We start from the raw sequence: 72089 nt of genomic DNA, 5'->3' as shown, positions 1-72089 counted from the left end.
CATGTAAAAAAAAAGGAGAAGATTGAAATATGTTAGGAAGATGTAAACCTCCAGAGTAATAGCTTTGATTACATTCAAATTGCGAGAAACCTGACAAACCCATTCACAAGGGGTCTATCATGAAATGTGATAGAAAATGTATCAAGGGAGATAGGATTAAGATCCAACATGAGTTACACCATAGTGTCGGGTCCCAAAACTAATGACTTGGATCCGACTATAGTTTATGTATCAAACCCTGGATCAGTAAATTTGATATATATAAGACAACTAGTTCTTCATTGCATACGTTAAAGTTTACAATACTAGGGATTTTACAAGGGTAGGTACTCACCTAATTAAACATAGGTGCTAATATTACACATCAGAAGTTCTAGTACATTCTGACTAGGAAGGTATAACCTCTAGGGATTTTCTAAGTTATCAGGGTCATCACAATAATAGTCGTAGGGGTCCTCCTCTTGACCCAAATCTGAAAAAGGTTAATAACTCAGCAAGTTACTATGGAAACATGTCATGCATTGGTATAGAGTGGGGTTCTTTCCAAAAAGCAATGATAGACAATCTGGTAATATTAAAGCAAGAGTTTATAAAGTATATTCTTTAGGTTTCTAACCAAAGTACCATATGAGTCCCGATGCTCAATTCTGTGAACACGACTATTCGAATAGTTTCATACATACTCTACTGCAGTAGATACACGCTTTACCTGCAGTCCATGACTTGCCAATAAACATTAGCTTAGTCATGGCCTAGTATTAGGTTACTAACAATAGTGGCACTTGTTCCATGAACTTTAGTCCTCATGCGCTCTGAACGTAACGTTATCAGCAATGAGAGGAGTTCTGGCGTTCCCGAGGTATTTAAGGGGAACTGATCGTATGACACCACATCATCTCGATCAGGGTTTATAAACATAATATAAATATAATTGAGCTTAATAAACCAATTACCTGTACATAGTAATGGTATAAATTGCCCTGCGCGGCTTATAGTTGCCTCCTGCTCGAGGACTTAAAAACAAGAACCACTATACAGAGGTACCACTTTGTGAATTAACATAATAGCTAGGTCTGTCCCTATTCTAGAATCTGCGGTCGTACCCGTTCGTTTGACATAAGTACTTGGTAACAATTATATCGATCGAGACAATACTAACCACCCGGAAATCAACCAAATCTTACGTACTGTCCCAATCTTAAGTATAAAACATTTTAACCAGCTTGTAAGCAAAATAAGTAGAACTAGATTATCTGGGTTTCTATGGTTGAGTTATGCATATAAAAAGAGAATATTTGAATAGAAGGGCTATAAATAAATAATTTGTAAAATATAGGTTTAAATGATCAAGAGGTGAACAATAACTTGCCTTGCTCGATGTCCTGAGATTGACTGATATTATCTAATATGTCAGAAGAATCCTCAAGATCTAGGGTTAAACATATAAAATTAAAATAAGTAAAAGTGGTCTCAAAAGATAGAGAATGATTTTAGAAGAATTTTGGTCCAAGTTTCACTAGAACTAGGTCTATATTTTAAAAGATATGGGCTTTTAAAGTTTGGAATTCAAATTAAATCGGGAAAAAGGTTAAATGGCACTGTGCTTGGGTCCCACCTGTCGGTCTCTCTCTTCTCTTCTTCTACCTCCAGCTGTTCCCCAAATACGGCCGGTGGCGCTAGGGTTAAGGATTGCAGGGGCATTAAGGGGTCAAAGTGGTTGCGGCTGAAGAGGGGAGGTGGCTAGGGTTCTCCGGCGACGGTGAGCGGCAGCGGAGAGGCTAATTTAGTGTGTGGACAGCATGGTGGCTTAGGTGGCGGTGGTATAAGTGAGCCGTATTGGCGATTGGGACTGTGGGAGTTCATGGCTCGGGGAGTGTATTGAGTGCATCACTTGGGTATCTAGAAGGGATTAAGAAGCTTGCCGACCTTTGGCAAGATGTGGAAGGCATGCGGCCCCGAGCTCCTCCATTGGCGGTGGTTGAGCTCACGCCGGTAGCCAAGTAGGTGGTAAGCTAGTGCTAAGCGACTGGCAAAATGGAATCTGGGTAGAACAAGAATGCTTGAAACGGAAAGACTCACCGAGATAGCTTGAAACAACAGATTGCGCCCGAAAAAACTTCTCGGCGGTGAAAAACAGAGCATAGCAGAGGCGCGCGGTGCTCGGCCAAGCGCGACGAGGTGAAACTCGACGCAGGGCTATGGCTATACTCTAGTATGCTAGAACATAGATTAGGGAAGGTGTTCTAGTGATTGGTTAGGGCGGAGATTAGGTGGAGGGCCGAGGGATCGGTCGCGCACAAGGTGCTCGACCGGTGGACAGTGAGAGTTAGGATGATAGACGGTGGAAGCAGGGCTTCGGAGTAATGTGGTTGTGGTTGATGATGATCGATGATGGATGAGTAAAGGCTTGGGGGTCCTATTCATAGGGTTAGAGCGATCGGATGAGCTCGGGCGCCATCAACGCCATTGATGAGCTCGGAGTTCGGGCTTGACAGGGGTGGCAAAGGTCTATGATGGCAAAGGTCTATGAGAGGGAGGGCAAGGGCAAATTGAGTGGCGGGAGATTGTGTTCAAACATATACCGATGACTGAAATGTTTGACCAGGGATGAAAACAAGCGGTGGTGAGCTGGCGTCTTCCCATGTTCGATGTGCCGCGGCGGCGAGGGGTAAAATGGTCGGCTCGGTGGCGCCCAGTTTAAATTGTGAGAGGGAAAGTTACTGACAAGCTTTAATTCAAACACACGGCAAAAATTGGTGCGATTCACCCGGGGTAGAAGCGAAATCGCTCCCGACGTCGGCATCAGGTGGGCGCGCTCGGCGGCAAGCGGCGGCCATCCCGGTTTTCCTCTGACGAGATTGGTGCGACGGCGTTTACCCAAGGCACGGCGAACGGTGGAAGACGTGCCAAGGCGGCGGGTCACACGCGTGTGATTGCTTTACCGAAGTGTGGCGGCTTACGGCGGCGCGACGTGTTGTGCACCAGGGTGGCGCGGCAGAGGCAGAAAAGGGCTAGGGAGGCCATGGTTTTAGAAGGTTGTGGTCCCCAAGGACCATCTCTAGACTTTGCAAAGATTTGGGTGGAGATTGGGCCGCTTTAGCTGGGCTGGGCATTCTGCCGAGCACCTTAGGTGCAATGAACAGTAACTTTTCAGAATTTCTTGAATATTTGCCCAAAGAGAAGGGATTTAATCTAGATTTGAAAAGGTTTTGCTAAGTTTTGTTCTAGGGCACTATCTCACTAGTAGAAGGGTAAACTAAGGAAATAATCTAAGTTTTGAAATTTGAAAGGAATTTGCTAAATTCACTAAGGTTTAGGATAAGGTAACAATTAGGTTATAGGGTAGGTTAAAAGAGTTCTAAAGAAATAACACTTGAACCAAAATTAAGAATAAAAAGAGTTCAAATAAAAATAATTTTGATTTTGCTAATCTAGTCAAAAGCCAGCATGATGCAGTCAAATTTTAGTTTATAATTTGAGAATGTTACACATAGTGATAATCTATACTATGTGATCGGAGATCCTATGAATTAGGATGATGAAACAAACTATTAGTTAACTAAGAGGCTATAAATCCACTACATTGGAGATATAACACTCCTCTAATCTGTATGGTAGGCTGATTTTTATCTCATTGTTTTCTAAGTGGTTTGTCTAAGCAGAGACATTGGCCTACTGAACATCTTTAGAAGAACCTATATGAGTTCGACTGCTAGTCGTAGTCTATAAGATAGGGTAATTTCTATGAAGTTGAGTGTGACTTATATGCTCCAACCCAAGAGAATACCTATGGTAGCCTAGTATTAGTCAGTGGTTTGAGTGAAATATGATCGCAGGCATAGCCCGCTGTTAAGTTGTGAATAAATGTAGCTATTACTTTAGGTGGATGTTCAATCTTAATTAGTCACCACCGAAAAACTGCTATATCAAAACAGTAGTGGAATAGAGAGCATTCTCATGAGCCTTAAAATTTGGTGAGGATCGTTAGATTTAATTGGCTAATTGATCCATTTAAATCAACTAAATAAATAAATTTTAAGTCTTATTATGCTAGGAGTTATGTGTATTCATTCTTACATGGGTTATCAATGTAAAGGTGAAGAGATTTTGAGAATTAGTACAATAATTGATTAATGGAGTGATAACGGACATCAATTACATCTAACTCATGGTTGGTTGACGAGGGTGTAGTGGAGGATGGTTGATGGCTAGTTGATACCAATCTCTTCCTATTCATGAGTCTCTTCCCCTTCCTCTTCCTCTTTCTTTTCGTTTTCCTCTTGTTTTATAAAAAGAGAGTGTATTTGATCTCCTATATACGCAGTTCCTCTATTCCTTTTCCTTTTCCACGAGTCTCTTCCTTTTGTTTTATAAAAAGAGAGTGGATTTGATCTCCTATACGCGTTAGAGGATACACTTTCATCCACTTCCAAAGTAATTAAAAAAGAAAAGCATCAGAGCTATCGTAGTCTCTCTCTTTTATCCTATCAGCATTTTATCTGGGAGACAAGTAAAATTTACTCATATATTTTATCCATAGTTCGAAAAAATGTGTTGCTTTGCCACTTCTACCTTGAGATTTTGTCTTGTTGGAGTCCAGACAACGATGTGGCCTACTACTGAGACTCGGCAGCTAAGAAAGTATTTTGTTCATTTTTTTTAGAAATACGTACTAGTATTTTGTTCATTGAGTGCACGTTTCATCACCTTCTTGCTTGGTCTGTTTAATTTTCTCGATCTGCTTTGTTTTTTAGTGAGTTTCTCTTCTTTAGTCAATTAAAACTTGCCCCTCATATATAATTAAGACCATTCTTATTTGTAGTTTTCTTTCAAAATACTAGTCACAGAGGAATATCATAGCTTTTGAATATTACATTCGTATGTACTCCCTCCGTGTCGTTCCATATTGTAAGGCTCTTTGATTTTTTATAAATCAAATTTTTTAGCCTTGATAAAATTTATAAAAAAACACGACAATATCTTCGACACCAAATAAATATACTATTATATATACTTAATATTGGATTAATGGAAATAATTTGATGTGGTAAGAGTTGCTATATTTTTTATAAACTCAATCAAACTTTATGAAAATTTGACTAAAAAAAGTTAAAGCGTCTCATGATATAAAATGGATGAAGTAACATTTTGCATAGTGCATAGCTTATACATAATGAGTTCTTTTTTTAAGTTCTTGAGTCAAAGGCTGACACGGTTGAAATATGAACCAAGAATTGCGCCCTCGACCACTTGAACATTATTAAACCCCAGAATATGGCGACAAGTATTGAACATCTGCCCTCACTTTATTTACGACGTTCATTCTTGATTCATGAATGGTCTTTGGGTCCACTAATAACACCATGCATGCATCTCTTGCCTCTTACTGTAGATCAAAATTAATAGAGCATACCATAGTAAGAAACCGCCGTGCTGAACAAGAGTTTCCCAACATTTCAAATTCAAAATTTATGAAAACCATGCACCTTAGGCATAATCAATCCATTATTTCTTAAGCTTAATTTTTAGAATGCGCAAAGTTTCCCTAGGGCCGGCTCTACGAGCGAACTTGATGCTATATATAATCCCTTAAGATTATGTTTTTACTTGTAATATATGTATACTTTATGAAGCATGTATCCTCTAAAGCGACTCAAATAAATATTTCACTAACATAGATAAATATGGAAACATATCCTATGCACACAAGTTTCCCGTGTACACTCCGTGCACACCAACTTGTAAATGTCACATAAAATTATACAAAAAAAATTAGATACATACTTCTAATAGTACTAGTATTACATATACGTGTGAAATCTTAACTTCAAATTCGTTATATTTTAGCCATAACAAAAAAGATAAAATCCTAACATATTTTTACCCTTAGAACTGTTAGATTTTTCACCTTTTTATGGCTAAAATATAATGAATTTTAATATGAGACTTTGCAGATATGTGTAATACTATTAGGAGTAAATGTCCAATTTCTTTGTTGAATTTTTCGTGACATTTTCTAGTTGGTGTGCACGGTAAACATGTGTGCATAAAATATGTTCCCAATAAATATTAAGTTAAATAATAGTTGTAACTGGAATATGGTATTTTGTTCTCGATAAATAATGTTGATACTACGATTGATAACTAAAAGAACTGCAGAAACGAAAACAAATTAAGTAAATAGATGAAAAACAAAAGCATCATACGATCAATTATGCTGAGAAAACACTTCTAAAAAATAGTGCAACATTTCAGTAGATCGATATCACCCAAGAAAAAAATAAGAACAAAACAAAATCCTAACCTATCTACTGTTCTACTAGTCAAATAAGATCAGAAGACAACCCTTGACATAGTTTGCTTGACTGCTCTACTAGTCAAGATGACTCAGGGAGGCAAAAGATCACAGGCGCAAGGCCTGGCTACGTTGGAGTCGGCGTCACCGTCTCGCTGTGTGTCGTCCGTCCTTCCGCTAATGGCGTGAGAGAACGACGAGCTGAGAGGCGGCGAGATTGCGAGAAGCGAGGCTGCGAGAAACGCGAAATGATGCGTCACGCCGCGCTCACACTCGACCTCTAGGCCTTGATCGAGAATCGAGATCTACACCAGCCATTCATGATAACAATCTGGCCTAGGTAGGGTTGGCCGAGACCCAGCTAAGCAAGGTGAGATTATTCAGAGACTCACACGTTCGCCGCCCGACTTTTGCGTCTTTGCCAGCGGGTAATAGTGGAGGATGTCCTCATCAATTCACCTTCCTTGGCACTCTTGAGCCATCGAGGCCAGCAGCGATATAGGCGGTCACACAACCCATCTAAGCTCTGAGCCGGTCCTGAGTTTCCCTCTTACTATAAAATTCATCAATATCATGTGAAATTTTTGACGCCCTCCTATAAAATTCCTGCAACCCAACTAGGCCATTAGATTTTGTTGTGGATGCGATCTCGTAGGTAATATATGGTTGTTGTGACAAGCTAATGTTAATATTATTGACTATATTTATTAGTTTTGTTTCATCTCATATTTTCAGTTTACAAAAACACTCTCTCTATATAAAATTATGAATCTATTATTTTCCTCTTTATTGCTGTATATATATATTTGTTACTCACGCGTAAACCTTTTGAACCCACAATGTTCTTTTTCCTTCCTATAAAAAGTAGAGAGTTGATGAGAATAGTTGACATATGGGTCATCTAATCTCACATGTCATTTTTTTTTCTCTAAAAGAAAGTTGGGAGTTGGTGGTAAAGGTGGTTGCACTACTCTTTTTTTAAGGAGTATAGATACTGATATTAATTTTATGGACACTTAGACTTATGAGAATCGGAAATGGATTCATATGGATATAGCGAGAGTATGAAATATTCTGAGTTAGTATGTAATTTTCAATTGATCCATCTTACAGCTGGCTACATAAAAATATTTGACCAGGTGACATGTCAAAATTAACTGGCACCAGCATGATCCAGTCTTCCTTTTACAATAATAGAATCAACCTACCGTGTCATCAATGTGAACTTACAAAAAGGTGCCAAGATTCTACCCCATGCAATCTACGTACCCTAAAGCTAATAAACTAGTGAAAGTGCACTTTACTGTAAACTACTGCCATGCATCTTGACATGCATTCCCGGCATCTAACTATAGTTGCCAAAAGTCAAAGTTTTTTCTTTCATGAAACAAAGTCAGATAAGCAGCTGAATTAAAATCTCCCAATTGCAAATCCAGCCTGATTAAATGAAACATTAAGTAGAACTTCAGCCCGCCCAGATACACGGGCATATTGTTTATTTCAAGTATCATAAATTTTGTTACCATTTGAATTTAAATATTATGACTTTTTGTTTAAATATTATTTGATTATATTCAATAGATTTAACTGGGTGGTATGAAATTTTAGTGTTATAATTTATACTCAAGATTTTACGTTGTCCTATAAACATCCTCTCGAGCGTTCATTGGCCGCCACATGTATGTCTAATTAAGAAACTATAGGAGATGAATAAATAGATCTTGGCTAGCAAAGGAGAGACAGAGGGATTTTGTTTTCTTAAGATAGATTTGATGGCTAAAAATAATAGTTTCATCAATTTAAGTAAAATTGATGGTTGATATCTTGTATTTTTTAAAAACTTAGATTTTTCTTTAATTTATTAGATTGTCAAGTGACGGCTTAGTAACTTTGATAGAGGTGCCACATTGTATCCTAAGAGTGTTGATTGGATGTTGAATGGATTTTTAATATATAATAGATTGATAATCCATAAGCATGCATAATATAAGTAGTACTAAGAATAGGCGCATACGGCATACAGACACCTTTCATTGTACGGCGTCTATAATCTCACAGGGAAGACTAATTATTAATGCATTCGTTGGTAGAGGTTGGTGTCTTGGGGATGAGATAGAAGAGATCCACGCAGATAACAATGACTTTGACCGCATCACCTTCTGACTTAACCATATATTTTTTTCAATTACACTGCTGTCTGCCGCCGCTATATATGGCCTTGAGATCCTTTCGGAGTCCTGACAACGTGATATTGACCTGCCGCAGTTGACATCGAAACAGAAAGAATTTTGCTAATAATCGAAGGAATGGTTCATCGATTATTTCGGTTTTCTTTTTATGGTCGAGTTAATTAATTTCTCCTTTCTTCTCCAAATGAAATTTATCTCGTCATTTTGTTTCTTGCCAAGTACTAGCAGTAACTGACGAAAGCTAGATCATTGCTGAAATATATTACTGCGCATGACTTATACAAAAGTGAGTAAAAATTTCAGTTTCTTGACTTAAAGAAATTAGACATTGTTGAAATGAACCAAAAAATTCCGTCATCCGCTCGAACAACCTCAAATATAACCTGGCAAAAATTATCACAAATCTCTGCCAGCGTTATCTCTGTATGTGCTTCATTAATTTATGATTCATGGTCAACTGGCGGCACCTGGTCTTTGCATCCACCGTCTCGTTAACAAGAATCGATGCAGAGTTTTGCAAATTGAAGCGCCGTGATGAACCCGGTTTCTGTTCATTACAAGTTGAAATCTTTCTAAGAAAACCCTACGCTTGTTCACTTGACGAACATTACGCATGACGTACATACATCGCTTTGATCCCTTGACGAACGATAATTCTCCCATGAGAGCTCTTCCTTCGAAACTGGTAAAAAGCTCGTGTAAAATTCCTGCCCACAAATTATTGTGTAAAGCTTGTCAAGGTCGGGATGTGACCCGCAATATACTACCTTTGTCCTATAATGCATGCATAAGATATTTTGCTTTTTTTTTTGGTCAAAATCTTCTAACGATCGACTGCTACGTAAAAATTCATCTAACACATAAGATATAACTTTTCATGCCTTGGTAATTAAACTGGCAATTAAGACAAAAACGAGCTCAATCAAGGAACAAATATGTATACCATATCAACGTATAGTTACTTCTATTATTTGTGTAAATTACTTTTGCACTTCACTAAAGTTACTTCCTAAAGCAAAGTAGCTATTTTTAATAATGACAAGAGTGAACTCTGTTGATGTGTTTGGTTACTTCATCAGTCAATACACATTATATTTTTCAAACTTTGTACTATTAGAAGTTTCAAGTTTTAACTCTCTCGCCATAAAGTTAATTCTAATATGTTAACATCTCTAGTTACTTCTATAATTTATATAAATTATTTCTGGACTTTATTGAATTCATCTTACATAGCTTCATATTTTAATACACTATTGGAGAAATGATCTATGCTGGGTTACGCAAAAATCACATTAGCTAATCCCGGTTTGAGTAAAAACTGGAACTAGTCCCGGTTTGAAAATCTACAGGTACTTTTGTGATTTTTAGTCCTGGGAATAAATATCATTTTTAGTTCCAGTTCAAAAACATGTTAGACCCATATCATCTTTAGTCCCGGTTGTTTGTACCAACTGCGACCCAAATTAAAAAAATCGCAAAAAGTCCCCCCCCCCCCCCCGAGCCCTGCGTGCGCGCTGCCAGCTAGTCCTTATTTGATCCCCTCCTCCTCTCCTCCTCCCATCGATCTCATCCTCTCCTTTCCCCTCTCATTTTCTCCTCCACCTCCTCCCCCTCTCTCATCCCCTTCCTCCGGCCCCTTCCCCTCTCCTCCTCCTCCCCCCTCCTCCGATTCCGTTGACAGCGGGCAACGGCTGGGCAGCCGTAGCGGCAGTGGCAGCGGGATGGGAGGTGGCACACGGCCGAGCGGCCTCCCCTCCTCCAGATCCGGCAGGAGGGGAGGCCGCCGGGATGCGGCGGCTAGGCGGTGCCAGCATCAAGCAGCGATGCCCGAGAGACGGCGGCCGGGTTGTGTTTTTTTTATTTTTTTTGAATGATTTGTAAACTTTGTTGTGGATTATTTTAGATTTGGGGATGATTTTGTGAATGACTTGTGAAGCGTGGATGATTTTGTGGATGGGAAATTATGGATGATTTGTTGTGCATGATTTGCAGGGTTTTGAGGGTGAGAATAAATGCAAACAACAAACAACAATGAAAAGAAATAAAACCTAACCAACCGGACTAATGGTGCTGCCATCTTTAGTCCCAGTTGGTAACACCAATCGGGACTAAAGATGGGTACGTATCTTTAGTCCTACATTGGGTCTCCCGGTTTGCAACTCGGGAGTAAAAGAGGTTGCAAACCAGGAGTGAAGAATCTTTCCCCAATAGTGATACCTACCTATATAGCTACTATATTTAAAAAGAAGTAGACAAAATACTTGTATTGTTTACATAAAAACATTATATCATTTTTCACATGCACTTTCCCGAACTGCTAAAAGGTGAGTTTTTTTTAAAAAAAATCTATAGAAAATTTGCTTTTAAAATCATATTAATCCATTTTCAAGTTTAAAATAAGTAATACTCAATTAATTATGTACTAATGACTCATCATGTTTTACATGTATTCTCTATTTTCTCCTTTTCGCTCCAGTTAAACACATCCTTAAAGTTACTATTTAAATGGAGTTGAAAAAAAAAGTGCAAGCATCATCTAATAGAAAACATATGGTGCAATCTCCATAGTTTATATGTAGCACAAACATGAAAAGTACCGTTGGATTTTAAATAGATGTTTAAGATTTCTCCTCCCTCCGAGTAGAAAGATTAATCACATAAATGTAGGAGTAATAATAGAATTATGGATAAATCTCATACATCCATTTTTATATTTGAAGATAGTACATTATATATATGAAGTTTACGCTACATATTTTTCCATCATCTACACATGCATGCAAGGAACGGTATGCAAGAGGAAACCAGCTAGCCAACTAATCGTGGAGATGGTCTAATGCGTTTTGGCGTGATTAATTTGCATGGTAGCGCCCGCGCTTAATTCTTCTCACATGCATGTCTTCCTGTCTCACGATAGCACGCACTAGTCAGATTTTACGATTACACGGTAGGATAATCTTTGGAATAAGGCAGTGATTGGTGGCGCACACTGCACACACACAGCAAATTAAGTGTTAGGTAGAACGATGATAAAGACACGTTAATAAGCTGACCCTAAAAAAAAAATCAAATGTGATTACGCAGATAAGTACAAGTTTAATTTGACCGGCCGACCATGCTTAATTGTTGGGATCTAGTATATATTTTGTTCCTACATCACGCTTCTTCCTGAGCTGACGTAGGCTACCATGTGTGCCCTGCTACATATATTCTTCGGCTCGATCAAACATACATCCTTCCATTTGTATACACGCTACATGTAGTTGTAGACTGCAGAGCAAATTGAATAGTAAACAATGAAGCGCTGCCAGAGCTCCCGGCCGACGGCGGCAGTAGCTGCCGTCGTTGCAGCTGTCTCCATGATCATCGTCCTCGTCTCCGGCACGGCCATCCCGTCGGCGGCCGCGGCGGCGGCCGTCGAGCACACGTTCGTGGTATAAGCATGAGGACCATTTCGATCACGATCTTGCTAGCTAGCTCGTAGTAATATTAATTTGGTGTTGAAAGTGTTAATTGTACGTACAGATTAATCGTGGAATTGTTGGGGATGCAGGTGAGCCAGGTGAATATGACGCACTTGTGCAAGGAGATGGCGTTCACGGTGGTGAACGGGCAGCTCCCGGGGCCGACGATAGAGGTCACCGAGGGAGACTCCGTGACCGTGCACGTTGTCAACAAGTCGCCATACAACTTAACAATCCATTGGTAACAGATCAACTGCTCCCTATACCAGCTTATATTTTATGAATTTTGTTCAATCATTCTTTTTTCTTAAAGAAATACTACGAAATATATTGATACATCAACGATAACTTCTGTGTGGTGTGGTACATATCTATGTACCATATCTTGATACTACTAATGGGTACTATCATGTTTACCGTACTAATATCAACATGTTACGTAGATATTCCCTCCGTTCTAAAATATAATAAATTTTGGTTGGATGGGACATATCCTATTACTACGAATATGGACAAAAAAAAAGTATCATAGCCTGGTACCTGTGTGTCGTATTATGTTTGGTACCACATATACCAGATTTGGTACCTACGACATCATGCTAATGCCATCATGGTACATAGGTATCATAACCTGATACTTGTGGTGGGTATTATGTCTAGTACCACATATACCAGATTTGATATCTATGACATTATACTAACGCCATACTGACGTCCACACAAAAAGTATTCCATTGGTGTTGGGTAGTTGCCCTCGTTTTCTTATACCATGCAAAAGGTGCGTGCTATTCCGTGTATACTATAATAATTCTTTTAATATAACTATATCTAACTTTGTTATAAGCCAAACTTCTTTTATTTTAACTATCATTATCGAAAATTTCATACATATTGACAACACAAGATTGATACTACTATATTCCTCGTGAAGAATATGCATGGCTATAAATAATATTGAAGATAGTTTTGATGTCCCAATGGATTTATATTATATTTGTCATATTAGGAAGTAGGCATCTACTACTTTTGATCCTTAAAGTAAGTCCATTTAGATTTGTGCTAAACATAATATTATTATTGACCGTGACAACAAATAATATACTTTTTAGATATATATTCAAAGTGCTACATTTGGTACCTGTCTTTCTGTGTTCTAATATACAAGCTAGATAAGAGGAAATACCCTTTACTTTGCATTGCTTTCACGAACACATTGACCATGATGGTTCTTTAAGACAACCAGTGTATAGAAATTTTTAATGATCTATGTGAAAATTTCTGAGAATCTCAGGAAAAATTAAGCAGCGAGAAAATAGATCATCATGCCTCTTGATTGGCTTAATGTATGCCTGTTCATTCCTGCAGTTACATTTTTGCTCCATGATCATAATATTTCCTGTGTGTCTTAACTTCGATGCATCGATCATCACAGGCATGGAGTGTACCAGTTGCTGAACTGTTGGAACGACGGGGTGCCGATGATCACCCAGCGCCCCATCCAGCCCAACCACAACTTCACCTACCGGTTCAACGTCGCCGGGCAGGAAGGTACCCTGTGGTGGCACGCGCACGACGCCTTTCTCCGGGGAACCGTACACGGTGCTCTCATCATACGCCCTAGGCACGGCGCCGCCTCCTATCCCTTCCCCAGGCCTCACAGGGAGGTCCCCATCATCATAGGTTCGCGAATATTTATATATTTGATTTATAGATCCGATATGAATTTTGCATGTTCCTTAAAAAGATATGCGCGCATACTATTTTTGTCTCAAAATATAAAAGATTTATATAGACAAAATATCATATGTATTTTAGGACTAAGATAGTACAGAACAAAAGATTATGTGAGCTTATGATGAACCGCTTTTGTTCGTCCATGCCAGGGGAGTGGTGGGAGAAGGATCTTCCACAGGTGGACAGGAACATGACCAACGGTTACTTTGATGATTACTCCAGTGGGTCAACAATTAATGGCAAGCTTGGAGATCTCTTCAATTGCTCCGGTAATGATCAGTTCTTGCTCTCATACATCCTCCCTCATCCTGTGTTTTAAGTCAACTATTTGAAAACGATAGGAACAAATTTGTCTTCAGATATACTCCGTAGTATTATTGAGTTATATGTTTCAAATACGATATTGTTGTCTAAAACATCATTATCAAGATTAATGTAAAAAATGAAGTCTTCGTGGAACAAGGCGAGTGTGTGTGCGCGCGCGCATCCATGCATATCCAAAAGGATTCTTGCTATTTTATGGAATGGAGTGGTTGTTCCTATCTGTATTATTGGGTCAGGATATTTGAAAATGGTACGAACAAATCTGTCATAAAATAAATTTTTGATAAATATTTTATGTCAAAAAATATAATTCTTCTTGGGCAACACCTTGTCATTTTCTAAAACATATTTTCTTATGGAACAAATGGAGTATAACATACCTACAGATACATCATTGCATATAGAAAACGATTATTTTGTTCTACTTTAATGAGGTCGATCTTCTTGGGTTAATCCCTTCTAAGGGGATTGAGAAGGATTTTAAAAACATTTATTTTCACACCTATTGTGATGTGGAATCATATCCTCAATCAATTCATTTCAATCCTCCTACTTAAGATTAACCGAACTAAGCCTGAATAGAGTGGTTCCAGGGGTGAAGCCACGGCTTTTCGTTTTGCATAGGACACAGGGTCTTATGCTTGTACATCACTGCAATTCTGCAAATTACCTCTAAATAACAATTAGTCTCAATATATATTATACTACATGTGTTATTTATGCATATAATTAATTTTTATTCTATATTCGCGCATTGAGTGGTGCTGAATAATGTAATATTGAAGGCGTGTTGGAAGATGGGTACGTGCTGGACGTAGAACCTGGCAAGACGTACCTGCTGCGAATAATCAACGCGGCGCTCTTCTCTGAGTACTTCCTCAAGATCGCCGGCCACAGGTTCACGGTGGTCGCCTCCGACGCCAACTACCTCACTCCCTACAGCACCGACGTCGTCGTCATCGCGCCCGGCGAGACGCTCGACGCCATTGTCGTCGCCGACGCGCCCCCGTCCGGCAGGTACTACATCGCCGCCCAGCCCATCCAGGCGCCGCCGCCCGACACGCAGACGCCGGAGTACGCCACCAGAGGCACGCTGCAGTACAGCAGCAACAGCAGGAACTCGTCAGCCGCTGCCATGCCGGAGATGCCGCACCAGCACGACACGATGAGATCGTTCTACTTCCGCGGCAACCTGACGGCCGGCGCGCGCCTCCACCGCCACGGCCGGCGGCGTGTCCCGGCGCGCGCCGACGAGAGCCTGTTCGTCACGCTCGGCCTCGGCTCCGTCTGCCGCCACGGCGGCGCGTCCTGCAAGAGAGGGGGCAACCTGAAGGAGTCCATCGTGGTGGCGAACGTGAACAACGTCTCGTTCCACATCCCCGCCGCGGCGGCGACGCCGATCCTGGAGGCGCACTACTACCACCGCCTCCACGCCGGCGCCGGCGAGGAGGAGGAGGAGCTCGCCGAGCGGCCGCCGAGGGCGTACAACTACACGGACCAGGCGCTGACGCCGTTCGGGCCGGAGGAGATGCGGCTGGAGGCGACGTCGAGGGCGGTGGTGACGCGGCGGTTCAGGCACGGCGCGACGGTGGACGTGGTGTTCCAGAGCACGGCGATGCTGCAGGGGGACTCGAACCCGATGCACCTGCACGGCCACGACGTGTTCTTGCTGGCGCAGGGCATCGGCATCTACGACGCGGCCAGGGATGAGGGCAAGTTCAACCTGGTGAACCCGCCGAGGAAGAACACCGTGCTCGTCCCCAATCTTGGCTGGGCAGCCGTCCGATTTGTCGCCGACAACCCAGGTGCATATAGGAGTATTGGATTTTCTTGTGCGCACGCTTTATATACTTAGTATCGATCGGTTCCAAAATAACCTCATTTTTTACCCATCTCACACAAACACAAACCAATACTTCTTCCTCCATCCCGCTCAATAAGCTAGGCACGTACACACACATTTCAAAATTTAACTTTCTAAATATTTTATTGTAAATTAAGTTTTATTTGACAAAAATAATATCATTGGATTGATATTTAAATTTAATTTTATATAATTGTGATTTTGTTGCTGCAAACATAATATATTTTGAGAAAATCAAAGTAAAAAAAATTAGTTTTAAAGACTATGCCAAGATCGACCATGCCTTCCTAAGTGGGCGCAAAGGGAGTATAAAAGACAAAAAGATTAATTAGAATATCCTTCACTTTAACAAACTCCAATACAGTTCTTACTACTTACAAACCGCAATACATTTGTCCCTTAATCTCACAAGCCTCAATACATGTGTCCTCTATTTTTATAAACTCCAATACAATGCTTGCTTCAAATATTAAATTATTTGGGTCAAATAAGTTTACGAAAGAAGAAGTTATTTTGGGACAGAGCGATTATGTATCATGAAAGCTGCAAATTATTTTCAGGTATTAATTCGCTAAAATACGGAAATGTAAAGATGGAGCAATCTTATTATCCACTATGTCTGATTCAAAATATATGTCATTTATTAGGACATCCACATAGTCAACAAAATGATACTTTGACCAACTATATATTGATCACATAAAAATATAATGTTTTAACTAAAGAAACATACTAATTACTTTTAATGTTTAATCTAGTAACGTGTGCGTACCATATATTGTCTATATAAGTATTTTTTTATATGATATCATGTACTCATGTATTTTGACTAAAGTGTATATATCATACTATAAATACCCACCATTGTTTGAAATAAAACTATTTCTTGATGTTAACATACAACTAAAAAGTCATAATTTAATCGGTACTTTTCTTTACATATACACCAAAAAATTTGTCTTAGTTGAACTCCTATATGTCTTGGACTCCAAGTATATATATATATATATATATATATATATATATATATATATATAATGCATGGTTTGCTTTGTTCGTCACACAGGGGCATGGTTAATGCATTGCCACTTCGAATTCCATTTGTCGATGGGCATGGCTGCAGTGTTCATTGTAGAGGATGGGCCAACAGTGGATACATCTCTCCCCCCACCACCGGAAGATTTCTAGGACGGAAGGCCATGAAGAGAATCTCCTCTCCTGCGAAATTAATTCTTACCTCCAAGTCTCAGGAGGCATGTACCTAAAAATATAATTTTCCACCGTTAATAGTTTTCGAATAAACTAGATAAACTAATGAATCACATGTATGTTTTCTTCGAGACAAAATGTATCTGTGTGAATTTCATATATCTTTCCTAAACATTAATTGATTAGGCTGTTATGCCAAAAAGATCTCTATCAACAAATAAGGTAGTACGCACATTTATTCATAGAGATAGGTGTGTGTTTATATGTTTCGATTTATCACAATCATAAGACTATAAGTCCACAGGGTGTGCGCGCCTTTTTAATAGTGAGTACGCATGCAGTTACACATGTAAGTATATGCATCTGTAATGTATTTGCAATAAGAAAAAGAAATGCACTATTGCTACGATGCTATCTGAAATAGTTTTATTGCATCACACAAGTTCATTGCCTAGCAACATGTCAAAGTGCTTACCTTTTCCAATACTCCCTTCGTTAGTCTCGGATTCATCATTGCTAGCTTTTAAGAGCTTATAGCAGCTATCGGATCAAGTTTTACTTGCGACTCTTCTTCTCTTTCTTACTGTCCTTCTTATCGACATTAATGTGGTTCAACTCACCACACTCAAAGCATCGAACTAGGCCAACTCATTTCATGTTCTTCAAATTATCCAAAGCTCGATAAACATGTTTGTAATCAAAACCAAGTTCTCCTCAACGAGTTGCTCGAGTTGGTCATCTAATGTGCGACTCGAACTTGTAAAAACCGGTGAAGAAGAAGCATCAGTGGAAGTGCTTGAAGAAGAAACCAAAGCAGTAGATTTCGAATCAGTCTTACAGGAAACAAAATATTCATTTGATGAGTTTTTAATGTGGTATAAAGATAATTTAAAGTCAATACATACATGTCAATAATTTAAAGTCAATACATACATGTCAATAGACTCTTGAATAGATGCAACTTTCATCTCCTAAATTGAAAAGGGCCTACCAAAATCTAAAAACAAGGGTCCAATGCCGAATGAGATATAGATCCCGATAACTCCACATTCCATGGTGAGAATTGCACAACTGAAAATTCTCTGTTTTTTATTTCATACTTAATGATAATGTGCATATAAATTGTTACTTTGATCAGAGGAGTACTATCACATATGACAGAAGTCAATCATGAGGCTTTGCTACCAACTTCTCCCTCCGTTTCAAGTTATAAGATGTTTTGACTTTAGTCAAAGTCAAACTGCTTCAAGTTTAATCAAGTTTGTAGAAAAATAATAATATTTTCAACTCAACACAAATTTATTATGAAAATATATTCAATTATTGATTTAATGAAACTAATTTGGTATTATAAATATTACTATATTTGTGCAAACTTAGTCAAATTCAAAGTAGTTTGACTTTTACTAAATTCAAAACGTCTTGTAACCTGAAACGGAGGGAGTACCTTTCATGACTTCGTATGAATCTTTTGGTTGATTTTTCGTGTTACTAGAGTATACCCTTTTTTCTATGCAGTAGTAAATTTTCATTGTAGTAATTTATTCATTAGACAATAATCCAAAATTCTAAGAACTTATGTTGTATTTTCCTATGAACTGTGTTAAATGGGATGCTCCAATAATTGTGGGAATGAGTTCCTCAACTCGGGTTCAATATTCCAATGTTTGATAAAATAAAATCCTGGGAACGCATTCATCGACTTGGATTCGGTGTGCTAGACTGTCTTACCAAAAATTCATGGAACATGTTCCATTCCTTGAACAAACAATCTAAAGTTGTATACCGCCTTCTTACCATGTTGTTAGAAAGTGGCATTCAATTTCCTCCAGTTTATTCCTGGATCCTATTGTTCGGGGAACTTAGTGACATAGGGTGATCCGGCAGTACGGTATGACTGCCTGTTCAAGTGCCCAGTTAGCAGCATTGTCCCATGTATCGCTGCTGGTATGCCTCATGAACTCGTTCCAAAACCAGCGATATTGTCCTGGAGCAACACACCTAGGCATGCAATGCTGGTTAGTGATGTAGGTTATGAACTAGCAGCTATAGGCCATTATGTAGCAATGTATGTATGGGCAACAAGAGGTAAGCAAATTACCTTCTTACTTGTATTTTCACCAATACATTTCTTTTCCTCTCTTAATAGATATATGGGGGCAAAGTACATACGTTTTCATTTTCATGTGAGCTAACACGATAAATTCATGCATTCATAATTTGTCCTGATTTTGCTAAAATGCCACTATTATTTGTTGTTGCTTGCGTTTCTCTTCGCTTAAGCTGCTCTCAAACAACACTACGAGGTAACGAGTATAGGGGCTATGGTCGACGGTCCAGGGTGCTGCAGCAACCATGTCCGATGATTTGCCGAAAAGGCCAATGGCATTAGCTGTAGGCATTGTTTGGCACTTTGATGGGCCAGTGATGTCTGATACTACTAACAGATCAATAATGCAATCTACAAGAGCATTGGAAAATCAATCTTATGTTATTTCAGTGTAGATCTTTGACGGTGTCCGCCTTTCTTTCTTTTTTTTTCTTTTTTGAGTTTTTTCGGTAATACCTGTTCCCATATCGACGTACCGCAACGTCTGCCAGCTTTCATGCAGTTTTTTTTAAAAATAAATTCTAGTAAATGAAGTGCTAATGTGATAGAATGACAGATTCACCGAAATCACCAGCGCCTTTAAGAAAACAAATAGAGTAGATAAACGCCTACAAGAATGCAATGCCATTATCGGATATCTTTGCCCAGTACTGAATGGACTTACTGCATTCAACCTTAACATACATCGCAATTTCAATTGTTGACTGTGCAAAGATAATTACGCAATGGAAGATAATTTTGGCTACTGAAAAATATTAAAAAAAATGTCTGGGCAAATTAAATGTTATAGGTGATTTGCTCACAAACTAAACAGCTGTTATAAATATAAAAGTTTTGACAATATGAATGATAAACCTATTTGACTCCATTATGGTAAAGTGGTAATCACCATTAAATTAGCATCTCTAACAGTTTTGAAGGCACCATAAAAAAGCAGCCAGAAATACATAATATCCTGAGGTAGATAAACAAATGGTGGCAATTTCTATGATTTCTCATCAGGTGTAAATAACAAAGAGGATATTTTATAGCATTATAGTTACATAAACATGCACATCAATCATCATATGGAAGCAGTCTACTATAATTCTTATGTAGTATCTAACTACCCATCTCAGCCACCAAGAAAGCCCCACAAAAAGGGAGAAGAAAAGAAATACAAGGAGGGTATAAAACCCTTGGAATCAGCAGCATAGCACCAGGAATGAACTGCAAGATTGACAACCTCAGGGTACTATTGAGGTTCATCCTCAATAAAGTTCTCGGAAAGACTGCGTTGTGTCAAACGGTAATAAAGTATCCCCATTGTTGCTATACATGCCCTGAAATAACATGGAACTTCAGTACATTAGCTTACGTTATTAACCCACAGTAAGAAATTCAACTTAAAGAAGGCCAACCAATTACAGAAACAAAATACAAAACATGTGAAAATGTAAGCAAGTCAAATTAATTTCAAAGGATAGCTCAAAACATAAAGTAAGAACTTTGCATGACAATTAAGCATAAAAAGGGTAATTTCATCAAAACCACAGTTAGCTTCACAGGGCTCAGCATATTGTTTCTTAAAAGAATATAAATGTTGGTTATGATGTGAGAACAATATTGTATGTACTTAATTTTAGTTGTACTAAAAAAATCACATTTCCAACAAGAAATTATATACTACCCCTTATAGTAAACACAAAAGGCGCAGCATTCTACGGAAAAAGGAACACTGGCAATGGTAGCATCTCTCTCGAAAGCCATCATCATATCAAATGCCACAGAAGCTTCTCTGCAATTACAAACCACTGGCAGATTTCTTCTAACAGAAATTCAGAGAGTTCTATGTTTGTGACCTTAAAGTGTATAGAAAAAAAATACTTCCTAGCATCTCTATTTGGCTAAATGGTAATCCCTGCTTGGAACAGGCTAGTTTATCAAAGCTCTGTTATTGACTGAGACAGAAGCATGTAGCGGCATAAAGATCAATATACAAATATCATTGGGCTCAGGATTGCTCTGACTCAATATTTGGGAAGAATAAGCAAGTACCATTCAACCAACTAATTCACTAATACATCTAAGGCCACTGTCAGAATTTCTGGACCACTCAAGGCTCGCGCTACTTCTAAATAGCATGCTAATTCTACAAGAATGTCAGAAAGCTTACATGATCGCCAATGCAAGTAAGATCTTTGTAGGATCCATTCTTGATGATTTTTGATGTCGTGAACGGCCCTCTGGAGCATCACTCTCTTTTCTAGGAGGTGCTGTAACTGGCAGTGTTGGCAATGCACTGGACCAGAAAGGTAGCAGCATCCTTAGAAATTTGTGACGGAATGTACCTGTAGTTGGAAGCCATGTAAGCACAACAAATGGTATACCATGCTTTGATGTAATTTTTCAGCTCAAAGTGAGATACATATATATCAGATATTTCCTGGACCACTATTCTAATATTTCAAGCATTTATATATATACATTTTACATGCAAAATTTTAACACAAATTGGAAATCATGGAACCAGGAAGATAAGAGAAGATTTGATCATCAATGGCATCTGAATTCCCTGCTTCATATGATTCACTAAACCCAGTATCTTACGATTCACTAAACCAACTGTTCCAAGCACTATGGGGCAAGTGAATTGCGTGATGCAGCACAAGGTTAAAGTATGTCCGACCTGGTGGATCTGTTTGAAACCAACCAAGCTTAGCCTAGCCTGACCAGGACTCAAGAATCAGAAATAAGAAATATGCGCCTGCAACTTCCCAGGACTACCATTATTGCATGTTTGTATGGACCACAGAACTATGGACAATGACTTGGTCAATGCAATTAAGTTGTTTGTTTTCTGGGTCAAGCGTACTGAAAGGCATTCATGCTTAGAAAATGAAAGCCAAGTGATATAAGACAGCAACTAAGCATATGAAGCTGCAAACAAAATAATTATGATTATTTCCAGGGCAAGTAACATTATGACTGTAGGATGGTAATTAAAATGTGGAACAGCAGGAGCTCTACTAGTAAAATTTTTATATAGATCTTTTTTTTATAATGCTAAAGTATTTCAAGAAACTAAGTGTCTACACGATGAAACAGGACAAAGATGTAAGTATAATATATCCTGAAAATTGCATGCTTACCCCTTTTGGTATACTTCTTGCGGTTTGCGTCCTCATCATCAGCATAATAAGAAATCTCTGAATTTTGTCTCTCAACATAGTTAGCACCTTTTCTTGTCATGGCACTCGGCTGCAAAATAAAGGGATACGATCACTATGGCTAGCTAAGCACAAACAGAATTTCAAAAGTAGGTGGACAATAACCACAAACACAAAGCTACATGACTTACCCCATGTGGGCTAGGACTTCTGATGAAGTTGGACTCCTGTTCAGGGAACTGAGTTGTTATTGGACTTGGACCATCTATTTCAACTATTTCTGGTTCAACGTGACTAGGTGTCCCAGATCCCACAGTAGCAGAAGAATACATTCCACCAGATTGCACATTTGCATCTATAGCAGAATTGATTATGTTTGCACCATTTGATTCTCTATCACCAGAAATGGATACACGTTTAAGAGGATCTGAAGCAAAAGCAGGAGGGGTGCGAGTATCAGCTTTAGGCATTGTCACAAAATGATTTCCAAATACGTTCTTCTCCAATCCAGTCTGCAGTACATTGGAAAAGTGCAGACTTTATCAAACTCTGCTACGAGACAATTATTTCTTATGGTAAATATACACAATAGTATACTGGGAAATCAGAACAATCTTCTCAAAAGTTATTGATGGATTAAAACCTTAGTTGTCAAGGCACAAGACAACTAATATACCTTGACATTAATTGAGATCTGCATGTTCAATTTCATGTCACACAAGTATATTGTCTTGCATTAGTGTTGATCACCAAAAATAATATTGAAAACTGTGAAGAACTAGCCAATTGAAGTAATTATGCTAGGTCAAAAGACTGGTAACAATTAACTCAAAGAGGTCATGAGTTTAGTCACACAAGTAGAACATAGCCAATGGGCATTATTACAGGAAAGAAGTAAAACCAATGATTTGGATTTTGCACGCAAGAATAGATTTGAATGATCTAACCTGGGCTATTGCTTCCTTTAGTTTAGAGTGAAGGCGCGAGCCAGTATCTTTAATAGTTGAAGGAGGCCATATCTGCAAGGGAAATAATAGCTCAAGGTCACTGAACTGTCAAATCCTTAGCTATAACATGCCAAGCCAGCCACCCAACCACAGCAATCTCATGCATGCACTCCCTTTGGGGGTCAAGAGTTGGGGGAAGCAATCCAGGCAGGTTGAAACAAACTTACAGGTGTAGAACATGAAGGACAAACATATCCAGCTGGTGCAGTTTGGGTTGAATAACTTTGTATGTGTGAGATCAAACATCTTGTGTGCATCACATCTAAAATGGATGGAGAAGAAATACCTTGTTACCCTTAAGTACTTAACAAAGATGACTCTACGAAACGAGTGAACTAAAAAAATGGGAATTTTCACGTACGCAAGCAACCCAATCGTGTAGTTTCTTCGCTTCCAGCTTCCAGAACAGAATTGCAAGATGAACAGTGTTGTGGCCAGTCATAATCAGGATTAACAACCCATTCAGCATAATTTTTAACCTAAACAAGAAAGAGTGAGAAGATGTTAGTTTCTAAAACTAAAGTAAAATAACTTGTGTTCAGTACTAACTTGTAAAGATTATAAATTGCATGTAACATGTATAAAGAAGTTGCACAAAAACCTAGACTCTATGGACGGAAAGTAAAACAAACAGAAAAACAAACACATTAAACGAAACTGCAGTACAAGTAAAAAAGCTTGTGCCATGCTAATCCCCTTAGTTGACCAATAGGCATTACCCAAGATGATGGCCATTTGAAACACAGGAAACATAAGAAGATTCCTATGAACTGCTTGTATTGCAAAAACCTCTAGCCTAACCTCTCCAAATATGTCCTGTGGCAATCAATTTTTTTTACCCAAAAACAAGCAGGTGCCAATGGAAATGAGTAGTAAAGAAAAATGAATGCTTTATGGAGAAATTAGGAGGTAAGACATGCAGAAGTCACCCAAAAGGTGCTGATGCTATTATGTCTCAGCGCTAATTTTCCAGTTGAGGTACTAGACATATCAAGAACTCATCACTATCCCTTTGTTGCATGTTCACATTTCATCCATATCATACGAAACTGAAAATGATAAGTCAAACCATATCTGTAAGGGAATATCTAGATACAGAACAGATGTTTCATTGCACACATTTTAAAGCATACATGACGCAATATATTCTATTGAACAAAATTCACAAAACTACGCCACCATACTATGCAGTTTTGTCAAACGTTATGCACAAGCAAGTGTGGTTTGTTGATATATATGATTAAAAGTGTGCTTTTGTGAATATTTTGATTACATCACTGTAGGTTTGTGAAATTTACTCTATTTTCAAGATTAAAGGTCATCAAGCTCAATATATCATTAACCAACATTCCCCAATTACCTGACAAGGCAGCTGAAACTGTGAAAGACAACCATGAAAAACAATACACAAACATTGTGATAGTCTCATGATAGCTTAACTTATTCAGAATTCAAGGATATGCAACAGGCCGAGAGGCTCACCACGCATAACTGATGCTCCGGGAAGCAGATGCATTCGCCGCAGACAGGAACCTTGTGCACGAAGCAATAAACCCTTGTCGCCTGCAAAGCAAACAAAGACAGCCATAAGCATGAAATTCAGCTGGCACACTCACGATTCGGAGCAAGAACTCCACAAATCTCTAAACACCAGCAGACTACCAAGCATATCGCGCTCACGTATACAGTAGCTCACGAGGTGCTCGGCTAAATGCTCGCACATCAAACGCCCGTTCCCTAACAACTATGAACAAATCGAGTAAACCATACAACCCCCGAGACCAAAATCCCCTCCAAACCCCCGCGCGAACCAACACCACCACCCACCGGATCCGGCGCCACGTCGTCCCCCCCAGATCCCGAACCCTCCTCCGCTTCCGCCTCCGCCTCCGCGCCGAAACCGAACACCAAAGCCAAGGGATGAGGTGAGGGGGTGCGGTTACCTTGCGGCATTTGCAGACGACCATCGCCGGCGCCGACGACGACGACGAGGAGGGAGGAGGAGCACCGCGCCGCTCGGGCGGCCGCCCGCCGGTGGGGGAGGGAGTGGAGGCGGATCGGATCCGGGGGCGGGTGAGAGCGAGCGTGGCAGATCTCGCGTGGAGGGGGGCAGAAGAAGAATGGACTGTGGCGTCGTTTTTTTTGTTCTTTTTTGTTTCTTTTTTTTTTTTTTTGCTGTTTGGTCTTTTTGGTTAGTTTGGGATGGGGCCCGGGTGTGTGTGCGCGTGCGTGCAGCAACGTTGGATTGGGAGGGAAGGGATCAGCTGCTCATGGTCATGGCTCTCGGATTCGCATCCAACGGCCGTGGCTCGCTTACTGATGTGGTGATGTGTTGATGCTTTACTTCGGTCCGAAAGGTTTCAAGGCTGTGTTCGTTTAACTAATCCCTGCTGGACCGAAAACGAAACGGTCAATTAATGCTTGATTAATTAAGTATTAGCTATTTTTTTTAAAAAAAGATCAATATGATTTTTTAAGCAACTTTCATATATAAACTTTTTGTAAAAAAAATACACCGTTTAACCGTTTGAAAAGCGTGTGCACAGAAAACGAGAGGAAGAGTTGGGAACCCCTAGAAACGAACGCAGCCTAAGGCCTTTTTTCAGATTATAAAATTTTTCAAACCACTCAATGGTGTGACTTTTTTTTACAAAATGTTATATAAAAAGTATTTAAAAATTCCAAAAAATAGTTTATAATAGTTAATATATAATTTGTCATGGTTATAGATACCACATACACAATATTAATTGACTAAGCTCGGCAGGGTCCACTGTATACCAAGTCTTATAAGGAATCATACATCGTATATAGAAGGAGTTCCGATTAAGAAATGACGAGTAGAGTTCTATATGGAAACGTCGAGGACTATTCGGATCGTATCCATACTTGTCTCTCTAGTTCTACTTGGAAAAGGGGGACATCTGTGGGTATAAATACAAGATCCCTAGGAGGAGAGGGGACACGAGACACACAAGCTAAGACAAGCCAAACATCGACATCAGAGATAAGTCTAGATAGACCCAATCTGGTGCCTGCAGAGGCCGATAAGAGGGATCTAGCGCCATCTTTGATCTCGACAAGTTCGTACTTGAGGAGACAACGTGTTGGTTATCTGTTACTAAGTCGATGACAGCTAGATAGGTTATCCCAAATATTGTACTTGGGTGATTCTGATTAATATAGAACAACACCGGCTACGCCCAACAGGAGTAGGGCTATTACATGTCAGATAAGGGGCCCGAACATGTACCGAACATGTATAAAACTCCTTGTATCTGTCTCTTTTACTTCAATCTCGCATATACCCTAGTACCAACGATCTCCATACCATGCAAATACCGTAGTCGTGACCTAAAACGTTGACATAATTAATCACTTGTTAATTATAAAATCATTCTCGTAAGCCATTGGTCGACTAGCCTAAATCCCACTATAAAACGAGGCCTACACGAGTTTGGTCAGATTGATGACATGGGAAGGAGGGAAACATGGAGGATGAGGTGGCGGCTAAAATTACGACGACGAGCCGGCCACGTCGGATCGATGGCCGGCGAGCACGGGAATCCGTGGCTCTGACGGACGGCAATGCGATGACGGAAGGCGAGGACATTAGCAGATAGAGGAGAGCATTGGCATGCTCACCAACATGGGTGGTGAAGGGAGGAGACCAGCAGTGAACTTCTTGCGGTAGAGAGCTTTGGGTTGATGGTGACGACAATGTTCCAACAGCTTGCGGCGAAGGCGAGGTGGTTGCCAGGCTTTTCTGGCATCCGTGCGGTGTTGAGGGAGGAGAGAGCGAGGTCCAGCGAAAATCAAGTTGACAACGAGCGATGGCTAGAGCGCAACAACGGCAGATGGCTTTGGGTTCACACAGAAGAGCTCCTTTTAGCTACTTGGGGCATAACACGGTGGCTATACTTCTATATGTCATGGAAAATATCACAAGATTTTTTTCCCTACATATGTACACAGTGCCCTCTACTTATGCATCTCATGGAAAAATCACAATTTTTTGGATATGAGAACAATGATAGTATTAGAAAAAAAATCTTGTAATATCTTTTGTTTGGAGGAAACAAAACGTTGTATAAAATGTCGATGCTGAGAGTTTACTCTCAACACACTACAAGGGGAAACCGAATACCCCTTTAGCAACGCATTTATGCATTGTTAGAAGTCTAAATAAGTGTGGCCAGAGTCTACAGCAATGCATTTAGTACATCTTGTCTATGCTGATGATGGAAGGGTAGCAATACAAGATTATGCATTGGTACAAGCTGAAATAAGTGTTGCAAGGTTGCAACTAGCGCTAGGCTGAAATAAGTGTTTCAATGCTTCAATGATATTGGTACAATACTAAATGTTGCTGCCATCAATAATTGTCATTTTTATTTTCTACCATGTATTATATTTTTAATTATCATAGTAATTAGAATTAACCATAAAGAGTATTTTTGCTTCCGCTCTTATTATGAAAACTAATTAAATATAAGAAATAATGTAATCTTTAGGGAAAAAATGAAATTGCTTAATCTCAAGATGATGCCAAACTTATGGGTGCAAATACTATGAATTTCATGCAAGTGATCCAACCAATGAAGTAAGTATGCATTCCAACCCGCTTGCTACACCATGTCTTTACTAAACAATAAAGAACTTTGTGGATACCCCACGTAAATCAGGGGCTTTGTTTCGTATTTTGCAAATGTGTCTTTTCATGTAGATAAAAATATCTTATATCATCAGGAGGTATAGTGCATGATATATCCATCATGCATTTGCTCCCCGCATATGTTTGTTGGATTTTAGAATGAAAACTAATTATGGAAACCTTAAGAAGATTGACTCTTTTATAGAGAAGCCTTGCTCATAAATTGTCTAGACCATCCAACCTATTTGTCTGGACCGCGTAATATTTTTTTCATTGAAACCAATATCATTGCTGGCTCAAGACGTTAAGTAGCAGTGATACAACATGCTAGTTCTCAAATTGAACTGTTGTGGACCCACTGCCATATAAAAAACTAACAGTAGCGGTTATATCATTTTATGTAGTAGTGTTGCATTACGGATCCAATGTAAAGACAGTGGTTATCACTTAGCAGGAGACAATACACTAAGTGGTCTGGTGCTCCTAGAGCTGAAGGACATATTACCATATAGGAGTATGCAAGATTACAAGTAGCAAATGCACTACAAGTTAAATAGGGAAAAGATATGGTGGTGTCGTTGTGTGTAGGTGTTAACCCTCGTTCTTCTTTTATTGTCGTGAGACATAAATGTTAGTACCATCGTTTTATATGTGATCAATCCAATTTTTTGTTGTCAATGCTGAAGACTAAATCTGCATTGTTCTTTTTTCTCAATTCATAGCTACAATAGCATATCACAGTTGTTTGTCACTAGTAGTTTGTTTTGTTCAGAGTTGGAGATTGGCCGATTGGCCAATTAATCTTGTTTTCCTAAGGCATGCAAGTCCACGTCAGCAAGTTTGTTGTATCGTCACACTATTTCTCACGTGCCACGACCGATTGTGTGGGATGCGATTGTTGGCTACTACAACCGTCTCATGTTTCTATTTCCGAATGAAGAGGATAGCTAGACGATGGGATCCTGTCCAGGTAATGGTATGGTTTTGTCATGCGCTTCCACCTCGCTCAGCGTCTGCACGCCTCCGTGCATGTGCATGTGTCCTCATGGCTCCGCTTCTGTGTGCCCATGCTACATCACTGTGATTTCACCTTGGCCATGCATGGTACCTCATTTGAGTGTTGTCTCATCCATCTCCATGAAACCTCATCGGAGCACCGCGTCGCTACATTTCTCTGTCTCGGTATCGAGTGCCTCCACGTGCGATAACTCGTTGCTAGAGCGTTGTCTCACGTCATCGCCATTGCCGCGATGTGCTCTCATATTCCCGTCGTCTAACACATCAACAGCCATCACTGATAGATGCATTGCGCAAGGGGACATGTTCCTGCTGCTGCCGTCACGACAATTCCACTCTCCACCTTGCTCTTCTTGGGTTGGAACTGAAAGAACAAAAACGTTGTCGAGAGCACTTCCATCTCCATCTAGCCTGGATGCTACCAAGTATCAATTATTGATACCGTAATATGATACCTATGATTAGTATCATTCTACTATAGAGTATCATCCAATACCATGGAGTATCATTCTATGATACTATCGCGTATCACCTGATACTGATGAGTATCATGCTATGATACCCATAAGGTATCGTGATGCTATCATGTATCGTCTGATACTACTAAGTATTATTAATGATCACATGACACTGGTAAAGTGATACTACTAAGTATTGCCTAATACTTTTCCAACTCAATCTAGACAAAGCCACCTCACTCGATCCCTCAAGACGTCGACATTGGAGAGGATGAAGTAGTGAAGAAGCCATCAATAGAACAAGCCACTGCTCCACTTCTTCCTCTGCTTCATCGGCTTCTTCACCATCTTCGTGCTCTCATCTTCCTCTTCCTGCAGAGCCAACCAAAGAGATAGAAATAAATTGAAACCACCTCTTAAATCCATTCTAATACTTAGATATGAGTCAACCAAATCTTTTCCCATCTTTTTATCAGATCCAGTTATATGGTTTGGAGATAGAGCTAGAAATAAGTTGAAACCACCTCTTAATTCCATTCTAATACTTAGATACGAGTCAACCAAATCTTTTCCCATCTTTTTATCGGATCCAGATATATGTCGTCTAAGCACCAGCTCGTCTTCGTCAACTCAACCTTGTGCTGGCAATGGTGCTGGATACTGCTAGTCACAATGACACTATGGTGGACATGGGCAACGAGTAGAATGGGTTGTGGCACAGGCTAATAGTGGCGACAACAAATGGTCGGCCACTGGGAGCAGCGATGGTGATTGGTGGACATGGAGGCTTGCAAGGTCAGTCTTATATGATGGAAAAAAAAGAAAAAAATGATTGGTATGATAAGTTATCCCGTTCCGGGAACGGGATGACGTTCCCTAGTCTTTCTGGTGAGTAAAAGGAGAAATAAAGCTAAAGAGAGCAACTACCCCACAACATCCCATCAAAGTGACATAAGAATTTTATGATCCCCATGACCCACCCCACGTGCCGATGCGATGCTTCAATGCATGAACAAGCGGAGGCTTTCGCAACCATCACATGTGCCTCAACCAGGATGCGTTGGCTCGCATGGGCCTGATACATTCCATTTTAACTAGATAGTGCAGCTAGCAAGGGCTTAAGTGGATAAACATGATAGACTCAATTGAGAGAAAATGATGCCGAGGGCCATGAATGGGGAGAATAACTTGGAATTTGGGTCTGGTCCTTTATCTTATGACTAGATGGGTAGTAGGGCAGGTGACATTTTTTTGATACTTTCAGGTATCATGATGACTTGTATCTAAGTATAGTTCTCTGGTACCTATGTAGCTTATATGATACATGCTAGTATCACATCTAGCGTCTTGTGTGATGAATCTAGGTATTATCACTAGATGTCGCGAGTATCTTATGTGATACTAGCAAGGTATCATCCCTAGTATGGATTAATAAATACATGGTACCTTAAGTATCAGAAATGGTACCCATGGAGATCGGATCTGGTATCCATAAGTATCAGACAAGGTACCCATAGGAATCGAACCTGGTACCCATAAGCAGGGGCGGATATATAGTATTAGTATCGGTGTCAAGCGACACCGACGACTTTTGGCAAAACCTATGATTAAATTGCTTATCCATATATTATAACACTATAATTTAAGTACAATTAGCATGCTATGACACCGATAGACACATTATGACACCAATGAATCGATTTTCTAGATCCGCTACTGCCCATAAGTATAGAATATGGTACCCATAGGTATTAAACTTGATACCTATATGTATCATGTTTGGTATGGGTATCAAATCAAAAATATTTTTGAAAAAAAAAGAAGAATGCAAAATGCAAAAGTTTAACTAACAAGTGCAAGAAGGGAAAAAAGGCCAACGGCAATCTCATCCGATGTCCGACAGCTGCTACTAGACTAATATTGTACATCATTGGTACTAGCTATACACTATTGCATTATACCTAGAGATGGCAATGGTGAATTCACCGTCGGGGATCACATCCGCGTCCCCGTCACCGCGGTGAAAAAATTTCACCATCCCCGTCCCCGTCCCCATCCCCGTCAACCATTACGGGGGTATATTTTCACTAGCCCCGATCACCGTGCGGTGATTTTTTCCCCGTGGTGACCCCGTCCCCGTGGAATAATAGTCATGGATCAACTATTATTCCTCACCTTGCATCGTTGCGGCTCCCGGCGATGGCGGCTCCCGGCGGATGGCGGGCTCCCGGCGACGGTGGCTCCCGACGGATGGCGGGCTCCCGGCGACGGTGGCTCCCGACGGATGGCGTGCTCCCGGCGATGACAGCTCCCGGCCGCGCGAGTGCGGCGCCGGTGCGTCGACGCGCGACGGAGGGAGCAGGACAGCGTCGGCGCGCAAGATGACAGCTCCCGGCCGCGCGAGTGCGGCGCCGGTGCATCGACGCGCGACGGAGGGAGCGGGACAGCGGCGGCGCGCGAGAGGAGGCGGCGTCGCGCGGCGCGTCGACGCCCGACGGAAGGGGCGAGACAGCGGCGGGCCGGTGGCGCCCGTGGCTGCAGGCTGCAGCGGAGAGCCGGAGGAGCGTGCCGGCGGCGTGGTTTTTCTCGATCTGGACCGCAGGATTTGGATGTTGACTAGGGTTAGGCTTTATATACCCCTGTTAGTTGGGCTTCAATACTATGGGCCAAAATGTCTAAAAAGTCTAGAATTAGTCCTCTATACAGTAAAGTCGGGTCACCACGGAGGACGGGGACGGGGAATGGTGCACCGTCCCCGTCCCCATCATCCCCGATGGTGAATACATATTAACCATTTCATTCACCATGGTGGATATATATGAACCATCCCCATCACCTAATAGGTGAATTCACCGCGGGGAAACGGTGAACGGGGGCCCATTGCCATCTCTAATTATACCTACGTGAAAAACGAAAAAAAATGAAAGTAATAAAAAAGGTAAAAATTATTTCTCTTCATCCTCTTCCTTACTCCCAGATTTACTGTTCTTCTTATGGGCTCAATGTCACACCCTGAAGTTCTCCTCCCAAGCCCAAAATTTAATTTATAAATGACCCTAAGAAAATGCCGGTGCAAATCAAGAGAAAACCCTAAGAAAGTAATACAAATAATAATCGAATCTGACATGTGGAATTTTTCTTGAGTTCTACATGTCGAAATTCACTAACAGGATTTTTAGTGGAATTTTCAGAGCCCTAGGAATAATTTTAATCAATTAAAATTGAGCACAGGCAATATTTAAATCCCTGGAAATTCCTTTCTTCCTTTTTCTTTTTTCTTTTTCCTTTTCCCTTAGTGGGCCGCCGGCCCATTTCCCCTCCTCTCTCCCCGCGCCTTGCTGGGCCGGCCGGAGGCCACGCCCCAGCTCAGCCCGCGCCCCCTCCTCTCTCCCGGGGTCACCGACAGGTGGGGCCCACCTGTCGGGTCCTCCCCCAACCTCCAGCCGCTCGCCACCGCGCCCGCAACCGCCGCCGCGCCTCGCGTCCGCGCCTCCCGGGCCACGCCGTCCACGTCGCCCTCGCACCCGCGCCTCCCGCGCCCACTTCCCCCTCTCTCCCGCTCGCCCGCGCTCCCGAGACGGCCGGGATTCGATTTTTGAATCCCACCTCACTCTCCTCTCCCACTTCCCCCACGTTGGCCGGCGATTCCCGCCTCTCCCGGCCACGTCCGGCCCCCTCTCTCCCTATTTAAGCTCCGCCGCCACCCCCTCTCTCTTTTTCCCCATTTCGCCGAACTCTCCCGAGCTCTCCATCGCTCCCGCACTGTGCATCCAACCGCTGCCGCCTTTCCCGCCACTCCGGCCGCTGCTAGCCGCCGCTAGGCTCGCCGCCACACCGTGCCGTCGCCGCCGTCGGGTTCGCGTGGCCGAGATCCACCCCGTCCACCCCTCCTTCATCGAGGTTCGCCGCCAGAGCGCCATTCCCACCGTGTGACGGTGAGAGTCGCCATGTCCGCCGCCTTCGGCCGGCGTTCCCGCCTTCTAAGGCCCCTCTCTCCCTCTATAAACTTTTCCTTTTCGTTCTTTAGGTAGTCCCGGTCCTCGTCCGCCGCTTGTCGACCTCCCTCCGTCGCTCCTCGTCGCCGTCCCCTCCGGTGAGGACTCCCTCCCCTTTCCCTTTCCTTCCCTGATTCCCCGTGCGCCGCCGCCACCCGCGCTCGCCGTCACCTTCGGTCGCCGTCGCCGCCGGGGCGCCGTCCGCTGCCGCCGCCGGTGGACGCGCGAGTGCCGCCGCCCTTGCCATGGCCGGCCGGCCGGCTTTGTGCCGAGCCGAGCCGAGCCAGGCCGCCGCCGCACCGTCCGATCGGCCCCGGGCCGATCCGGGCCGTCGATCTCGTGGACCGGCGGTGGACCACCCGCGTGGTCCCGGTCCATGGTAGACCGACCACCCGTGCGCCGCTGCCGAGTGGGGCCCGCTTGCCGGCGCCCCTTTTCCCTCTCTCCCGAGCCGCTGACCGGTGGGCCCCGCATGTCGGCGCCGCGCCCCCCCTTGATGACGTCAGCCCTGGGAATTATTGCGCAATAAATGATTTAAGGACTTTTTGTTATAGTAATAAACACAGTGAATCTTCTAAAATTCATAACTAATTCATCCGAGCTCCGTTTAAGCCCATTCAAGTCTCAGTAAATCAAGAAAAATGTGTAGAATCCATTAAAAATGGTTTTGTTCTCTGTTTCAGTAGTCTTATAGCCTGTTTGCAATGTTTGCTTTGTATGTCGCTAGATTCCGGTTCTTCCGACGCTCCGGTGTACTTCGAGATAGTCGCCGAGGTTTCTCCAGCAGCAGAGCAAGGCAGGTCATGCTTGTCACTTGAACATGTTGATCCTATATTGCAAATGCTCTATTGTTTTTCTTCAAATATTGCATTGTTTTATAATGTTACTATGGGGTGTTTACCTATTGTTACAGCCATGCCATTTTGATATCATGCTCCTTTGTTAGCTTGGGTTATAACATGAATAGATTTTGGACTAGGAATTGCTTAGCCATGCTTAGTTCCACTAGCACACAATGGGGAAGCTCACTAAAATATAGCCTTTAGGTTCAATTGGTAAGGTTGGTTTAGTACCACCGTTTTGGTGTTGGTTAATTAAAATGAAACACATGGTGGGCTGTGGGTGCATGGTTTTGCTAGTCGCACCCATGGCAGTTAAGGACCGGTTCGCGGGATGCCCTGGAAGAACTTATCGTACTTACCACAAGCCAGCGTGGGCAACGGCTGGGCTTGTAGTGTAGCTTTCCTCTAGCTGACGCATCCAGGCAAGGGTGGGAGTGATGGAGCGGGGCGGGCCCTGCGACGGCCTCTGTCGCTTCCGAATTCACCTAGGCACGAGAGGGGACTACCCGCTGCCTTGCGAGGAGTGGGGGTGAAACCTGAGATGTGGTGTGCTTGGTTAGAGGGGGTTATGCGAAGGGTCCTGTCACGGCCTCTTTCCGGTATGTTGTGGTGGCATGTCGGCGCACGGAAACGTGTCGTGGGGCTGTGTCTTGTGGGTACAGTTGTACACCTCTGATCAGAGTAAAACTATTCGAATAGCCGTGCCCGCGGTTATGGGCGGTCAACCAGATTCACCGTGATTAGTCTCACCCTAGTTTAGTCTAATGAAATTGGATAGTATAGGTGGATGGTTGGGCCTGTTGCAACGTGGGATAGCGTTGGACAGCGGATGATCAATATTAATTAATTATTACAACTGTTTAAATCTTCCAACTTCTGTTTATAAATGCTCGCTTTATACAAATGAACCACTCTATCTCTCCTTTGATAATTTCCTGCATCATACCCCTATTCCGGTATGACTTGCTGAGTACAGTGGGTAATACTCAGTCTTGCCCTATTTTTCCCAACCCCAGAGTACGAGTATGTGTCAGATGGAGGTTTCTCCGAGGAGTAGGCTTCGTCCGTGCCGTCGAGGATGCCTGTGGAGTGGTGTTCCCGCTACAGTTCTAGTCAAGGCTTAGCTCCTGTTGTCTTTCGTTTTTCCGCTGCATTTATGTAAGACTTTTATGATGTTTGTAAGACGTGGATCTGAATGTCAACATTGTCGTTTGTGTACCCCAGCCGGTCCTGGACGGGGATTTTAATGCACATTTTGCTTGGAATTCTATTCGGGAATTTCTGGGCGTGACAAGTTGGTATCAGAGCCGACCTTGACCGTAGGACAAGCCAAATGGAAAAAAAAACCTAAGAGCCCTCTGAATCCTTTTCATTGCATATGTTCTTTGCAATTGGATTTGTTCCGGGAAAATTGGGATATGTTCTTGTGGTTCAAGGGAAAAATCTTGGTCGCTCGTTTAAGTGAGATTTGTCAAAACAAGTCAGTCTAGGGTTTTAGTAAAATTATTTGGGGTTTATTCGTCAGTCAGTTGGGATTTGATGGGTGAAATGCATTAGGTCCTAGCTCAGGAATATGGGTTGCAAGGTATTTCTACCTTTATTGTTATTATTAGTATGTATCTAATTTCCCCATTATTTTATCGTTATGTAAGTCTGTCTTATTTATTCGCTGTCATGCAAAATGATCTATGCATAAAATTTCGCTCTTATTTAATTATCTTATTTCAGTCCTTTATTGCTTTATTTAAATTTGGATTTGAGCATGCATTGATCCTACTCCTTTGTCTTTTCTAGATGGCCGGCCACCCACCCAACCACCACGGAGAAGGCATGATTGACTTTGTGGTAGAGTTAGCACGTATGACGCTGGTGGTGGGCTACCCCAACGCGCCAGAGTACACGACTGTTCCACCGCTCAGTGGCGAGCTTCCTCATCGTGTCCGCCTGGAGGTCCATGGCTATGTGGGCACCTGCCTCGCTAACATGGTGGTTGAGGCGTCCGGAGGCACAGCAGATCACGCCTGTCAGGAGGTAGCATACCTGATGATGGCCAGACTACGGGAGCGCCACAACAACATCTTCCACGACACGGCGTACCGATTTCACCCTCATCGAGCCAGCGGTGATGATGTCAGTACTTTCCGTCCGACAGCCGGCGAGAACGTCACCACCTTTGGTCACATGTGCGCTGTGATGAGGGGGATGGACAGGATGCACTCGGACCTACACAAGGCGTCCAAGGCCTTGAATGATGGGAAGCTCATGAGGATCGTCGCTCTGAAGGACGAGATAGCGTGCCTGAAGAGGGAGAATGCTCAGTTAAAGGGTCTTCCCGCGCCAGGAGGAGTCCGGATCCGCACTACGCCCCGCAAGTCGACAACGGCACCCGTGTGCATCCAGCTTGCGCCCAGGAACCCACCTCCGCCCGCAGTTCCCGCACCTCCCGTTCCGCCCGCAGCTCCAGCAGTTCCTGCAGCTCCAGCACTAGCTCCAACTCCCGTTCCCGTGTCAGCTCCTGCATCCGCTCTCTCCTTCGCGCCTGCATCAGCCGTCAGGGTCCCCGCCAGTGGCAATGGAGGTTGGTTGCCAGCTACTCCCAGTGGCAGTCATGACCTCAGCAGCAACAGCTCCAGTGGCTCAGAGCCGGGCAGCGGCGAGACTTATCTGCCAGGCTCCAGGAGTCGCTCAGAGGGACCTGGTGACGAGCAGGAGGACGCCTTCGACTCCACTGACCGCAGGAGCCGTTCCGAGCATTAGGCTCGTTTTCCATTAGTTTATCGATTGTCTAGCATTTGTTTGTTAGTTTGTGTGTTTAGGTTGCTTGCTCGTGGGTCAGTCGACGGTCGATATCATGTGCCTATGATATGACTATCTTAATAAGGATTTTTGCTTGCTTTTTAAGTGTTTTAATTCAGATCAGAACAATTGCAGTTTAAATTCCTATATAATAAAGCTTAGTTCTTGAGCCTCTGTTTTTCTTCTTTTCCCCGTCTGCTCTTCCTCCAGATGGTCTACACCAGGAATGGTAGCCGCGCAACAGGCGAGGGCAGCAACGGCGAAGAGCGCACTGATGGTGTGCATCCCAACAGCGATTCCGGCAATGGTCCGCCACCATTTCCCGAGAATCCGACGCTAGCCCAAGTGATGGCACATCAGACTCAGATGATGGCAGCCATGATGCAGCAGATGCAGCAGCGGCACCAGCAGATGCACCAGAGGATGCTGCAGCACGCCAAACAGCAGCACTAGCAGTTTGGTCTCCCTCCCCCTCAGTCCAAGTTGCCAGAGTTTCTACGTGTCAGGCCACCCACTTTCTCCAACACCACCAACCCCATGGAGGCGAATGACTGGCTCCATGCCATAGAGAAGAAGCTGAATCTCCTGCAGTGCAATGATCAGGAGAAGGTTGCTTTTGCCACACACCAGCTTCAAGGTCCTGCGTCAGCTTGGTGGGACAATCACATGGCCACCCGCCCACCAGGTACTGAAGTCACTTGGGCAGAGTTCTGCCGTAGCTTCAGGAAAGCGCAGGTGCTAGACGGGGTCGTGGCACAAAAGAAGAGGGAATTCCGGGCACTCCATCAGGGCAACAAGACTGTGATAGAGTATCTCCATGAGTTCAATCGCCTCGCGTGATATGCACCAGACGATGTCCGCACCGACGCCGAGAAGCAGGAAAAGTTCATGGCAGGTCTGGATGACGAGCTGACCAACCAATTGATATCAGGGGACTACGCTGACTTTGAGAGGCTGGTTGACAAGGCAATCCGTCAGGAGGATCAACGCAACAAGATGGACAGGAAGAGGAAGGCCGCTCAGTTCAGGGCACATCAGGGAAGTCACCAGAGGCCGCGCTTCACTCCCGGACAGCAGGGTGGACCTACCACCATGATCGTCCGCCAGTACCGCCCGTTCAACCCTAGCAACTTCCACCAGGGCGCCAGTGGCAGTCAGGACCAACACGGAGGTCAGCTCAACCGCGGTGCAGCTCCACGCCCACCAGTGGCACCGGCACAGTCAGGCCCGTCCGCGCAAGCCAAGAAGGAGACTGGAACAAAACCAGGGTCCTGCTTCAACTGTGGCGAGCTTGGCCACCTCGCTGACAAATGCCCGAAGCCTAGGCGTGCCGGGCCAAGGTTTGTCCAGGCTCGTGTCAACCACGCATCTGCGGAGGAGGCACAAGCAGCACCAGAGGTCGTACTGGGTACGTTTCCTGTTAACTCAATCCCTGCAACAGTACTTTTTGATTCTGGTGCAACGCATTCGTTCATTTCAAAGAAGTTTGTCGGGATGCATGGGTTAGTAAGAGAGGAACTTAGCACACCAATGCGGGTTCATACCCCAGGGAATAGTTCCACTTCGGTTCAATTCAGCCCCTCTATAACAATAGAAATTCAAAGATCACCATTTCTAGCCAACCTCATTCTTCTCGAATCCAAAGATCTAGATGTCATTCTTGGGATGGATTGGCTGACCAAGTTCAAGGGAGTCATTAATTGTGCGAATCGCACAGTCACCTTGACCAACGAGAAGGGAGAAACAGTAGTGTACAAATCACCAGACTCACCAAAGCAAGGGGTCCCTTTGAATCAGATTGAGGTGGAAATCCCAGTGGTCACCGAGGAGAAGAATTCGAGGAAATTGGAAGAGATTCCCATAGTCTGCGAGTACCCAGAAGTGTTTCCCGAAGACCTCACTACCATGCCACCCAAGAGAGAGATTGAATTCCGGATTGATTTGGCACCGGGAACTGCTCCAATTTACAAGAGACCGTACATAATGGCGGCCAACGAACTAGCAGAGGTCAAGAAGCAGGTTGATGAGCAGCTACAGAAAGGGTACATTCGACCAAGTACTTCACCTTGGGGTGCTTCGGTCATTTTTGTGGAGAAAAAGGATAAGACGAAGAGGATGTGCGTTGATTATCGCGCACTCAACGAGGTCACAATCAAGAATAAATATCCTTTACCGCGGATCGATGATTTGTTTGATCAACTGAAAGGAGCTAAAGTGTTTTCTAAGATAGACCTGCGATCAGGCTACCACCAGTTGAGAATTCGGGAAGAGGATATTCCAAAGACGGCCTTCACCACTCGGTACGAGCTGTATGAGTGCACGGTTATGTCCTTCGGACTTACCAACGCACCCGCATTCTTCATGAATCTGATGAACAAAGTGTTCATGGAATTTCTGGACAAGTTTGTTGTCGTTTTCATCGACGACATACTTATCTATTCAAAGTCTGAAGAAGAACACGAGCAGCATCTCCGTCTGGTACTCGAGAAGTTGAAGGAGCACCAGCTATACGCCAAGTTCAGCAAGTGTGACTTCTGGTTGACAGAAGTCAAATTTCTGGGCCATGTCATTACAGCTCAGGGTGTGGCAGTTGATCCATCGAACGTGGAGTCAGTTACCAAATGGACCCCACCGAAGACCGTGTCGCAGATTTGAAGTTTTCTTGGACTTGCAGGTTATTACCGCCGATTCATCGAAAACTTCTCCAGGATCGCCCGACCCATGACTCAGTTGCTTAAGAAAGATGAGAAGTTTAAATGGACAGCTGAGTGCGACAAGAGTTTTGAGGAGCTCAAAAAGAAATTAGTATCTGCAGCAGTTTTGATTCTGCCCGACCAGATGAAAGACTTCCAAGTCTATTGCGATGCATCCCGCCACGGACTTGGATGTGTCCTAATGCAAGAGGGCAGAGTGGTTGCGTATGCCTCGTGGCTGTTGCGTCCACACGAAGGGAATTATCCAACTCATGACCTGGAATTGGCAGCAGTGGTTCATGCTTTGAAGATCTGGAGGCACTATCTGATTGGCAACCGCTGCGAAGTATATACGGACCATAAGAGTCTGAAATACATCTTCACCCAACCGGACCTAAATCTTCGACAACGAAGATGGTTGGAATTAATCAAAGACTATGATATGAGCATTCACTACCACCCGGGGAAAGCCAATGTGGTGGCAGACGCATTAAGCAGGAAGAGTTACTGCACTGCCCTATGCATCGAGGGCATGTGTGAGGAATTGCAGCAGGAGTTTGAGCATCTCAACGTGGGAATTGTTGAACAGGGGTTCGTAGCCGCTCTGGAGGCACGGCCTACGCTCGTGGATCAAGTCAGAGCAGCTCAAGTGAATGATCCTGAAATAGCAGAGCTGAAAAAGAACATGAGAGTCGGAAAGGCTCGGGATTTCCTTGAGGATGAACACGGCACAATCTGGTTGAGAGAAAGATTGTGTGTACCTGACGACAAGGAACTGAAGGATCTGATACTCACCGAGGCTCATCAGACCCAGTACTCCATTCATCTAGGCAGCACCAAAATGTATCAAGACCTCAAAGAAAAGTTTTAGTGGGTCAGCATGAGGAGAGAAATAGCTGAATTCGTCGCACTCTGCGACGTTTGCCAACGAGTGAAGGCAGAGCACCAAAGGCCAGCAGGTTTACTCCAACCTCTTCAAATCCCGGAATGGAAATGGGAGGAGATTGGAATGGACCTTATAACAGGACTGCCCTGGACATCATCGGGTCACGATTCAATCTGGGTAGTCATGGATCGACTCACTAAGGTTGCTCACTTCATACCAGTACATACCACGTATACGGGCAAAAGGTTGGCGGAGCTCTACCTCTCGAGAATCATGTGTCTACATGGAGTACCCAAAAAGATTGTATCTGATCGAGGGAGTCAGTTCACCTCAAAATTCTGGCAGAAGCTGCAGGAAGAATTGGGGACTCGTTTAAATTTCAGCATGGCCTATCACCCGCAAACTGATGGTCAGACCGAGCGAGTCAATCAAATCTTGGAAGATATGTTGAGAGCTTGCGCTCTTGATTTTGGTGGAGCTTGGGACAAAAGCTTGCCATATGCGGAATTCTCGTACAACAACAGCTACCAGGCCAGTCTACAGATGGCACCGTTTGAAGCTTTATATGGCCGGAACTGCCACACACCTCTCTTCTGGGATCAGACAGGCGAGCGTCAACTGTTCGGGATAGAGGTATTAGCGGAAGCAGAAGAGAAAGTCAGAACCATCAGGAAAGGTTGAGGATTGCCCAGTCTCGACAGAAGAGCTACGCGGATAACTGCCGAAGGGAGCTCACTTTTGAAGTAGGGGATTACGTGTATCTTCGTGTCACTCCGCTCTGGGGAGTACACCGTTTTCAGACGAAAGGCAAGTTGGCACCACGCTTCGTGGGACCATACAAAATCTTGGAACGAAGGGGGGAAGTTGCTTATCAGCTAGAACTTCCATCCAATATGATCGACATCCATGATGTGTTCCACATGTCCCAACTAAAGAAGTGCTTAAGAGTACCTGAAGAACAAGCTGATTCGGAGCATATTGATATCCAGGAGGACCTGACATATGTAGAGAAGCCGGTTCGTATACTTGATACCAGCGAAAGAAGAACCAGAAACAAGGTCACCAGGTTTTGCCGAGTTCAGTGGAGTCACCATTCAGAGGAAGAAGCAACCTGGGAAAGGGAAGATGAGTTGAAAGCCGCCCATCCGCACCTCTTCGCCAGCTCCTCCGAATCTCGGGGCCGAGATTCCGTTTAAGGGGGGTAGGTTTGTCACACCCTGAAGTTCTCATCCCAAGCCTAAAATTTAATTTATAAATGACCCTAAGAAAATGCCGGTGCAAATCAAGAGAAAACCCTAAGAAAGTAATACAAATAATAATCGAATCTGACATGTGGATTTTTTCTTGAGTTCTACATGTCGAAATTCACTAACAGGATTTTTAGTGGAATTTTCAGAGCCCTAGGAATAATTTTAATCAATTCAAATTGAGCACAGGCAATATTTAAATCCCTAGAAATTCCTTTCTTCCTTTTTCTTTTTTCTTTTTCCTTTTCCCTTAGTGGGCCGCCGGCCCATTTCCCCTCCTCTCTCCCCGCGCCTTGCTGGGCCGGCCGGAGGCCATGCCCCAGCTCAGCCCGCGCCCCCTCCTCTCTCCCGGGGTCACCGACAGGTGGGGCCCACCTGTCGGGTCCTCCCCCAACCTCCAACCGCTCGCTGCCGCGCCCGCAACCGCCGCCGCGCCTCGCGTCCGCGCCTCCCGGGCCACGCCGTCCACGTCGCCCTCGCACCCGCGCCTCCCGCGCCCACTTCCCCCTCTCCCCCGCTCGCCCGTGCTCCCGAGACGGCTGGGATTCGATTTTCGAATCCCGCCTCTCTCTCCTCTCCCACTCCCCCCACGTTGGCCGGCGATTCCCGCCTCTCCCGGCCACGTCCGGCCCCCTCTCTCCCTATTTAAGCTCCGCCGCCACCCCCTCTCTCTTTTTCCCCATTTCGCCTAACTCTCCCGAGCTCTCCATCGCTCCCGCACCGTGCATCCACCCGCCGCCGCCTTTCCCGCCACTCCGGCCGCTGCTAGCCGCCGCTAGGCTCGCCGCCGCACCGCGCCGTCGCCGCCGTCGGGTTCGCGTGGCCGAGATCCACCCCGTCCACCCCTCCTTCGTCGAGGTTCGCCGCCGGAGCGCCATTCCCACCGTGCGACGGTGAGAGTCGCCATGTCCGCCGCCTTCGGCCAGCGTTCCCGCCTTCTAAGGCCCCTCTCTCCCTCTGTAATATTTTCCTTTTCGTTCTTTAGGTCGTCCCGGTCCCCGTCCGCCGCTTATCGACCTCCCTCCGTCGCTCCTCGTCACCGGTCGTCACCGTCCCCTCCGGTGAGGACTCCCTCCCCTTTCCCTTTCCTTCCCCGATTCCCCGTGCGCCGCCGCCACCCGCGCTCGCCGTCGCCTTCGGTCGCCGTCGCCGCCGGGGCGCCGTCCGCTGCCGCCGCCCGCGCCGCCGCTTGCCGTCGCCGGTGGACGCGCGCATGCCGCCGCCCTTGCCATGGCCGGCCGGCCGGCTTTGTGCCGAGCCGAGCCGAGCCAGGCCGCCGTCGCACCGTCCGATCGGCCCCGGGCCGATCCAGGCCGTCGATCCCCTGGACCGGCGGTGAACCACTCGCGTGGTCCCGGTCCATGGTAGACCGACCACCCGTGCGCCGCTGCCGAGTGGGGCCCGCTTGCCGGCGCCCCTTTTCCCTCTCTCCCGAGCCGCTGACCGGTGGGCCCTGCATGTCGGCGCCGCGCCCCCCCTTGATGACATCAGCCCTGGGAATTATTGCGCAATAAATGATTTAAGGACTTTTTGTTATAGTAATAAACACAGTGAATCTTCTAAAATTCATAACTAATTCATCCGAGCTCCGTTTAAGCCCATTCAAGTCTCAGTAAATCAAGAAAAATGTGTAGAATCCATTAAAAATGGTTTTGTTCTCTATTTCAGTAGTCTTATAGCCTGTTTGCAATGTTTGCCTTGTATGTCGCTAGATTCCGGTTCTTCCGACGCTCCGGTGTACTTCGAGATAGTCGCCAAGGTTTCTCCAGCAGCAGAGCAAGGCAAGTCATGCTTGTCACTTGAACATGTTGATCCTATATTGCAAATGCTCTATTGTTTTTCTTCAAATATTGCATTGTTTTATAATGTTACTATGGGGTGTTTACCTATTGTTACAGCCATGCCATTTTGATATCATGCTCCTTTGTTAGCTTGGGTTATAACATGAATAGATTTTGGACTAGGAATTGCTTAGCCATCCTTAGTTCCACTAGCACACAATGGGGAAAGCTCACTAAAATATAGCCTTTAGGTTCAATTGGTAAGGTTGGTTTAGTACCACCGTTTTGGTGTTGGTTAATTAAAATGAATCACATGGTGGGCTGTGGGTGCATGGTTTTGCTAGTCGCACCCATGGAAGTTAAGGACCGGTTCGCGGGATGCCCTGGAAGAACTTATCGTACTTACCACAAGCCAGCGTGGGCAACGGCTGGGCTTGTAGTGTAGCTTTCCTCTAGCTGACGCATCCAGGCAAGGGTGGGCGTGATGGAGCGGGGCGGGCCCGGCGACGGCCTCTGTCGCTTCCGGTTTCACCTAGGCACGAGAGGGGACTGCCCGCTGCCTTGCGAGGAGTGGAGGTGAAACCTGAGGTGTGGTGTGCTTGGTTAGAGGGGGTTATGCGAAGGGTCCTGTCATGGCCTCTTTCCGGTATATCATGGTGGCATGTCGGCGCACGGAAACGTGTCGTGGGGCTGTGTCTTGTGGGTACAGTTGTACACCTCTGATCAGAGTAAAACTATTCGAATAGCCGTGTCCGCGGTTATGGGCGGTCAACCAGATTCACCGTGATTAGTCTCACTCTAGTTTAGTCTAATGAAATTGGATAGTATAGGTGGATGGTTGGGCCTGTTGCAACGTGGGATAGCGTTGGACAGCGGATGATCAATATTAATTAATTATTACAACTGTTTAAATCTTCCAACTTCTGTTTATAAATGCTCGCTTTATACAAATGATCCACTCTAGCTCTCCTTTGATAATTCCCTGCATCATACCCCTATTCCGGTATGACTTGCTGAGTACAGTGGGTAGTACTCAGTCTTGCTCTATTTTTTCCAACCCCAGAGTACGAGTATGTGTCAGATGGAGGTTTCTCCGAGGAGTAGACTTCGTCCGTGCCGTCGAGGATGCCTGTGGAGTGGTGTTCCCGCTGCAGTTCTAGTCAAGGCTTAGCTCCTGTTGTCTTTCGTTTTTCCGCTGCATTTATGTAAGACTTTTATGATGTTTGTAAGGCGTGGATCTGAATGTCAACATTGTCGTTTGTGTACCCCGGCCGGTCCTGGACGGGGATTTTAATGCACATTCTGCTTGGAATTCTATTCGGGAATTTCTGGGCGTGACACTCAACCAATTCAATTGTTTCTTGAATGGTTCAGGCGTCGACGTGTGCAGCTAAGGACAGCAACGCTCGGCTGGTAAGCATTTACCTGCCTTCGCACGATGGAGCGAGTGTGCATGGGGTGAGGCGGAGACGTCAGAGGAGAAACTGATCGAGGTAGGATTTTCTTCAATTTTATAACTCATCTTGTCACTTGACGGGATCCCGTCCACTAGATTTTCTGAAGCCGAAAAGCAGCAAGTCATTACGCTGGGCGAAAATTGTGTCCTCTGACTCCTCTTCACTTTGCCTCGTGTGTGTTCCAACCAACAAGAATCGTTCCTGGATTTTTCACATTTTGGTCCTTTTAAAAAACTTATTTCGCAAATAGACCCCTAAAAATACTTATCCCATAAATGGTCCTTTTTGGGGCGCCAGAGTGGCTGGCGCCATCGTCCAATGGAACAGCGCCAGCCTCTCTGGTGCCGTCCCCCTGTCGATGTGGCGGGGCGATGCTGAGGTGGCTGGGTGGAGCGTGCCAGAGTGGCTGGCGCCCCCCCCCCCCCCGAAATTTTTTATTTTTTTTATTTGTTTGATATTTTTTTCACGCTTAGGGACATACAAGAACCAACCATAGAAAAAATAAACTCAAATGGACGTAATATGTGGCCTATGGAATTTTTCCTCTCCTCTCCTCTCTCTCCGAACTAGTGCAGAGGAGAGAGATGTACAACTTTTTTATTTTTATTTTATTTTTTTGATATTTTTTTCACACTTAGGAAGTCACAGGAACCAACCATAGAAAAACTAAACTCAAACGGATGAAATATGTGACCTGTGGAATTTTCCAAAGCTTTACTGAAAAACTTCTCTTCTCGAAAACACAATCTTGCAAGCTGAATTTGGAGGTTTTAATATTGCCGAACCCGGTGAAGCGGGGGAGAATCGGATGTAACTTTTTCTGTAGATGTCCGTGGATATATTATTTGCCTGATTCCGAATCCGTATGAGAAAGTTACGTCTATTTTAATAAATGACATATTTTGTCCGTTTCGGTAGAGTTTTGAAAAATTCTACGAGTCACATATTTTGTCCGTTTAAGTTTATTTTTTCTATGGTTGGTTGCTGTGTTCTCCTAAGTGTGAAAAAAATATCAAAAAAATAAAATAAAAATAAAAAGATTACATTTAACTTATGGCTATCATTTCATGTGGTTATGTTTTGAATTAGATTAAGTAATTTCATATAGTGGTAGAGTGCATTATGTTTAACATGCTGGTCAAAGGGTTTTACTAAAGGAGTTATGGTCTAATTTTGGTGAATGTGCAAAGTAGGCTAAGTGGTATGTATGCTAGCTATTTTCAGACTTAGCTAAGTGGTATATTCCATCCGAGTTTAAATTTTTTTGTGGTTGGTTGTATCGTGATCCTAAGTGTGAAAAAAATCCAAAAAAATAAAACAAAAATGACACCGTTGCAACTCCATACGAGAAAAAGGAATGGAGGCGAGGGGTGGGTGGGGGGGTGGCGCCAGCCATGCTGGCGCCCTCCTCCTGCCACGTCGGTTCGCGTGTGCCACGGTGGCAGGAGGACGGCACCAGAGAGCCTGGCGCCGTCCCGTTGGACGACGGCGCCGTCCCGTTGGACGACGGCACCAACCACTTTGGCGCCCTAAAAAGGACTATTTATGGGATAAGTTTTTCTAGAGGTTTATTTGCAAAATAAGTTTTTCAAAAGGACCAAAATGTGAAAAATCCAAGAATCGTTCTAGGTCCCCGGGATCAACGATCGCCGGCAGCACATTCATGCACAGGAATGTAGACATGTTCCCAAATAAACCAGGGCCCGTTTCATATTTTGATCAATCTCAACCTCTTTTTGCACCACCCAGAAATCAACCACATCTCTACCTTCAAGCAGATTAAACCAAAAAAAAAAACATACAAGCTAAATAGAACCACAATTCTGCCAGTGCCACCGATTTATTGTCGATACATCGGTTCCTCTCCTTCCAAATAACGTGATGACATATTAATATTACTCCATCGATCTGAATTTACAGACAGCGAGTAAGCAGCTGCCAGTGAACACTACAGCTAGACATGGAGTCCGTGTTCATCAGCACCGATGCTACTGGCGCAGAAATCGCACTTGCATTCTCGGTCTCCGCATTCGTAAGAGGTGAGATGGCCACCCCGTTTCATGGCCACCAGCTCGCAGTTCCACTTGCACAGCGTCTGGATGCAGGGGTCCAACGGATCGACCTCCGTTCCGCAGGTGCCGGGATCAAGCTCATCTGCAACAGGAACCGCGCATATTCTGTATTTATTCAGTACTGAATACTGATCCGATCAGGCACTTGTGTGTGTATGTATGTATCTTCTAAACTTGGATAGAGGTTTGTCTTGACATTTATGAATGACATCTTGGGATGGTAAAACTGCTGTTTTATAAAAAGAGTTGATGACATAGATTAGGCGTGATATTCAGGTGGGGAAACTCTCCCCCCGTGACTTATTCAAAAATAGATTAGGCGTGCCAGGATATGGCTCAGTTGTTTTGCGATTCTGGATTTTGGATTTAATCCTAAGTTTCTAAATGGTGCGTTTCATATAAAAATTTTCTTTGAATACTTTTCTAGAGTAACATTTAAATGTTGTGTTAGTAGTTAATCCATTCGTTTATACGCTCAAATAGCTATCACGTAAGCCAAATCATTCATCAATTCATCAATTTTAAAAAATCGAGCGGTAGGGGAATGACTGTCTCCACGGATTTTTATTAAAAAGAATAATCCTCAACCAAACAAAATGAGCTTGTTTTCATAGATTGATTTTTAACACATGTTTTATGAGAGGTTAGAGAGTGAATTTTTCAAAAAGACCTAACATACAATAGCCAGGGAGTGAATTTTAAAAAAAGCCCTAAAATTCGAACCTATAGGGAGTAAAATCTAGGACCTTTATATAGATGCTACTTGAGCACTATAACCGCTAGTATAGACCCTTTCGCAATCCATCAATTTTAGGGGGCCTAAATTCAATCTAGTAATGAAACTGTAAAAATCAAATGTTGTCGCTCAGATTGTTCCACCTTCTTTGTAGAAAACATGCATAAAACAAAAGCACGCGGCCTTAATTTGTCAAATGGGAGAACAGGGACCATACACTTACCAGCAGAAGTAGGATTTGCCAGCAAGAGAAGAACCAGGAGAAAACAAACACCTGCAAACCTTCCGTCCATTTTTGAGTGCTACACTCCAATGTTCCTCTTTTCACCGTTTTTTTATTTGTAGTGCTGAATTACAAAAGAGTATTTCGCTGTAGATGATAGCCAGGAACCGGATGCATGCCATGTTTATAGACTTATGGTGAAAGATAAAAAAGGGAAGAAGTAAAACCTGGGTAAATAAAGAAAGGATAAGGAGATGGGGAAAGTAGAATCTTTCTCATTAATCTGCTTTTATATTGACACTTCATTAGTCATAATTAGTGAATAAGTAACTCTTAGCTGTATGACAGCTCTGTGATCTTCTGGGTCTGGAGAAATCAAACAAGAAAGCATCGAATACATGTGCCTACTGTACAGATAAAAATGAACCGAGATAATCAATGGTATCCAAATAGATACAGGTTTAGTTATTGGAGAAAACACTTTCAGAAATGCTGGCAATGTTGCAGGTAGAGGTAGTGATGACTAAATAATCAATGATTTCCTTGGTAAAACAAGCACTGATGGGGGAGCTAATTAATACCTGAAGACCTTTCATCCAAGACACAACAGTGGATATTTTCCTGCACTTTATTTTACTAGGTAGGAAAACAAGCAACAAAGAGCGAATCAGTGCTAATTGATAGACTGGTTATGAGGAGCAAAATATTTTGTGTTTAACGCTGACCTGTGAGAATATCGTGGCTCAGACGGAATCAAAATTGATCCCATGGTTAATATGTTTCTCTACTCACAGTTCATTATTTCATTTTAATTACTATCTCTATTTCTTAAAATATATATGATGCGGTTGACTTTTGAACGTCGTTTCATTGTTTCTCTTAATAAAAAGTTGGGTCCAAATATATGCGTTGGATGGACGGAACATAAAGGAATGGGCCGGAACAGAAAACTCTAATTTTTAGATTAAATTATTGACTGAACAAAAGGATGTGGTTCCCTTTCCTATACATGTATATTAGGAAAACAAATAATAATAAAATAAATGGTATTCCTATCATAGTGAAACTTTTGAGCGATGTTTAGAAGATTGAAATGCTATTGATCCATCGACAATTCTTTATGGCAAAACTAATTTTTTAGACCGTTGAACTAGTTTTGGGTTTCGTGCAAATAAGGGGTGTGCGAATAATAGAATGTTTCCTACTCGCGTGCATTCACCGCTGAGCTATTAATGTCGTTATGATTTTATACATATAAGTTATATACTGGTTACAACTACATAATAATTATAATTATAATGTACTTACATGATAGTTATACTATAGTTTTTCCATGAAAAACTGTGGAAAGTTATATAGCTTGTCCCTTGAAAATATATGGAAGGACCAAGCGGTTTGATTTACATGGTCCAAACTACAAACAAGTTCAGAAAGTAATGAAGCACTTTTGATTATTCTTCGTGCTGCATAAGTATAGAACCATCCGATTTATACATATATAGCCAAATCAAATCCGTCAATCATCCGATTCATGATTTCCGGGGGTAAATATAAATAACTGGGAGAATACCGGGCGCATTAGCTGCTCGAGATGAGAGAAATCAAGATGAAGTCTTGTACCACAACAACAAAAACATCCATAGGAAACAAAATAAACTAGATATATTAATATTAACTATTATTCGTTACAAACCTAAAAAACGACCACACGGCTGGCTTATATGATGCCGCCGAACTAATTAACAACCTAACAACGAATTCCCCAGTGAAAGTTGACTGAATAAGTTGAAAATAACTGAACTAAATTGAACACAAGCCAGACGACTGGATCGATCGACAACCTGAATATTCATGGCAAATATTCAGTGGCAAACATTGCAGTTGCACCTGCGGCCATGGCACCAGGCACGCATGACGCGCGCGTGCTTCCCTCGCAGGTTCACGGCCTCGTCGTGGCAGAAACCCCTGCACAGGTACTTGATGCAGAACAGGTCCTTGGTGCTAAAATGCTCGCATATCGCTGCATCAATTGCCATTAGCACATGTTAATCTGATAATGTTAGATGTCAAACCAATCTACTGTGCACATTAGTCCCGGTGCAATATTTCATACACGTAATTTTTGCAGCATTTCGATTTGTGTACATATATGCAAGGCAAAAATGAAATGAGAATTGAGAGAGGAAGCAAGAACTGAAACACACCTGCAGATGCAGTAGGAGTTCCGAGCAGAACAAGAACTAGGAGGAAACAAACGGCAGATCTTGCATCCATCGCAACAACTAGCTAATTACAGCTTCTATTCTCTTCTCTCTTCTTCTGAACTTATTTGCGTTGAACAGAAATACTGAACTACTACAGATGCAGAACAAGGATCAGGAGTGGTCATATATATATAGGGCTCATCACACACTTCGTACCCTGATGGAACTGTTGCCTCTGGTCAGTCGCCACGATTGCCGGATCGGCAGTTTAATTAGGATTGACTAGGTATATTCCAAATGAATCTGAATCTGAATCTGAATCTCATAGGTCCTCTGCTGCACGGTTGGAGTCCTTCACCTGATAGCTTCGGAGCTATCCAATCGTGTGTTGACACTGTCCTCCTATATTCGTTGGCACTAGATAACGCCGTGGTGGTACCCGGAGATGCACCGCCGTAGGGGAAGGCAGATACCGCAGAACGAATATCCACGAAGGATCCTGTTAGGGTGAACGCGCGCCAGTGAGAGACAATGAGTAATTGAGGGATCTGAGGAAAATAGACTTTAGGATAGGTAGCAAGGAGAGACGTAGAATATAGACAGTTTAGGTAAAAATTTGATTTTGATGATTGATTGGTTTTTCCTTCAATCGGCCTTATGCCCCTTATATTTATAAAAGAGGTGGACTTACTTCCCAGGATCATTTTCACGTCGAATTAGTTGTAGAAACCAACTAAGACTCAAAATCTTAGGTCCTGAGAATCGACAAATCGGTGTCGGACTCTGCCGGTCTGATTAGCCACATCCCGCCTGTCAGACTGACCCATGTAGCCGCCCGTCAGACTAACCCCTTGCCGTCAGTCTAATTGTCCCAATGATAGCAATTAGACCGGCCTCGCGTGGCAAATCTGAGTTTTTTTCCAAATTGTGCCACATGTCAAATTTGGGTATTAACAACAGGCACTGTTTTTATGTTATTTTACAAAAGACAACCTTGAAATCTTGCGAATTATCGATCGTCCAATTGCTTTAAAATTCGTGCTAGGAAAATTAACCCTAAAATCCCCTTCATCCCCCTCCTCCCGACATCACCTGACCAGCGCCTGATCCACACCAGCAAGGCCACCTCCACCAACGCCTTTGCCCCACACGCCACCACATGGCCTTGCCGGCTGGCCAAAAGGGATCAACGGCGCTAGCAAGGGCCCTCTGGCCAGCTCTCCTCCCCCTCTCCTCCCTCCTTGAGCTGTCGGTGGCAAGATGCCCCTGCCGCCGCCGGCTTCCTCGTCTCCGGCGACTCCTTGTCGCTGGATCCACCACCACCGACCACAACCTCTTAACCATAAGCTCGCTATATATGCCCCACCACCAACACTGTCCCAACGCCCTCCTCCATCCCCGCAGCTCTAATGCCGCCACTGGCGCCTCGCCGTTTGTCTATTCTACCACCTACTGCTGGGCGGCTGCCTCCCATGACTATCCCTCTAATCCCGGTGACCTCCCCTTTCTTCTCGCTCCTCCTCCCATCCCCACCCCACCCCGGGACCCTAATTTGTCGGTCCTCCGTGTTTGGGTTGTCACTTGTACCGGAGAAGAAGAGGAGGTTGTTGGAGTTGGAGAAGAAGCACCTGGAGAATGAATAGCACGTCTAATGGCCCAAAATTTTCTGTTGACAGAAGGTTAGGAATTCCGTTAACAATATTAGTGTTCTTTGAGTAGTTAAATATAGGTAAAATTTACTTTAGAACACTTTAGATTTATGGTATTTGCTAGGCACTCTAGTTTTATGTCGTTGTTATAGGACACTCAGGTTTTTTTTTGGTCTTTTCCTACAGGACACTACACTCTAGTCCTATGGTAATTTGACAAACGACACTCTAGCTATTATTTTAATATATTTTCCTCCAATAAAAAGAGAAAACTAAAAAAAAACCTTTATAACATTGAAAGATTAAAACCTGAACAAGTAAAATGAACTTTATATATGGAATCAAGTGCAAATCATTGCAGAGATTCTATAAAAATGAACTTTATGGGCATTCATCCACCAAGAAATTTTGTGTGGCTTTGGAAGTGCAAGGTTGTCATGAAAATCAAAGTCTTTGCATGATTATTGTTTTTTTGATAGATTAAATACCAGGGACATGCTTGATAGGAAGTTTTGTTCCCCTGAGGATGCATCTCTCTCTTGTTCTCTTTGTGGCTTAAATCAAAGGGAGACATTGTTGCATCTTTTCTTCGCCCGTCCATTTAGCTTGAGCTGTTGGCATGCTATTCGAATTGGCTTGAACACTAATCTAGAATTTTCTTAGATTCTTTGTCTTAGCAAGATATCAGTTTCAAAGAAAGGGTTTTATGGAAGTATGTTTGATAGCACGTTGGCAGATTTAGATGCAAAGAAATGCTCCCATTTTCTAGAATATTTTGCCAAGTGTCTCAATGTGTAAGCTCTTGTTTAAGAAAAATATTCTCTTATATACTTGTAGGATAAATGTTAGCTTAAAACAACAAGTACTTGCTTGGTTACAACTCATTTGATTTAGGGATCTTTTTTTTTACCTTTGTAATCTTTTTTAATATTTTCTTTGATATATTTTAACTGTCAGGCAAAGCTATGGCAGTATTTTGGTAAAAATGAAACTGAACAAGTATTAGCTGAACAAGAGAGAAAAGTTGTTCAAAATTTAATCTTGTAATGTGACGGAAGGGTAAAATTTTCTTTTATAATGTTTACTCACTCAATTGGAGGAAGATATATTAAAATAATGGCTAGAGTGTTCCAAAATATAATAATTTTTAGAACTAGACACATGTATTAAATAAGTAGGTGAAATTAATTTGAGGACATATTATGATTGGTCAAGAAAAAAAGACGAAAGTAGGTGGAGAATTTGAATGGTAGGAGGTTGTAATTATTTGAGAGGAAAATGTAGGTGAAGAAGTTATATTTTAGAACATATTTTGGAACGAGTAAGGAGCTAGAGAAAATGACACAATTATGTTACTCTTCGAAGTGGTGTATCGGGTGAATTTTTTGTCTTGGTGGCTTCGACCAGACGACTAGAGTTCCGAGCAGTAACAATTAATTGCACGAATTATGAAACAAGGAACAAAAGCACAAGCCTAAAGTAGAATATAATCATGGCTGATTATTACATCATATTATCGTTCCATTTGCTGTAACCTGATGAGGGCTACTGCATACAGCATACATATATGGTTGGATGGATGAATTTAATTTATATATCCATTAAGTTAATCGACAGATCCTGCAGTTACACCTTTGTCCCTTGCACCAGTACTGGTCGACATAGCCAGCCGTTCCACCCCAGTTCCGTGCCTCGTCCAAGCAGAAAGATTTGCACAAATATTTCAGGCAGAATAGGTCCTTTGTGCTAATATCCCTGCATTCGTCTGCAATAAAGCATATATAAATTAAACTTTTATGTGTTAGCAGTAGTAAATACTAATGTTTCGAGAGTGCCCAAAATTACATATAATGCTAGTGGTTTTACGACTTCTATGGCTGCGTCCGGGAGGAAGGGTTGGGAACCTTCCTCCCCGGCATGCAAAACGAAATACATATTACTACATGATTAATTAATTATTAATTATTTTTTTAAAAATAGATTAATATGATTTTTTAAAACAACTTTCATATATAAATTTATTGCAAAATACACACTGTTTAGTAATTTGAAAAGCATGCACGCGGAAAACGAGAGACATGAGTTAGGAAAACTGGGGGAAGAACACAACCTATATATGGGACCGAAAGAAGGAATGAACTATATATGTATAACTTAAATTTATTTTGAAGATATATGGATTGTTCTTGGCATCCTTGACAACTTTGGTTGCCATGAATTTTTTCTCACAAAAAACTAACCACATAGATTTCTTTTCCTGAAAACAACCTTTGCTTGAAAATTTTGTGCCCGCAAAAATTCTCCGATTACAACTTTTTGTAGATTTGAAGAAGAGAGAGATAGTGAGAGAGGGGGTACCTGCGGAAGTAGGAGTTCCTAGTAACACAAGAACCACCAAGAAGAAGCAAGCAGCAGATCTTCCACCCATCGTATAAAACTACCCTTGCTCCTCTGTATTTTCTTGTGTGTGTAGAAAACGTACTTGTTAGCCATCCGTTTTTGCTACCTTATAGAAGGTAGAGTACAATCACACGAGAAAAATTACAGCTAAGTATTTCAATGAGTGAAGGAAGAGTACATATTGTGCTACCTTATAGACTCTTGAGAAAAATCACACGAGGAAAGCATTTATTCCATCATTAAATTCAGCAGATTTGGTACTTGTTAGCCATCCGTTTTTGTCATGCATCCTATACAGCTCATATCCTACCGTTCCTCTCCTAGTATATGTCACAAGCTAGTTCATCCAACAACTCAGAAACCAATCCAATTAATTAGTTTTCTGGCAAAATTTTACCATTTTGTCCTTGGTTAGTAATTACTTAATCACATTACACTAGGCTTCTTAGCTGTCATACACTACGATGCAGTGACACGGAGGTAGGAGCTATCATGGCATACACAACGAGCCAGTGATGGACGCTGATTTTTTCTGTGTATTTAAGTGATATTATTCCTATTTAATAAAATACCTAAAGAAGATAGTCGTAAAAAACTACTCCTCCAATTTATTTTTGATAGACATATTTGAACCAGAAAAGTATTTAAGATTGATCGGCGTATTTCTCTCAACTACCCCCATGTTGATGTTGCTTCGTTTCTTGCCTGGCCGCATGCAACGAGATTTTCTGATTTTCTCACACGGGCCATTTGAATCTGCTGGAGTGCACGTAGGATTGAAAAGTGGAGCGGGCTGAACGAAGTAATCTCTAATATAGAAACTAGCTGGTACCCCCGCGCTTCGCTGCGGTGGCTAGCTGGAAAGAATGCGCACGTTTCAGTAATAAGACTATAATTAAAATCTTGATATAATCAGGTCTTGTTGAATGGCATGTATTAAAGAATGATAAATATATAGTGAACGGTTAATATTTACACGGCTAGATGAGCTACTGTGTCAGTTGGACATCACATAGCACTACTGCTAAACATACTACATGAGGCACATATGGATAAAACAAAGGTGATTGTTTAAATGGTTGTGTAGCATTTCCTTCCCGAAGTTACATGATGCAAATAACACCTGCTTGAAGAGCTTTCTTCTTTCAATACAAATGGAAGGCACAAATTTTTCCAAGCTTTATCCTTATTTAGAACGAACTGCTTTCATCCTGTTGCAAAGTTGAATGTCTATTAATTGAAATTGTAGAAGTCATCGTGGTTGCCTTTCTTCGAAGAGTTTCAACCTAAATATATGTTGATCGCTTTGCTACGTGGATGCTATATGCACTAACGCATCACAAAAAATAAACTGATAACCACCAATTTAATACTTTGGTTCCCCTTGAATAAATGGAAACAAATGCTATCTACGATGTGACCAGCACTAAGAAAAAACATAAAGTCTACTTTTACCTGCTGGTGCCATTTAATTTCCATGGTACATTGGGAACGAATTTGTTCAATAAGTTTGACATTATTTGATTTAACACAAACACTACAAACCTAGCACAAGAATACTATCATCCATCGTCAGCACTAAGATAAAATTAAAACATTTACTGATGCTGAAGACCTCTAAAATCATGCACTCAATTTGGAACCAAGATGCTGCTTTAAACAGGTATTTTACAATTGTATTTATGAGCAGGTATAACTAAAGAAATAAAAAATGGCATACCATGCATTACTCTATTAATGCTCTGATCAGGGTGCACAAAGCCACAGAAAGCTTGGATTTCCACCAACTATATTTGGCAAGTGCATTACCAGGATATGAATATAATAACGTTTAGCCTGAAAAAGATATTAAACATATGCCTTGTTTAAGAACATATACCGATTATCAATCTGATAAAAAAGATATGAGATGAACATTTCGTAGTAGTATTACCTGTCCTCTATTTATGAATTATTCTGTTTGTCTTTAGTAATGATTATCGATGGATTATAAACCAACCTGCCAAAAGTGGAAATAGGAAAGGAAACAAACCATATTGAGTGAGTATACAAAAGGTAAGACGGGAAGAAAAATGAGGCTATAGAAACTGTTAAAGATACATAGGCTATAGTTTAGCTATCGAAGATTCTAATTAGGGTATGCTTCCAAAAGGTATCCCTAAAAAAAGTGCTTCCAAAAGCTTCACAGTTTAACTCGAAATTGGTCAGAACTCCTGCACTCAAAGTTTCTACTTTTAATGCAGATGAAGCCCATAGCAGGGAAGAGATCTCCATAAAAAAAAGATATGAAAGAGAAAGAGGAGCAGACAGCAAATTGTAACTCAAAGGAGCTCATCATAATAACTGAATTACCTCCAAAGACCTCCAATAAGTAAGGAGAGGAGTTCGGCATTCAAATTAGCATTCCAAGAAGGCATCTTTAATACAACTTGGCATCGAAATCCGCTTGTCTAACTGCAAGAACAATGGATCAACATATAGGAAACACACCATGTTGAGATCCTGCCAGATTACAGCGCACCTTGCTTAACCAAGCTACCATTGCAAATCCCTTCTGATCAGCAGCTAACAAATAGACATAGAGAACTACAGCAAAAGAAATACAGACATAACATCATTTGAATAGCCAAGGAAAGAATAGTATAAGCTGTGAATTTGCTGGTTTGCAATAGCTACAAAGAATCAACCTGCTCTTGGCAATGCACCTCAACAGCTACCCATCATCAAACCCAGCACCCATTTTGCTCCCTCTGAGCTTCAGTGGAAAAAACAAATTTGCAGATCATAAGATTGTGTCATATTGGCCTATTGAGGGCTTCCTATCGTTCCTAACATCATTGAGTGGCTCCATCTTACATACTCTCACCAACAAAACATAACCACCACCACCAGTAAATGTATGAAAGCATGACACAATGGGCCATAGCCAGGGAGACAACGTGGGCACATCAAGATCAGCTGGTCATGGTTAGCATTGAACAAAATTAGAGAACAGAATCTCCCAACCATGGTAGGACATAGGGAATGTGGTGGAAACAAATGTTGTATAACAACATAATGAATAGATAAATACTAAGGAAAGGTAAAAGCATACCTAGCCTGATGGAGAATAAAATCAAAACAGCTAGCTGGAGCATAGTGTGGCAGCGGATTGAGAAATGTCACACGTCTTATTCTGCCATTTCGTCAAGCATAACAGAAATATACATAAATTTAACATCCCTGAAATACATAAAAGTTAAATTTATCACCTGCATCTTGAATAGGTAAAACTGAAAAACTACTTGTTAGATACTTAGAGCAATGCAAGGAATAGGGAATCGAACCAAAAGCTAAGCACAAAAGGCACAGAAGATGAAAAGAGGAAAAAATAAGAGGTGCAACCGCCGTGGTACCTGCGGAAGAGGAGGCAAAGATTGGGGATACACTGAGCCGATAGGAGGCGAGGTCACCGCTGGCGCTGAAGATGGAAGGGTTTGCGAGAGGGCGAGAGAGGGTACCACCGGGAAGCGCACCCATCAATTGGGAGGCCACTCGCTGTCGACTCGAGAAAGAGGAGCAGGAAGAAAGAAAGGCCATTGGCCGGCTCCGGCTGTGGCGGCGGCGCAGGGCTGTGGCTACGGTTTGGAGGTAGTGCCTTCGGCCCTTGGCAGCAAAGGGGATGGGAAGTTACCGAGACTTGAAGGGGAGTGGAGACAGCGAGGAGAAACATGGTGGCACGGAGGGGAGGTGAATGCCGGCGACAGGGATGTCGATTTCTCCACCGATGTAGTGGGGATTAGGGTATGGGGGCGGTGGAGTTGGATGGGATCGGAACAGGACGGGAGAGGACGACTGGATAAGGATGGGTGAGAAGACCACGTGGACAACCTGATCACAGCCGCGCGGGGACATCAGACGACGCACGTTCAGAAGAAAACTGTTGCACTGTAGCGAAATCGTGGGCTCTGGTGAAGCGAGCTACTGTTGGTAGTGGCTTCGGAAAACTAAAGATTTAATATGATTTGTGCAAAACTCTTACAGTTGCTCGTGCCATGTGGCTCAACTGGTTTCGCCGGAAAAAGCTCCTGCCTCGCATTTGCATTATAAATGGACCCACGGACCTCTGCAAAATTAACAGCCCATATAAAATATGAAATATCACTAGACGATTCTAGAGAAATCGGAAAGAATCCAGATTTACTACAACCAACCATATATGTGGTCAAAATTTAATATTATAACACGAATACTGTGTAAATTAATCGTTGGCGCACGTCTTTACTCACGGAATCGGTCTCCACGCAAAATAGCCATATATGCAGTCAATCTCTAATCTTATAACACGAATTTTATGCAAATTAATAGGTCAATTTGCTGGCGTGCCAGCTGGTACGCTGGTTTTCTAGTATTGCAATTGAACCGATGCAGATTTAATGAAGTTGAAGTTTGGCATGCGCGGTTTCTTCTTGGTCTTACTGATCACAGCAAATATGTCAATAAAAAATGAATGGAGGAAGTATGAGCCATTGATGAACATAGGATTTTTATGCTATAGCGTATAGGTACTAGGAATTGAACCCATCACCCATCCACTAACCAATGGATCAAATCTTAAGGCAAATAGTATGGGCATCCAAGCATGAGGTGAAAAAGAAAAAAAGATACAATATATGACTAAATAATGAGGTGAAAAAGAAAAAAAAGATGAGAGAAATAGTCACATCTCACAGCAAGTTTAATACTATAGCCACTACGTAGCTCCGAATCATCTGTAATTAAATTAAAAGCCAATTCATACAATAGTTACCTATAAACATATACTACACTAGTAATACCTAATCTCACCTATCATACACACAATGTGTCTTGTAGTCTGTGCTATAGCTAGTCACAAATATGTAGCCCACTGCTCTTATCTCTCCTCATTAATCTCCTCGATATGTGTTTATAATTGACTTATAGTCTGCTATTGTACCTGTTCTCATGCAAGGGACAACCTCTATACAAACTTCAATAAATATGTGAGAGTGTTAGAGATATTAGGAATTGTGTGGTATAGGTAACCTATTATACATATTACATCTTAATTTATTAGTGTATAATATACATGAAATTAGATGTGGTAGACACCTCTACTATCAAACTTGCAACACTTTGCATTTGTGTATAAAACCGAATACTCATATTCCCTGCGTCTGCCCCTGCTACCGCTACGTACTTATTGACAGATCAAGTGGCCAAGAACTCAATAGATGATGGCTGAGAGAAAGGTAAGAAACAAAGCCAATATTTGTACGTCATGGAGGCTAGCGAAGTGACAATGCAAGAACAGAGCATAAACTCTGGATCTTTTGCACATTTCAAAATGTTACTCGTATGTATTGCCACGGGCTGATAGATTGGCATGTGTGTGTGTGACGGGGAGGGCTTCTCCGACGCCCTCTGACATGGATCACTGACATACTCACGAGCTGTGGGGCTTACATGTCAGCTTTTCAAAGTCAGAGAGCGGTTTGTTAAAGTTTTTTTTTATGTAACTGACATAGAGTTGGAAGGCTATATGATAAGTGGAGTATGGTATGACGGTATGGCCAGGCTAGGGCCGGTCCAAAAATTTTGGAATTTGGAGGCCTTGTTAAAATTGAATGTACAATGAAACATCGTCTGATGCCATCATTCTCTTCTCAAGTTTTATTGTTGTAACTATAATCAGTTTCGTCTTTTTTTATAGAAAGAGATAAACATTGGAAGAAACACACCAACAAGGTTATGTACCTCCTGTATAGAAATATAAGGTGCATTTAAACTATCCGATTTTAAATTCTGACAAATTATTAATCGTAACATATTTAAATTTTGCTAAAAGGAACTATATGGTTAGATTTTTGTATGAAAGTAGTTCCTTATGATGGCTATGATTTTCAAACCATAAGAGAAATAGTGTAACAAAACTTTGCCATCTAAACTTATTTTTAGACATTAAAGCATGTGAATGCGGACGGGATTCCACTCGGGAAAGTTGGAACGGTACCTCCATGCGTTGTGCGCGCTCCACATGGAACGGAAGGGGAAGTAGCATGTCTGCCTCGCGTCCTCCATTCAACTAAGAGCAAGTTTAATAGTGTAGCCAACTATAGCTAATCTAATAGCTCATTAATGCAATAGTTACCTATAAAAATATACTACACCATTAATACCCGGTCCTACCTCTCATACACCCACAACGTTTTGGAGTCCGTGTAGCAGCAGGCTACAAATCTGTAGCCCGCTTTCTTCTCTCTCTTCCCTTTTCTTCTTGATATGTGGTTATAGCTGTCTTATGGCATGCTAGTGTACTTGCTCTAACATGGACCTACGAGCTAATATGGGGCCTACGAGCCTACAAGGATACCATACCCCTGTGTTTGCCTCTACCTTAATTTATCTATCATGTGCCCACGTCAACTTTTTTACTACACATCCACATGGGACCCATGCACTTTTGAATGTAAGCATGTGTTTCAGCTTTTCATGTGTATCAGTTGCACTCGTGGGATCTAACTACATGTTGGTAATGATACTTGAATGGTAAATTATTTTTTTCTTTTAGAAACTTGAAATAATAAATTGAGGTATTTTTTTGGGACAAACTTGAATGGTAAATTGAGGTATAAGGCAGGCCTCATGATACTTAGGAGGTATCATGGTACCATACCAGACAACGCGAGGAAGTCGAGGAAGTAGCCCTTTTTCTGTCACCTACATGTATTATCACAAGTATCTAACAAGTATCATCATCGTTAAATCATGTATCATTGCTAGTAACTGATATATATTATCGTTGATACTTGCAAGTATTATCACTCACGGATACCCAGTAAGTGTCTTCACAGATACCTATTCCCTAATAGGTATCGTCATCCGTAACTTAGTGTAACATTGCTAGTACCTGATAGATATTATCATTGATACTTACATGTTCATTACTCACTGATACCTAGCTAGTAGATATCATCACCGATACCGAACAAGTATCATCATCCGTAACTTCACATATTTTTGCTGGTACCTGATAGATATTATCATTGATACTTGCATATTTGATCACTCACTAATACCTAGTAGGTATCATCACCGGTACCTAGAAAACATCATTAGGGACCATTGCAATATATCATCACTGTGCTTGCCTAACATGTTTCGTCACTACTACCTACATATATCATCATCTGTATTTGATAGGTATAGTTATTGATGCCTACCATATAATAATAGTACCTACAAGTACCATAAGATAATCATATGGTACCAATATGTATTTGTAGATTTTGTGATCTACTAACATGAGTGCTTAGCCTAAACATGATCACCCTAATACGGAATTCTTAGGGTTACTGACCGTTGTTTGAAGCCATTAATGTGGTTCTCCTTGTTCCCTCTGCAATGTCGTTAGCCGGAGTGGAAGTAGAGGACAAGTTCCTCGAACTGCTCCGGTGATCGTCGGCGTAGGGGAAGTAGTCGTAGCAGTGAGGATGCTGACTTGATCCCAAAGGGGTTACCGGTGATCACTTGCGGGGTAGCGGCGGCCTTCCGGTCGCCACCTACATTGTCTCGGAACAGCCGCACATTCTTCCTCCAGTGCTCAACTGATCGGATAGGGTTTTAGGTTTTTCGGGGGGAAGATGATTGTGGAGAGATCGTCATATTTCCACGACACCGGTCTCCCCTATTAATATGGCGCTGAGGGAGATCGGGGGCAATCCAAAACATGGAAAGATTTGGCACTACCGATCAATGCACATAACCACATAATTATGGAAATAATCACAAATTAAATCACATTAATCCCACAGGCAATAGGTGGAAAACGGTCGTGCGGGGTTTCCTCTCGATTTGCCTAGAGATAAAATTTCCCAACAGTATTATCACTGTTACTTCGCAGATATCATTAACGGTGCCTACATGTATCATAATTGACAAATATCGTCACTGGTACCTATAAGTATTATTACTCGTACTTATATGTGACTATATTTTCTGAACTAACTAAAACAAAAGGAAAAGAAAAAATAAATACTATGTTGAAGGAAGTCTTGTGTAGCTCAAGGTAGAGTACACCTACAAATTAGAACACAGAGACATGCTCCTACACATGGGGGATGGGGCAGGAAGGGATGGGGGCATGTCCCATTTGTGTAGCGTGGTCACGTCTCATATTTAATATTTTGGTAGGTGATCAAAGGATTTAATTTTAGGACAAAATATTGAATGGGTTATTTCAAAAATTTACTAGAATAGGCTAAAAATAGAAATAAACAATCCGGTTAGTTAACACCAACCCGGCCGTTTTCGGTTTCAATCCAATCCAATGCGTTCCAGTATCATCTTGGATATATTTATCCCATTTTTGCAACTTTCACGTCCCCTGTTTCACTGATCTAGCTAGAACGAGCTTTTTTTTGTTGGCTTTTATAAGTGTTCAATGGTAATTTTAGCCATATTAAATATTCATAGCTCATAACAACAGCGTGAATATGTGTTCTAGGTAATTAAAATTCAATTTTTATACTTCGTATAGAAAAACATAATCATTGCATTATGATGTAATTGTTTCCTAAGTTTAAACAAACCGTCACCGTTGGCGGTTGTTAAGCTCCCTTGGCCTTCCATATGTCCATGTTGTGCTCTCCTTTATAACTATAATCGCTATTAGTCTTCCATTCTGTTTTTCGTAGAGGGAATACATTAGATCTATAAATTTATCGCCAGCTATGACATGAATGAAAAAAGCATAGTGATGGTGGATACCTTTATAATGAATTGTAAAGTATGTGGCACTAAATGAAAAGTGGTTATACTCATTGTTTATTTTCAACTTTAATCTATTACATAGTCTAAAGTGAAATTTTGTAAATAAAAGGGTTGTATTGCACCAGGGCCTTCAATTTGTAGGTACGGCCTTGACTAACACTGGTGCAGTACTCAATTTTGTTAAAAAAAATCTATAGCAATTCCTTAACTGTTCGTATGAAGAAGTATATAACAAACATCCCGCTCCATATATTGGTCACAACTCACAACCAGATTTCTATTGACTTTACTCACATGCACCAATGACCAATTTCCCCTGATTTTTCAGGGTATATATATAGCTCGCTCCTTCAAGTTGAAAGCAACAATGAGCGAGGGGATGTCTCAGCATTCTCCTGACTCTCTACTTGCTCGTCCCAGACTCTACAACTTCAACATGCTGCGAGAACAGTTAGAGGGCAGACGACAGAACGCATCTGTGCCTTGGAAAAATAGGCCATATGAGTGTTTTAACTTGTAGCGCTGGAATGGTTCTTGTAGAGACATTGTTTCACTTGTGCCACATATTTGAATTCTCCATACCTCCCATGCATAATATTGTACCGTATGCAACATTCTACTACGTGAGCACATACTGCTACCCTAGCTTGTTGCCTAATACTATATGTCAAATGCATTGACTCAACGCGATGAATCTCTTTGATCACGGAGCAATACATATATAGGCCTCCACCTTCCATACTCTCTCCACCAATTTATAGAAATAGAATCGGGAAGAAATGGCAGGAGACAAATTACATTCCACCCCCGGGCACAATCATGATGTCCTACCAGCGGACGTTGAGACTGTAGCGAAACTTGGTGAAGACCGTTGAAGGGAGTCCCGTGGTGAAGATATTAGCGTATTGAGAAGAGGTGTGTACGTGGAGGACCTGAATCGCGTTGACGGCGACCTTCTCCTGGACAAAATGGAGATTAATCTCGACATGCATGGTCGGTTGGTGTTGCACCAGGTCGGAGGAGAGGTAGACCGCACTGACATTGTCATAGTAAACCAAGGTGGCCTTAGGCGGTGGCGAGTGGAGCTCATGGAGGAGTTGGTGGAGCTAGGTGACTTCAGCGACCTCGTTGGCGACAGTGCGGTACTCAGCACGGTACATAGAAGCAATGAACTAAGTTATGTGGAAATCTTGCAGGTTTGTCCACTAACTCATTACTGACATCTTCTCTTGAATAGGTGTGTCCGAGAAATCGGAATAATGAGATTTAGAGAAATGCAAAATTCAAGGAGGAGAATTTCACTGACTCATTCCAGAATCTTCGATATAGAAAATCAAGTACTCAAAATCAATCTAGAAAGATTGAACGAAGAATTGGGTGGGTTGTACTCTTTTTTCCTTAGATAAGTCGCAACAGTTTCTTATCAAGGTTTTTAACGAGGCAATTCGTGTGACATTGTAAGCGCATGCTATGTACTCTTTCTACAAATTTTTCCCACTGGGATTTTTTGGAGTTTTGATGAGACATAGACAGCACGCGGTGAGTGCCCAAGGAGGAGTGTTAGGAAACCTATGGGCTTGGGCCTATCCCATATACAGTAATTGGGCCACACCTATAACTTCCATATATAAAATATGACTATATAAGGAGGAGGGGGGTGCTCATATTATACTTGGTGCTAGAGGAATGAATAAGAAGGATCTCACCCCAGATCTTTTGTCTCCATTCTTCTAGACATTATGCGATCTCTCTAGACTACGGATGTATCACAAGGATTGCATAATAAGGATGACGACACAAAATTCATGAAGGCAACTCTTCAACAACTTTCATATTAATACCCTTCTAGGGGCACAGTCGAGGTGAGGATCTCTAGGTGAAAACCATGTCCAATTCTTTTGGACAGCCAGTGACGGTGTCCATTGGTGTCGCAACCTTCATGAAGGTGCCGTTTTTTAGCGTATCTACTCTGTGGTATTGTTGTTGGCTTGGCGACGGCTGGCTTGGTGCTCGGCTCTCCACTCCGTGGTTTGTATTTGTGCGGTTGGCGTGTGGTTCCAAGGCGTGCGCTTTTGATGCTCATCCTTCCTCGAAAGCTAGATATCGATGAAAAACTTTTTTGTAACTTTTTTCCTCTATCTAAATAACATCCGGATGACCACCTTCTGTCATCCCGGTCATCCTGGCAAAAAGCTTTTCATATTAACACCATCACCAAACTGCAGATTGGCAAAAACTACTCCAGGACATAAAATATGGGAGTAAGCACGCAAATTGTAAGATTTTCATTTCGACATACACCCTTTGTATTCTCTATATACATCCCCCTAAGAAACATTTCAGGCAGACTTTCTATGATATGCACACCCAAAAAAAGGGTCGGCAACATTAAGTTCTCTATATACATTCTCTGCAAACATCTCAGGTAAATCTTGTATGATATATGCACACCCAAAAAAACAAACTGTTCCTCCGTGAGTTGTGAGATCTCATATTCTGATGCTGTTCAGTGTATGCAGTTAACTATAGACAGGTTTCATTGCCTAGTCTCTCCCGTTAGAACAATTCAGGCCATCTGATGTTACTGGCCAAGAAGGTTGGTGTCCAAATTGACCTACAGCTGTGCCTGGCCAAGCTTCTAGTTTCTTTGCAGAATACAAGCTTGCAAGCTACACAGTTTAACCTGTTTTCCAACAAAATCATGAAGACTGTAATACAGAGAAACAACATTTAAATTGAGAAAGAGAAAGAAATATGAACTAGAGAAGAAGAGCCTACGTGCATGACTGCTACCGCAGAAAAGAGGTCTCTTGATTGATCCAACAACATTTGTTCTTGTGAAACAACTTTCGCTAGCTCAAACACCATGGAACTCATTCCTTCAACCTGATGATATTAACGAATCATAACAAAGAACAAAGTCCAAGAACAATGCCTCAAGTAGGAATGCGACAAATTATGTCAACTGCCATGCATATTCTTTATTGTCACACAGAAAATGCCATATTGTGGACATTTGACAAATTACCACTTCAGAGTATTTACCGTATTTTACCAACAGGACCATCATTGTAAATGTTAAATACTAGATTCTGATGAAGTGTTCTATTGTCTTGTTTTCCATCACAAGTTTCTGAGGAATTTTAGCATGTCCACACATGGTATTTATTAGGATTCAGGCAAATCGTTTCTCCATATCTTGTTTATGTGTACTGACAAAGATCATCATCGCATATCTTAGGTGTACATAGTTGAGATTTTCATATAAACAGGCAATCAAAATTAGGTGTCCAGAATAAATTTTATAAGGCAAGCAAAATATTTAATTCAATTATGAGAAAAACTAGGACAAGCATATGCACCTTTGACAATAAAGACCACATTGAAGAAGCCATTGTATCCATTTTGGTTAGTGCAGAGCTGACAACTTCCTTGACACCTTGTGCATCAGCCTGTTCCACATGTCCGCAACAAGTTTACACAATAAGCAAATGGACACATTTATGTATGACTATAAGACTTAAAATTCCTGACCTTAGCACCACAAACAATTGGAAGACGAATGGTGCTAGCCTCTAATGCTTTGATTGCTTCAGACATAGAACTGGAATGATTGTTTTCAACATCAGACCACTCTTCTAGGTACAATATCTGACCACATCAAAAAATAACAATTAAATTTCTTATAACAACAGAGAATACTAGAGACGAGAATGCTAAGAAAACCATGGAAATTGACAGAGAAATTTCCTATCAACTTCTTGCATTTTGGTCAGTATCTAAAGCCCCAAAAGAAACTTCTGGAAAATTAGAGCTTATTATTTTCTCCCATCCATCTGTTTGGATGCAACCTTAATACCTAACAGAGAAACAGTCATGTCAAGCCTGTGATCCTAACTACCTGATGGATGCCATGGATACCTCAATTAGTGTTATGTGCACTTTATAACCAATTTGAAATGATGCTTCTTGTAGCTACACTTAACACTTTGACCAAGTGGACAATGTGGTAAAACGATAGCAAGGGGATAGCCTAGCCAGCTGTTGGGTTAAAGCTGCTGCAAACAACAAACATAATGATCTAATTGGATGTTTGGAACAATATTCTTTTTGGGTGCATCATTTTACTTTTTTTATGGGATGGTGAATAAAATCAACCCCCTAATTACCAAACTCAAGCCATATTAACAAACTCAAGCTGTGACAAATGTTGAGGAGCTTGTTTGACTGACCTATCACCATGATAACTACCATTCTAGGCTGTAGCTATCTCTAAGTGAACAGAAGAAAAGTGCAGTTCTATTCTTATATGTCAGTCTTTCAGATGCCTTATCTTAAATATGTGCAGCATTCCATCATTCTATCCAGCAAGTCTCAGTATTTACTACACATTTTCATGATAATGGACAGAGTAAAAAAATGCACACAACTAGTTCAACAACAAAACAAAAAAGAGAGAATGTCAAGTTGGATATCGCAGTGAAACCAACTAACTTATCATATGATTTACCTGTCCTTTGAGAATGCCAAATAATTTGAGTTTCTGTTTCTGAAGCTGAAGTTTGCTCCTTTTGAAACTCACATTGTCACGTAATGTGGATATATCTTTCCATGCACTATGCAGAGCTTTCTGAAAAGTGGAATCAAAATGAGTAAAAAAGAACAATTTTGCACAAACGGCCCCAAAGATGCACATCGACACCCCGGGAAAAGTTCAAACATGAAAGTTCTCAGAATTTCCGCTAGTTTCAAACAAAAATATAATTTGCCAAAATTTTGAATTTCTGAAATATATTTATATACCCCAAAAGACCAACATTTGTTCCCTGAGAAACCATAGATAGGCAGGTTTGGAGATTCATTCGTTTTACCCAAACTGACATCATGAATCCGCAATACAATTAGAATGAAATAGTAGAATATGTGACATTACCAAAAAAAAAGTTCTGTAAGACATGCATGATTCGACAACCAAACTGACAAACCAAAACAGTGCGTTGACCCTCAACCACCAAAATTCGACAACCAATTTTCATCCAGGAGTTCTAGTACACATTAAACATAACTTGTGGAACATGTAAACCTTAAAACTTAAGCATTTTTAATAGAAAACATTTTGAATGTTATTTCTCACTTTGCAGATTCCTTCCCACATAATCATAGCACAGGGGAACAGAAATCACCCGTCTTAGTATATAAGCTTTTGAGTGTTGCTCGGTGTGTTTTCTGTTTGTTTAGGAATTATTAGAGTATATGGTAGTAAGAGATATATTAGGATATGATTGATTTGTATCGTAGTCTTTCTTATCTCTACCCATGTATCTCCTACATATACCGGCCCTCGAGGGTCTATAAAACAAGTCCAATATTCGCAGTATATCTCACTCCCTATACTATTCAACATGGTATCGGAGCGGGCAATCTAGTCATCTAACCAGTAGATCAAACTCAAGTTGAAATTAGCATAAGTTGCAACATCATACTAACATTATTTGCATTTTAACTGCAAGAATCCACATGAATAAAATAATGTTGGATGCACAGTTATTCACGGGCAAAACAATTTTCTTTAGCAAAAGATAAAATGAACTGACTGTTACTTTTTTTTCTCCCATCTTTTATAGTGAGAAATTTAACAACCTGGAAAGACTTCATTTTCAAAAAAAAAATCATGGTACCAAAATCTCAAAATACAACATCTTTATTCTCCTCATTATGATTTTTCAATTTCTCAATTATATGACTGTCATGGCTATAGCAGTCTGCCACTTGGAGCTGAGTATGACTGAGGTACCAGGGGTTAGAATTCCACTCACATTTTTTTTCATCGAAATTAGCATGAACAATGGGATATACAGCACTTGTTTTTGTTTAATTCAAGTGTTTAAATTTTTATTTTACATTTTAGTTTCCTGTTTATGGCAGGCACTGGCTAGGAAATGTTCTTCAATCACAATTCATCTTTTAATTTGAGTTACAAATAATACTTTTCCTGCATTTCTGTCAGGAATGATTACTAGCCTAGTTTCTATTTTTCAAAATATGACCGACAAAACATCTACAGATTGCATTACCAGTGGCTCTACATATATTGAAGATGATGGTGCAATGAAGCGATGTACAGAATAGCAGTAATAATAATTATAACAGGATGTGACAAATTGAGGATCGACAATGGTGAGAATACCTTTTCTCTGAATCATATGGTTCTCGATTCGGAATGAGTATGTATTTACAAATATTGCACATCGACAACACAGAAGAATATAAATAACATATCCTTAATATTGTGTACTATAGTTCGACAAAACCTACGCAACAGAATTGTCAGGTCAATATATACTCATGACATGATACCAACTACTAACCAAATCATCAAATGCAATGTGCAATCATTCTTACTGATCCAGCTAATAAATACCGACTTGCTTGAGTAAACCAGAAGGAAATGTGCTCAATGTGCCCTTCTACAGGTCTTGTTAGAAAAATCGAACCTCTAAAATAGTGAAAATTCATCAAAGCATCATGCTCCCGTATTCTACAAGTATGTAATTCGATTAAAAATCGATGTGAATGACAAAAATTCAGCACAGACCAAAAAAAAAAAAGGCCAATCTGCTCACCATGGGTAATTTCAGTATGAGCATCAGTGCATCAGCAATTTAAGCTAAAATCTCTGAAAAATTGCAACTGGCAGAGGTCACCGTGACTCACCTCGGCAGCGCAGCTCCGGGCAACGGCGGCGGCGTCGGCGTGAGCGTTGAGGCAGCGCCACTGCAGGTGGCGGTTGTCGAGCAGCCGCAGCCTGTGCGCCTCCTCGATCTTGTCCTCCCCTTTGTTCGCCCTCCTCACCGCCGTCGCGAAACTGATGATGGACGGCGCGTTCGCCGGCGAGGTCTCCAGCAGCGTCGGCGAGATTGGGCCGTCCAAGAATGGCTTCCGGGAGGTGGAGATCGGGTGCGGCAGCCCGGACTCCGGTAGCCGCCGCAGGCGGCTGTTCGTCTCCTGCCAGAACCTCGTCTGCGTGGGGATACTGGGCGGCGCGGCGTCGGTGTCGGTGTCGGTGGCCGCGTCCGCGTCGGGCGCGGCGGCGGCGGCGGCGTTGCCGGGAGAGATTGAGCTGCGCAGGAGGCGAACGGCGGCGAGGATGGACTCCTTGCGGTGGAGGCTGCAGTCGAGGCTGCGCGCGAGCGCGTCGGTCGCCTTCGACGCCGGCGGCGGCGACGGCCGCTCGTTCTCGGCCTCGCCTCTCCGTCGGGTGGTCGGCCTCGGCCTAGCAGCAGCAGCAGCAGGCGCGCGCCGCGGGGCCGCCGCGCGGGGCGTCTCGTAGACGAACGACTCCCCCTGGAACGACACCGACAGGCTCCGCATCCGCATCGTCACGGGAGCGGTGGCCGTGGCGTGCGGCGCGGGGGTGACCGCGACGCGCGCGGCGGAGCACGAAGGGAGGGAGGAGGAAGAGGAGGAGGAGGAGGCATGGCGGGAGGAGGCGTGGGGGCTGGTTTTGCCGCGGCGAGGTGTCGAGCACGCGGCGGCGGCGGAGTTGGGCGCGTGGGCGGCGGCCGGCGCGAGCGGCGGGCGCGACGGGTGGTGGCGCGGCTCCTGCGCCAGTGTCGCCGCCATGGTGCGCGTCCTCGCCACGCCACGCCGCGCCGCGACTTGGCGCCGACACCGACGCGGGCAGGCTAGCGTGGCTAGTTGTATTAACGGCGACGTTTTGTCGGGTTGGTGGCGCACTGCCGGTGGTGGTAGTGGCGCGGATTTCAGCTGCGTTTCAGCTGGATTTCACGGGAGAAGCGAAGAAGGGTTTGCCAACGCAACACTACTTTCTTCAGAGTTCAGACTCAGTTAAAACCGGACGGCTTTCTTTAGAAATCAGGAATCCTTTTGTTTAACTGTTCTGTCTGAAATTTATGTAAAATTCACACGATTTAGAAAAAGGCCAAATTGGTTTTTTTAACACCAAGGCCTAATCTGTTGGCAAGGCATGTTATAGTCGGAATCTCTAATTCACGCGCGTGCCGTTTCGGGCCCAGAATGCCCAGCGCCGGGCTGGCGCGCCGCCTCCTCCCACGTTTTTCTTTTCGTTTTTTTACCCATTTTTTTCGTTTTTTCTTTCCACTTTTTATTATTATTATTTTTAATCTTTTTTAGTATGTTTTGAGTTTGATAGTTTTTAAATTTGAGTTGAAAATTTTTCAAATTTGAACTTGAAAGTTTTTAAATCTCGACTTGAAAGTTTTCAAATCTTGATTTGAAAGTTTTTCCAAATTTTCAAATCTGGACTTGAAAGTTTTCGAATCTCGAGTTGAAAGTTTTCGAATCTCGAGTTGAAAATTTTCAAATCTCAAATTGGAAGTTTTCAAAATTTTCAAATCTAGACTTGAAAGTTTTCGAATCTTAATTCTCGAGTTGAAAGTTTTCAAATCTGAGTCGAAAGTTTTCAAAATTTGACTTTAAAATTTAAAACTTAAATCAAAAGTTTTCAAATCTAACTTAAAAATTTTCAATCTGCTAGTAAAAATATCTCAAAAAAAATCTCCAGAATCTTTCCTAATTTCTGTAATTAGTGTTAAGTATATATTAACTAATAGATATGTAATTAAGGCTTAAGAGGGGGAGGGGAGTGCTCGCTAGCAGCGCTTAAGCGCTAACTAGAGCCCCTGTTATAGTATCCAAGTTTGGACGGTTTGGATAAAAATCAATGTAAAAAAAGCTATATAAAATGATGTCATATTCCTAGCGGTTTTCTCAGTTTTTTATAAAGAAAAGCAAACTCTTAGTATAACAAAAATATATCTGCTACAATATTTTTGACGTATAAGGCAAAACCTTAGATAAAATCATCGGTATTGCCTCAAA

At 42.4% G+C, this 72089-nt stretch overlaps 3 protein-coding genes and 3 long non-coding RNA genes across 6 annotated transcripts; 1 reads left to right on the top strand and 5 right to left on the bottom strand.

Annotated features, from left to right (window-relative positions):
* Positions 1-11725: 11725 nt before the first annotated feature.
* Positions 11726-17492, top strand: LOC4348374 (laccase-15-like). Its single transcript, NM_001423933.1, has 6 exons — positions 11726-11918; positions 12038-12189; positions 13381-13628; positions 13832-13951; positions 14792-15811; positions 16937-17492. Exons 1-6 carry the CDS (start codon positions 11781-11783, stop codon positions 17056-17058), a joined length of 1800 nt encoding a protein of 599 aa, NP_001410862.1. The 5' UTR covers positions 11726-11780; the 3' UTR covers positions 17059-17492.
* A 2658-nt stretch (positions 17493-20150) lies between these two features.
* LOC4348373 (uncharacterized) lies at positions 20151-25456 on the bottom strand. Its single transcript, XM_015757355.3, has 9 exons — positions 25289-25456; positions 24828-24908; positions 23707-23824; positions 23513-23607; positions 23286-23357; positions 22530-22850; positions 22321-22429; positions 21345-21519; positions 20151-20511 (listed from the first exon to the last, which is right to left on the bottom strand). The coding sequence occupies exons 1-9, from the start codon at positions 25310-25312 to the stop codon at positions 20424-20426; spliced, it is 1083 nt and encodes a 360-aa protein (XP_015612841.1). The 5' UTR covers positions 25313-25456; the 3' UTR covers positions 20151-20423.
* A 21525-nt stretch (positions 25457-46981) lies between these two features.
* Positions 46982-48345, bottom strand: LOC136353788 (uncharacterized). The gene is made up of 2 exons (XR_010737220.1): positions 48203-48345; positions 46982-47325 (listed from the first exon to the last, which is right to left on the bottom strand). It is a non-coding gene; the product is annotated as an uncharacterized lncRNA (long non-coding RNA).
* A 5181-nt stretch (positions 48346-53526) lies between these two features.
* Positions 53527-54590, bottom strand: LOC136353592 (uncharacterized). The gene is made up of 2 exons (XR_010736909.1): positions 54414-54590; positions 53527-53820 (listed from the first exon to the last, which is right to left on the bottom strand). It is a non-coding gene; the product is annotated as an uncharacterized lncRNA (long non-coding RNA).
* A 784-nt stretch (positions 54591-55374) lies between these two features.
* Positions 55375-58120, bottom strand: LOC107279137 (uncharacterized). Its single transcript, XR_001540485.3, has 8 exons — positions 57851-58120; positions 57550-57677; positions 57143-57413; positions 56977-57041; positions 56808-56909; positions 56389-56454; positions 56176-56291; positions 55375-55666 (listed from the first exon to the last, which is right to left on the bottom strand). It is a non-coding gene; the product is annotated as an uncharacterized lncRNA (long non-coding RNA).
* A 7363-nt stretch (positions 58121-65483) lies between these two features.
* Positions 65484-70983, bottom strand: LOC9272328 (QWRF motif-containing protein 2). Its single transcript, XM_015757466.3, has 6 exons — positions 69942-70983; positions 67738-67857; positions 66762-66878; positions 66590-66679; positions 66006-66113; positions 65484-65910 (listed from the first exon to the last, which is right to left on the bottom strand). Exons 1-6 carry the CDS (start codon positions 70848-70850, stop codon positions 65866-65868), a joined length of 1389 nt encoding a protein of 462 aa, XP_015612952.2. The 5' UTR covers positions 70851-70983; the 3' UTR covers positions 65484-65865.
* Between the last annotated feature and the right edge of the window lie 1106 nt (positions 70984-72089).

Source organism: Oryza sativa, chromosome 10 (genome assembly GCF_034140825.1).
Source record: "Oryza sativa Japonica Group chromosome 10, ASM3414082v1".
Taxonomy (NCBI): Eukaryota; Viridiplantae; Streptophyta; class Magnoliopsida; order Poales; family Poaceae; genus Oryza; species Oryza sativa.
The sequence above is the reverse complement of the archived record's forward strand: the minus strand, read 5'-3'. Positions and strand labels throughout refer to the sequence as shown.

Excerpts from the sequence above, each read along its gene's own strand:
- LOC4348373 (XM_015757355.3), bottom strand. The coding sequence starts at position 25,312 with ATGGTCGTCTGCAAATGCCGCAAG. Across the intron at positions 24,909-25,288 it reads TCGTCTGCAAATGCCGCAAG|GCGACAAGGGTTTATTGCTT; the intron begins GTAACCGCACCC and ends TTTGCTTTGCAG. Across the intron at positions 21,520-22,320 it reads CAAGAAGTATACCAAAAGGG|GTACATTCCGTCACAAATTT; the intron begins GTAAGCATGCAA and ends TTCCAACTACAG.
- LOC4348374 (NM_001423933.1), top strand. The coding sequence starts at position 11,781 with ATGAAGCGCTGCCAGAGCTCCCGGCCGACGGCGGCAGTAGCTGCCGTC. Across the intron at positions 12,190-13,380 it reads TACAACTTAACAATCCATTG|GCATGGAGTGTACCAGTTGC; the intron begins GTAACAGATCAA and ends CGATCATCACAG. Across the intron at positions 15,812-16,936 it reads ATTTGTCGCCGACAACCCAG|GGGCATGGTTAATGCATTGC; the intron begins GTGCATATAGGA and ends TTCGTCACACAG.
- LOC9272328 (XM_015757466.3), bottom strand. The coding sequence starts at position 70,850 with ATGGCGGCGACACTGGCGCAGGAGCCGCGCCACCACCCGTCGCGCCCG. Across the intron at positions 66,680-66,761 it reads CAATTGTTTGTGGTGCTAAG|GCTGATGCACAAGGTGTCAA; the intron begins GTCAGGAATTTT and ends CATGTGGAACAG. Across the intron at positions 65,911-66,005 it reads CTGCGGTAGCAGTCATGCAC|GTTAAACTGTGTAGCTTGCA; the intron begins GTAGGCTCTTCT and ends GTTGGAAAACAG.